A 72,089-nucleotide genomic window follows, 5' to 3' on the forward strand; every position below is an offset into this window, starting at 1 on the left:
TACTGTACTTTGATTAAACATCTAGTGTAGCAAAAACTCTTCCTTGTGTCTGTGCAAAACTGAGGGCTCCATTTAACTTTCCTCTAGGAGTAGATTCCCTTCCTCCATGGTAACCTGTAACTAATTTAACTCCCTATTGTCCAGAGAAGGTTTGGAAAACATCTGAAGCTGTTTCTGTAGGGGCCAAGCTCCTGAAGAGTGATTAGTAACGTGTCTTCTCTGCAGTGTTCCTTAGCACATTTGGAATCAATTAAATATTCAAATATAGGTTGTCTTAGATCTCTGGCCAGGCGCGGCAGGTTTGTGAGAGAGGAAGCTGGAGGCAGATAACTGCTATTCCTCACACCAGAATCTATAGCTGGAGAGAGATTTGAAGAATACACTCTTTACACTTCCTGGGTCCGCAAGCAAATAGTCACAGGAGATTAGAAATGATTAGGAGAAACAATAGGAGACTTATTAATAGGAGTAACAGTGTACATGAGAACTGTGCCTTACAAGGTGTCTTAAAGACAAATGAGTGAGGACCTCCCTGGTGGTCCAGTGGTTAAGATTCTACCTTCCAATGCAGGGGGTGTGGGTTCGATCCCTGATTGGGGAACTAAGATCCCACATGCCTCATGACCAAAGAACCAAAACATAAAACAAGCAATATTATAGCAAATTCAATAAAGACTTTAAAAATGGTCCATATCAAAAGACAAATTAGTGAATACATTGGTGTGTTGCATAAGTAAATAGTATGGCCTTTGTGATCCAAGAATTTTTCATATTTTTAACAGATTGTTAAAAAAGAATATGTAACAGAAGAAGAATATGTGCATATGGCTTAATAACCTTAAGTATTTACAATGTAGCCTTTTTAAAAAAAGGTTGCCGACTCTTGGTTTAGAGGTTTTTCCCCCATTATGTGTACTCACCTAATTACTATTACTAATAATAGTATAATGATAAGGTACATAGGGAAGAGGAAATGAACATGTGGCAGGTATTTTGTTAAACTCCTTGTTGGCCTCTTCACTGAACAATCCATTAAAGTTAGCATTCATGTCTCAATGATAGAGCCAAGAAAACAGAAGCTCAGAGAGGTTAAGTAACTTGCCAAGGTCACAGAGAGAATTAAACAGTAGAGTTGTTCATCAAACCCAATGTGGTGGTATATTTAAGCAGTGAGATCACTTTCCCAATTAAATGCTACTTAGAACCCCACTATATAAAATAGCTACTCTGAGTGAAGTTGAGGCAGAGGACCCAGAAATCTCACTCATTTTCAGAAAAACCTGCTTGAAATAGAAGTCAGTATTTCCAAAGATTGTCAGTAACCAACATGAAAATAGGTTTCCAACTCAATTGTTCCATTATCTGGCACATTACATGCTTCTTTCTTAACAATATTTTGCTAAAGGCAAGAGTATCAAAGTAACAGAATTGCCTTTTTCTTATTTCCTTGCCCAGTGAAATAGAAGTCAGCAGAAAGGGGAAAGGAGAGAGAAGCAAAGGGTTTAAATAATCCTCAAAATCTAACTAGTTATACTACAGCGATTAGCCCTCGATTCCACCAAACACTGAGTGGGAAGGACATCTTCCAAATGGCAGCTCGTTTTACCTTAATAGGTAGTGTTTCCAGATGAGTTTCTAGTTCTCTAGTTTTCCATCATGATAAATTAATATATCCTATTTTATTATGGTGCCACAAACAAGAACTCTGAAAGGCTCAACTCTCACAAAAGGCCCAAATCCCCTGAAAAGCATCAGGTATCAAAATGCAGCCAGAAAAGATGGTATTAAATAAAAAAAAAAAAAAAAAAAAGGCTCCTTTTTAATGAAGTCGAGGTGTGGACAGATTTATTAGCTTCCATTTTTCCAGGTTGCATTCTGATGTATTTCCTGCCCATATTTCTAAATTCAGCAGGTCTCTTTGTAGGATTATTTTTTAAAAATAAGTTTCAAAGAATATGATGCAGCTATAATGACTACACCTGCAATGACACACCTGTGATGATACAAACACTAAGTGTTTCTCATATTCACAACCCAATGCTCTAATAGAAAACAGACCTTCTATACCATTTGCCAAGATCCTGCCATTCTTAGAAAGAACTGATACTGGTAACCAGATATTACAGTCTTAAAAATGATAACCAATCAAGGACTACTCCTGACCAAAATGGCCATTAAATTCTGTGTAGTTGTCTATCCTTTACAGTCATAATTCCTTTTGTCAATATTATGAGATGGTTAAAACAAATACTTAAAATTACTATTGATGCCTACAATATTCCTACTTACTCAATGATTTTTATGTATACCACCATTGACTTATTATTTACTCACACATTAGTATTTACTGTGTCAGGTACTGTATCTGACTCTTGAGGAAGGAAAACTAGTAAGAATATAATCTATCCTTGGATAATTCCTATTGCAATTGTCTAGCTAGAGCTGTGAACAAATAATTAGTGCACTAAATTCCTAGTAAATCTGCCAAGATCAATGAAAAATAAGTAGAGTGAGAATTGGATCCTCCTACAGATATTAAGGAAAGGAACACACTTGAAGGGAATGTTAAAGGCTAAGGAATATTCCCAGTAAAAAAGAGAAGGATATTCCAGATTGAAAGAACAATATAAGGAAAGGCCCAGAGGCAAGTGGGTGATTGGTCCATATTGAGGACTGGGTTATACAATGAAAGGAGTAGAGATATACTGTCTAAGACGTTAGTAACTAAGCCTATTTAAATTTAAATTGACCTTAATATTAGAAAATCAGTTCTCAGTCACATTTCAAGTACTCAATAAACACAGGTGTCTAGAGTCTACCATATTGGACAGTGCAGACAGAATTATTTCCATCATTGCAGAAAGTTCTACTGGACAGCACTGCGTGTAAGAGTACAAGGTAAGCATGTGGCCAGTTCATGGGGAGTCTCAAAAATATACTAAAATGTTTAAATAGAAATGGTTTATAAACTACTGAATTGCACAAAGTCCCTTCAGAAATAGCCTTGGAAGACTCCATCCTCACAGCATTGCTATGATCTATTATACCCTCCAGCTTCTACATTTGAATAAGACTTCTCTTGAAGAAAAACATTCTGCAGCTTAAAAAAGAAAGAAAAAAGGCTGGAAACCCAGTTATGGGCAACTGGAAACCACCACAAGTTTTTAAGCAGGGACATGACACTGTGACACAGATTTGGATTTTAGAAATACTACTTCTTAAAGCAGTGTGCAAGATATGTGGGAAGAAAAGGCACTGGGCATACCAAGATCAGTAGAGGCTAATGAGATGATAAAGGACTAACTTCAGAGAAACTTCTAAAGGAATACACAAATAAGAATTTGCATCAGTAAATTTATTCCAAGTAAGAATTGTGCATTCACACCATGCATATTATTTCCCCACAAAAGCCAGTATTATCATTAAAACACTTAACACTTTAAACATACCATAAAACTCAAAGATATTTGAAAAACTTCTCAACGTATCTATTTCAAGTCCCTGAATTCTTTAATATTTGTAATCCATGCTTGTTCAATTATAATTTTAAAATATATTATAACCATATCACTCATTATAATCATTGATATGCTTATTATATATATTTAAAACATCTTTTCTGAAATTTTATGTTCTCCAAAAAATAACTTTTTAGTAACTTCAAAATATCTCTATGTACCTCTTAGCAGTACTATGGTAAAACCAAAATTGCATCTTCAAGCAGCAAGTGCCCAAGCCACACCATTCCTGATCAAAGATAGAGCTGACATCCAGGGAATTCCATGGCGGTCCAGTGGTTAGGACTCCACGCTTCCACTGCTGGGAGCCCCGGTTAGATCCCTGGTTGGGGAATTAAGATCCCGCAAGCCACGTGGAGTAGTCAAAAAAAAAAAAAACCTAAAACGACAGAGCTGACATCCAGTCTTACAAACAGCTCTCTTCCACTCCTTGTTCCTATTTTAATATGCCAACCATTACTTCACTGACATCCCAGAGTTTTCCTGCAACAGATTCATCCATAGCTTTGGGCAATAGTTCTTCCTCTTTACAGTCCCCAAAGTACTTTCCTGACACACCTTCTACCTCAGGGGAAGAGGCTAAATAAATCGAAGTCTGGGCACCTTCTAGCGGAGTTTTGAAAAAAGCCCATGTCACCAAATTGAAAAGTGGTTTGACTAACAGTGGGATGTGTATGTGCCTTCCCAGGTTGGTCCGCACCATGCCAGGGTGTAACACATTGACAGTGACATTTGTGCCTTCTAAGCGGCGGGCTAGTTCTCTGGTAAAAAGGATGTTAGCCAGTTTGCTCCGACTATAACAGAAGCTTTTATTATAGTTTTGTTCACTGTTCAAGTCTTCAAAGTTGATGTCTCCGTATTTATAAAGTTTGGAGGTAACTACCACAATCCTGCTGGGAGCTGAACTTTTAAGGAGTCCAAGGAGAAGATTGGTGAGTAGAAAGTGCCCCAGATGGTTCACTCCAAACTGCATCTCAAACCCATCTTCAGTCTTCATATACGGGCACTGGAAGATGCCTGCATTGTTGATCAAAACATCCAGTCTAGGCTCTTCCTTCAAATGGCAAAAAGAGAATGGCAGAGTTATGAACACAGGCCTTAAATGTGCCTAAAATAAAATTTTAAACAATTCCTGCAAACTACTAAAATTCCAAAAAACGTCTCTATGAGTTTTCAACAATTGAGAGAAAAGAAGACGACGACAACAATGACTTGTGTGCCTGACCTGGTGCTTTTCATGTTATCTCATCTACTCTCAACAACTCTATAAGCAAACTGAAGCACCAGAGTTAGGTGATTTGTCCAGAATCACAGGGCTCCTAAGTGGCAAACAAAAACCTGAAGTTGAAATCTGACACCAATGGCCCTATTGTTAATTAGTAAGCTAGACTGCTTTTCTAATTGGGATTTTCAAACCATAGCTAGACATTCAATGTGAGCTAGAGAGTGGAACTACAGAAGACAGGTCAGCATTGTTTATTCCCAGAGCTACTAGTATCAACGCCAGGGGCAAGTTAGGATTGTTTTATTCTGTAATTTTCTAATAATAAATGTCACCATGGGAATGGAGCAACTCCAGGTTGTTTCCTTAAAAATGGGACAAGCAATAGAGAGGGTGAGGGATGCAAATTAAGACTGGAGAGAACATGAATAAATCAACGGAACATTAAGAAAAATATTAAACAGGTAGTATAAACATATCAGAAACAAAACCATGAATCATACATACTAAGTCTCACAATAACAGCAAAGGAGACTTCACAGAGGAGGTCTGCCCAACAAATACCTTTAACCTCTATTACGACTCTAGAATTCACAGTTCTTTTTTCCCCGATATGAAATCTACCTCTTTCAAGCTTCGAGGAGCCCCCAACTTAAGAGATCTATACAGTCAGAATTTTGCACTTTGACCATATCCTCCTGCATCTTCCCAGATTAAAGTCCTAAAATTTAGACTGTCCTCAAATGGAAGTCTTTTCATTCTTTACTTCATTTAGTTGGTTTTCCCTTGTCCCTTCCTGTCTCTTTTGATGGGCAGAGAAAAAGAAATGTACAACGTGTTCTAGGTGTAAAGACACAGTGATGACCCACAAATAAATCTGAGGTCAAATTTCAAATATCACTGGCCCTTTTGCCAAATTAAGTGAAAAGAAGAATGTGTTAAATTTCACAACTGTTATCAAAGCCTACCTGTCAGTGGATTAACTATTTCTCATTCTGTGTGTCTCAGCACCTTTTGCTTTTCCAATAGTCAACTTCAAAAAGAAGGCAAAAGTTCACCCGTGGGGGAAAGAAAGGAGTGTTCTTTTCAGTAATCCTTTGGAAGAGTTTCCTGTATTAATCATTTCTGAGCCATCATTCTTTGCTGGGCTTGTGTTATTTTAAGACTGTATCATTTACTGTTTTTTAAGTTCTAGAAGATAAATGCGTAAATACCAAGAATACCAACCTGTGGGAAATTTACACTTCCTTTTTTTTTTTTTTTAATTCTGGTTATAGTCACTGAACTACTGAACTTCAGAGCCAGGAAGGAACTTAATACATACTTAGAAGCAAGGACAACTTAGTTATCTCTTTATCTCCTTAACTTTTAATTGGTTCTGTCAAGTGGCCAAAGTAGTGAGAAACCATAGGTATCAAGGAATAAGTATACCCAGTCCCATCTACATTTTTACTGAATAGGAAGATGCACTTTGGATTCTCCCAACATCTCTTGTACACTATTACTTCTTATTTCTAAACCTGATAATGAAATACTGGTCATAACGGCAAAACAAACCAAAACTCTCTGGATCTGCAACAGCTCCCCAACTGTGTATCGAGTTGCCCTAGAGAGTCACAAGGAAACTCTCAGGGTGATTTGGAGTATTTTAAATTTTCGAGGGAAACAAAATGATACTCTGCTCAACATCTCAAAAACTACCAAGCTCCAAGTGGTTCACACCTTCAACATTTTATTGTGCTATATTCCTTTTCATGATGTCCTACCTTTGCAAAGCTGAGTGTTTAGTAGTTGCTGCAATGAAATGCAAGTACAATGTTAAAAGTCAACATAGAACAGAAATGAGGGTGGCAATGGTCAGTCTGATTCCAAAGTTTGACAAGCTGGTACAGGGAACAACAGATGCACATTTCCCATTAGTATACTTATGGTTATAATAATTATAGTTATTGAAAAATGAAATAAAAATCGTTTTTTCTTTCATTTATGCTATGTGTGTTTTTGTTTCAAACAGCTACTAAGTTGTTACATAAATACTTATTAGGTTGTTTGGATCTAACTGCTTAATGAATAAGCTGTTAGATATTTGTTTGGCCTAAGGGCATCATGAAAAAAATTAGAAAGTTTGGGAACTTCTGTTCTAGACTCAGGAGACTCCTTTTCCTATAGGCTCCTTTTCTATGCCAGCTAATTTTAAACATCACTCTTCTGAATGCCCTCTTGCAAGTCACCTCTGCAGGGAACCCTTCTACCTCAATTTCAGCAGAGGACATCCATTTCAGTGGATGAACTATCTAAACAAAGAAATCCTCTACCTCACTGGCAGGCAGCAGAAGTACTATATAGGGGTTAAAAGCAAGGGCTCTAGAGAAAGATCGTGGGCAAATTACTTAGCCTACCTAGGCCTTAGTGGCCTTACGTTGTAAAATGGGGCTAACAATGCCTACCTCACAGGGTTACTGTGAAGACTGGATGACAAGGGCAGTCAAAGTCACTTTAATTTCATTAAAAGTTAAGAAAAATATATCTGAAATACTTGGAACAGCTCCTGGCACACAGGAAACTTTCAATAAGTGCTAGGTATTATATTACTTTTATTTCTGTCCCCATTTAGAGCACATGACCACTGGCATTCCAAGCTCCAAGTCTATTTGGAAGTTAGGCCAGAGTATGGTTAAGAATACTGCTCATGAGTTCACTGGTGGCAGAAAGCTAAACTTCCTACCCTAGCAGGGGGGGGGAAATTGCTCCAAGGTCCTTGTCTAGCAGCGTCCCCTATGTGCTCTCAGGCTCTTTGAGAGATGGCTTGGTGCACATTCACTTTGGACACAGGAAAAACAATCCAGGGACCTGGCGGATCTCCTCCTGAGCTGTCCTCACATGGCAAGAGGAAATGTTCAGAAACTCGCTTATTTTTCTCTTGGGCCCATTTTCTTTCTCAACATTCTTGGAAGACAGAAGACTGTCCTACCAATTTTTCCAGCCTTCAATTCCCAAGCCGCCCGAATCATTCCCAAGCTCACACCCCCTCCCTCGACTATGGGCGGTCCCCTCCCCGGCTCAGCCCCCGGGGCCTCCAGGCCCCGCCTCGCCCGCCGAAGCCCCTAGCCAGTCCCCGATCTCCGGCAGGTTCCCAGAGCCCCACACCTGGAGCACCTCCTGACAGAAGGAGCGCACGGAGCGCAGCGAGGCGAGGTCCAACTCCTTGACGACGAGCTCGCCGGCCCCGCTGGAGTCAGGCCCCAATTCGGGGCCCCCAGCCTGGCAGATCTCGCGGCGGAGCTGAACCGCCGCCTCCTCGGCGCGTGTGCGGTCCCGGCAGCCCATGATCACTCGCGCCCCCAAGCGCAGCAGCTCGGCGGCTGTGGCGCGGCCCAGGCCGCTGTTCGCACCCGTGATCAGCACTGTTTTCCCGTGCATGACGCCGGAGTCCCCGCCTCGGTGCAGCCGCTTGACGCTGGGCCCCACGAACCTCCGGGCCGCCAGCCACAGGGCCCCACCCAGTGCGGCCAGTAACGCCGCCACCGTAGCCACTGCCATGGCCGCCCGGGCCCAGGGCCCACCTGCGCCTGCGCTGGACTTCCGGGGTCGCCGCGCGCCCGGGTCTGAGCTCGCCCCCTGTACGCAAAGAACGCTGGTGGCGCGGCCTGTCGTCCCCTGACGGCGGCGTGGGGCATGCTGGGATTTGTAGTCCCCCTTCTGAGGGCACCTGATTGGTTAGTAGAGGACAGCGCTCTGTGTGGCTCCTCGGTGGAGCCGGCTCCCAGCCTGAGAGAAGGGTGAGCACGGCCCCGGGTTTTCAGGGTCCTGAGGTCCCTACCCATAGAAATCCCAGAGTGGTGGTGGCCTTCCCCGTGGAAATGCCTAATGAGTTCTTTGAATTTACAAGTCTCTTTATAGGCTGCTTTACAAATCCCACACTTCGGGGCTGGCTTAGTGTGTTTTCCGTTAAGGGCGCCTGGGACTTGTTAACCCTCAGTTCAGTTTACCTTCATCCTCTGGAGAATGGTCCCTGCCAAACGAAAGTCTGAAGAGAGGCTCTTTTTTCCCACAGCTGACGCTAAGAACTTAGCGACATGAATCAGTTAGAAATAGGAATGGACCAGTGGTTCTCAGACTTTAGCGTTGCATTGGAATCAACTGCAGGACCTGTAAAAACAGAAATTTCAGGACCCAGTTTCAAATTCATTAGAGTCCAAAATGGAACCTGAGAATGTACATTTCTAACAAGTTCCCAGGTGATTCTGAGGCAGGTGATCTGGGGACCACGGTTTGAGAATGTTAGACCATTGTGGCCTTGATCCATATATAAAAAGGCATTCTCAAATGGTCTTATTTGACAGTGGTGGAGATACACTGGGAAAAGCGTGGACTTATTGTATACATAGACTTCTGAGCAGGCTCGTTCACAAGCGTCTTCCCCATTCCCTCCCGGAGAATATTAAATGTAACAAGGAAGGGAAGGTACTTTTTACACTGTAAAATGCTTCAGAAATATCGGGTTATTGCCACAGGGATCCATCTTCAAGCTGCAAACTTCAAACTTTAGACCAAGCTACTATTTTTTTTTTTTTTTTTTTTTTTTTTTGCGGTACGCGGGCCTCTCCCCGCTGTGGCCTCTCCCGTTGCGGAGCACAGGCTCCGGACGCGCAGGCTCAGCGGCCATGGCTCACGGGCCCAACCGCTCCGCGGCATGTGGGAGCTTCCCGGACCGGGGCACGAACCCGTGTCCCCTGCATCGGCAGGCGGACTCTCAACCACTGCGCCACCAGGGAAGCCCAGACCAAGCTACTCTTAAGTCGTCATACGTTCATCTACTCACCCATCCAATACATGCCAGGCCCTATGCCCTGCGAGAGTCACGAAGAAATAGGGCACCATTTCTGCCCTCAGGGTGCTTACTGTGTGGTCCAGAGACCCCTCCTGCCCCAGCCCCCATTCTAGAATCTTCAGGACAAAAGAAGAGACACACAACTTCTGTAGTTTGAAATAAACTCCCTAGATGATTTTGATAAACTCTCCTCCACTCCCTTGTATTTGGGAAGGATATAACATGCAACAAAAAGGCATAGTACAAACAGCCAAGAGGTCGAATGCCAGAAGAAGGATTCTTATGAGTGCTGAGAATGCAGCTCAGAGGTGGGAGGAGCACTCTCACTGAGGATTAGACAAGGCACCAGGAACAGAAATCATGGCAGGGGCCTTTATTCTATCCTATCTGTAACTTGAAGCTGCCTCTTACACTCACTGAGCCGGGAGCACGTTTCCTCTCTTCCTTTCTCTCCGTCCACACCTTTCCTGTCCTGCAAAGCCCACCTCCGTTCTCTACATTTCCTGACCACTTCCAGACCATAGAGATTTCTCCTTCAGCCTTGCGTGTGACCCTCTTTTGACACTGAGGACAACCAGCCCTCTCGTGTTGGCTATTTGAGCTTGCACATTTGACTTCTTCTAAGGGATTGTTAAAGGATGGGATTATGTCTGAGTCTCTCTTGTGGCCTTTATCTTGGGGAATGCGTAGAAAACAGTAGGTACTCAGTAAGTGTCATGACTGATATATTTGGGACTGCCTTACATCAAATTAGGAAGCAGATCAAAAGATGTGTGTCAGCAGTGGCATGCTTTAACTAGAACCGGGGTGGAATATTTATATGTGGGTGGGGTAGAGATGGAGATGGGACGAGAAGGACCAAGACAGGGTGTGAGGAAGGGAAGATAGACAGCATATAGCTTTTTCTTTTCTTTTTTTTTTTTCAGCATATAGCTTTTGAAGTGAGATATAAATTTGAATCTTAGTCCTACCATTTATTACCTGCACATCCTTGGACAAGCTACTTAATCTTTTTGAATTTTAGGTTCTTCATTGATTAAAAAAAAGGAAGGTAATAATATTGATATTATGTCACGAAAGTTTGGTTTGATGAGAAAATGAGGTAACATCTGAAAATAACCAGCTTGTTGTTCCTAATGTAGTAGATTATGGTTAATAACCAATCAATGTTTTTTTTTGAAAACAAAACAAAAATCACAACAGAATGACAACAATGAAGGCTAGGATACTACACTTACTTCATGTCACATTTTGAAGTGGTAGCCAAGACTTTTTTTCCCCATATAAACATTGGACTACCTGCTGGGCCCAAAGCCAGAGACTTCAAATATGAAGCCTTGTATCAGTCCAGAGGCAATGAACTCAGGAAATAAGCTTCAAAGAACCCTTCCAGGAGGTTCTGTCTGGAGCTCATCTTAGATGAAAGTAACCTGTATGAATAACTGATTTATTTCTGAATAAGCAATGTCAAAATTGGAATACTCACGCAGGTAGAGTGGTATTTTCATTTTTGCATTGATTAAAAGGCTGTTCACAGAGGCAACAGACTAAAAAGCTCCAGTTTTCAAGAGTGTACTTAACCCTTCTCTTTCCACTTGTGAAGACCCACTATTCTATAATGATGATGGGTAATGATTCATTCTAGCTACCAACATCCATAAATGAGCAATGCTTTGTAAAACTAAGTAGGCTTCTGACATAGTCCCTTAAGCATTCAAGGATTCACATTCTAAAATTATTCTAAAGAGTCATCATTATGACTTACACCCAGAGGTAGTTGCAATGTCATCAGCAGCATTGACAGCTCCAAGAGAAGTAGCTTGAAGGTAACTTGAGAGTTCAAAATGTTTTAAAAAACTCAAGAGAAAACCTTTCCAAATGAACAAAGTTCTGAGGTCTAATCTACTGAAATACCTAATTGCCCTAGAGATCCACAAGATGTGGCTTCCGTAATACCAGACTCACTGCTTTACTTCCCCTTCCCATCCCTAATTGTTCTCTTTTTGATTAATTCCATAAGGTACATGAGCTGTGATGGTGCCAAATTTCTGTGCCCCTTCAATGTGGAACATGTGGTCATCAAAGAAGATGTGGGGCCTTATCTTCACCGAGATGGGACCTTTGGGGGCTCCAGCAAGGAAAAGAGCTTCGTCTATCTCTAGACCCAGCGGCGAAGGGTTTTCAGCACGCGGGCGCCTGAACTGGCTGCACTCCTAGCTGTAACCAGGTAGGTCCTGATAGGGCAACATAACCGTTCGTCTTTGGCATAAAACTTCTTTTGCAGTCTGCCTAAATCTTCCAGAAAGCCTTTCAAGGGACCCTGTAAAAGGAACATATGTCACAGCTGTCATCCAGTGAGCCAAAGGAAGTGAACGCTAAAAAAGCAGATGTTTATAAGAACTTATAATACTGCATGAAACATGCAGTATAGACCAGTGATACAATGCTGAAACTCCTTGCATTTATGTGATTATATTTCCTTGTATGGAACCATCCTTGCATTCCTAGAGTAAAACATAGGATGGCCATATAATTTATCATCTAAACACAGATATTTTAAGAGTGAAAGAAGCTTCTATAAAAAGTTGAACCAGGGCAACAGACGTAAACTATCCATGGCAAAATGGGATACTCTGAAAGTTCAGTTAATCAGCAAAAGCACTACTCTTTTGATTTACTTTTTGTGAATTGCACATTTCAACGTTATAAAGTGTACTTTTTTATCTTGTTCAATTCCTTCTTGGCTTGAATCCAGTCTTCTCTATATTTACAGTTACTTTATATGTCATCACACTTCTATCTTCAACCTTTCTGAACACTTACTTTTAGCTGTACCTCTAGTACAGAACATAGAATTGGATTTTGCTAAGTGATACAATCTGAAAGTCTTAATTTTTAAAACAAAAGCTGAGTTTTAGGCCATTTCTATTTATCGATATCACAAATATATGTGATAATGGTTCTGTATTACAATTTGTATTTCATTTTTCACGTTTAAAGATTTCAAAAGATTGTTCACTATCTTTTTTATTTGAACTTGTGTGTATGTGTGTTTCTTCTAACATTTAGGAAGGTTTGTATTATTTCCTTCTATTGGTTACCTTTATAACTTTTTATAGTACCCTCAGACCTCTATTTTTTTAAATCCAGGATCTATTATTTTTTATAATGAAAAATAATGAAATTAGGGTACTTCTTCACCTTTCTCTTATCCTCTATTTTTCTTCAATCATTTGATTTTAACTGTTTCATCTTTCTCAGTGTTTGCATTTGAATTATTAAAGATTCTTATATTTCTGTCTCTCAGCTTTACATTTTATCCTTTGATCAGCTATTGTAACTGAAGATATCAGTACACCTACTCTTCCTTATAACTTTTTCCTCCATATTTTTCCAGTTTTTAATAGTTAAATAATTTCTACATTGTTAGGGCATATAATATGTGCTTTCTCTTCTGTCACTCTAATCCCTGCAGTTGTTTTAGTTTTAGATCTATGGTTAAATATATTCTATGCCCATTTGTGCCTTTGTGTGTTTGTAGTCACCTACATATTGGCCAAAATGTGTCCTCTTGTATTAGTTTTCTCAAGAATATCTTATGGAAATAATAATCCCTGAGAATATACTATGTTCTTAACTGTTGATCTGTTTCCTTTTTACTTGAATGAGCTTTTGACTGGATATAGAATCTGTGATTTATATTTCCTCTCCACATGATCTTATAAGTAGGGCTCCACTGTGTTTTGCTACTGAGTGCTGCTGTGGAGAAGACTCGGGACAGCTTGATTTTCTTTTCCCCACTTGTGTGCCCAAAGAATTATTTCTTTATTTTTGAAGTCAAATAATATTACTAGGGCATGTCTCAGTGATGATCATTCTCTTCTATTTCCCTATAGTATAATGTGGCCTTTAGTTTTTAACCTTTAATAGTTTAATGCATCCATTAAAATATTCTGATAATTCAGGATGTTTTCTTGACTTATATTTTGATATGTTTGCATCTTTATATTTACCACACACAACCCTATCCTCCTACCCCCATAACATAATTTCAGTGTTTTCTTCAGGTATTCTAATTTTGCATATGTTGGATTTTCTTTACCTAGGACCTATTTTTGTCTTTTTTCTCTCTAAAATATTATTTTTCTATTTGCTTATTTCCAGAGTTCTACCGTTTAACATTTTATTATCTCTTCCCTGATTTGGGGGATTTCCACTTTATGACTCAACTTTCTTTTAAGTAAATGTTTAGTCGCAGTTTTTACCTATACTTTGGCAACTGTTTCTAGTGAGAGTTCTTCATCTGTTATTAGATTTTGCTCTTCTGTGTCTGCCTTTTTCTCATAGTATCTTTGCATATGTTCTGTACTAGTTCTCTTTTTATTACTTATCTCTGAAGTAGATTAGTTTTCCTTGGAAAAATTAGAGGGATTCTGGGGAAAGGTCATGGATAGTATTTTTTTTTTTAACATCTTTATTGGGGTATAATTGCTTTACAATGGTGTGTTAGTTTCTGCTTTATAACAAAGTGAATCAGTCATACATAAACATATGTTCCCATATGTCTTCCCTGTTGCATCTCCCTCCCTCCCACCCTCCCTATCCCACCCCTCCAGGCTGTCACAAAGCACCGAGCCAATATCCCTGTGCCATGCGGCTGCTTCCCACTAGCTATCTACCTTACTACGTTTGTTAGTGTGTATATGCCCATGACTCTCTCTCGCCCTGTCACAGCTCACCCTTCCCCCTCCCCATAACCTCAAGTCCGTTCTCTAGGAGGTCTGCGTCTTTATTCCTGCTTTACCCCTAGGTTCTTCATGACATTTTTTTTCTTAAATTTCATATATATGTGTTAGCATACGGTATTTGTCTTTTTCTTTCTGACTTACTTCACTCTGTATGACAGACTCTAGGTCTATCCACCTCATTACAAATAGCTCAATTTCATTTCTTTTTATGGCTGAGTAATATTCCATTGTATATATGTGCCACATCTTCTTTATCCATTCATCCGATGACGGGCACTTAGGTTGTTTCCATCTCCGGGCTATTGTAAATAGAGCTGCAATGAACATTTTGGTACATGACTCTTTTTGAATTTTGGTTTTCTCAGGGTATATGCCCAGTAGTGGGATTGCTGGGTCATATGGTAGTTCTATTTGTAGTTTTTTAAGGAACCTCCATACTGTTCTCCATAGTGGCTGAACCAATTCACATTCCCACCAGCAGTGCAAGAGTGTTCCCTTTTCTCCACACCCTCTCCAGCATTTATTGTTTCTAGATTTTTTGATGATGGCCATTCTGGCTGGTGTGAGATGATATCTCATTGTAGTTTTGATTTGCATTTCTCTAATGATTAATGATGTTGAGCATTCTTTCATGTGTTTGTTGGCAGTCTGTATATCTTCTTTGGAGAAATGTCTATTTAGGTCTTCTGCCCATTTTTGGATTGGGTTGTTTGTTTTCTTGTTATTGAGCTGCATGAGCTGCTTGTAAATTTTGGAGATTAATCCTTTGTCGGTTGCTTCATTTGCAAATATTTTCTCCCATTCTGAGGGTTGTCTTTTGGTCCTGTTTATGGTTTCCTTTGCTGTGCAAAAGCTTTGAAGTTTCATTAGGTCCCATTTGTTTATTTTTGTTTTTATTTCCATTACTCTAGGAGGTGGGTCAGAAAGGATCTTGCTGTGATTTATGTCATAGAGTGTTCTGCCTATGTTTTCCTCTAAGAGTTTGATAGTTTCTGGCCTTACATTTAGGTCTTTAATCCATTTTGAGCTTATTTTTGTGTATGGTGTTAGGGAGTGATCTAATCTCATACTTTTACATGTAGCTGTCCAGTTTTCCCAGCACCACTTATTGAAGAGGCTGTCCTTTCTCCATTGTACATTACTGCCACCTTTATCAAAGATAAGGTGTCCATATGTGCATGGGTTTATCTCTGGGCTTTCTATCCTGGTTCCATTGATCTATCTTTCTGTTTTTGTGCCAGTACCATACCGTCTTGATAACTGTAGCTTTGTAGTATAGTCTGAAGTCAGGGAGCCTGGTTCCTCCAGTTCCTTCTTTCGTTCTCAAGATTGCTTTGGCTATTCGGGGTCTTTTGTGTTTCCATACAAATTGCGAAATTTTTTGTTCTAGTTCTGTGAAAAATGCCAGTGGTAGTTTGATAGGGATTGCATTGAATCTATAGATTGCTTTGGGTAGTAGAGTCATTTTCACAATGTTGATTCTTCCAATCCAAGAACATGGTATATCTCTCCATCTATTTGTATCATCTTTAATTTCTTTCATCAGTGTCTTATAATTTTCTGCATACAGGTCTTTTGTCTCCTTAGGTAGGTTTATTCCTAGATATTTTATTCTTTTTGTTGCAATGGTAAATGGGAGTGTTTTCTTGATTTCACTTTCAGATTTTTCATCATTAGTATATAGGAATGCCAGAGATTTCTGTGCATTAATTTTGTATCCTGCCACTTTACCAAATTCATTGATTAGCTCTAGTAGTTTTCTGGTAGCATCTTTAGGGTTCTCTATGTATAGGATCATGTCATCTGCAAACAGTGACAGCTTTACTTCTTCTTTTCCGATTTGGATTCCTTTTATTTCCTTTTCTTCTCTGATTGCTGTGGCTAAAACTTCCAAAACAATGTTGAATAATAGTGGTGAGAGTGGGCAACCTTGTCTTGTTCCTGATCTTAGTGGAAATGCTTTCAGTTTTTCACCATTGAGGATGATGTTTGCTGTGGGCTTGTCATATATGGCCTTTATTATGTTGAGGAAAGTTCCCTCTATGCCTACTTTCTGCAGGGTTTTTATCATAAATGGGTGTTGAATTTTGTCAAAAGCTTTCTCTGCATCTATTGAGATGATCATATGGTTTTTCTCCTTCAATTTGTTAATATGGTTTATCACATTGATAGATTTGCGTATATTGAAGAATCCTTGCATTCCTGGAATAAACCCCACTTGATCATGGTGTATGATCCTTTTAATGTGCTGTTGGATTCTGTTTGCTAGTATTTTGTTGAGGATTTTTGCATCTATGTTCATCGGTGATATTGGCCTGTAGTTTTCTTTCTTTGTGACATCCTTGTCTGGTTTTGGTATCAAGGTGATGGTGGCCTCGTAGAAGGAGTTTGGGAGTGGTCCTCCCTCTGCTATATTTTGGAAGAGTTTGAGAAGGATAGGTGTTAGCTCTTCTCTAAATGTTTGATAGAATTCGCCTGTGAAGCCATCTGGTCCTGGGCTTTTCTTTGTTGGAAGGTTTTTAATCACAGTTTCAATTTCAGTGCTTGTGATTGGTCTGTTCATATTTTCTATTTCTTCCTGATTCAGTCTTGGCAGGTTGTGCATTTCTAAGAATTTGTCCATTTCTTCCAGATTGTCCATTTTATTGGCATAGAGTTGCTTGTAGTAATCTCTCATGATCTCTTTTATTTCTGCAGTGTCAGTTGTTACCTCTCCTTTTTCATTTCTAATTCTATTGATTTGAGTCTTCTCCCTTTTTTTCTTGATGAGTCTGGCTAGTGGTTTATCTATTTTGTTTATCTTCTCAAAGAACCAGCTTTTAGTTTTATTGATCTTTGCTATTGTTTCCTTCATTTCTTTTTCATTTATTTCTGATCTGATTTTTATGATTTCTTTCTTTCTGCTAGCTTTGGGGTTTTTTTGTTCTTCTTTCTCTAATTGCTTGAGGTGCAAGGTTAGGTTGTTTATTCGAGATGTTTCCTGCTTCTTAAGGTGGGCTTGTATTGCTATAAACTTCCCCCTTAGAACTGCTTTTGCTGCATCCCACAGGTTTTGGGTCGTTGTGTCTCCATTGTCATTTGTTTCTAGGTATTTTTTGATTTCCTCTTTGATTTCTTCAGTGATATCTTCATTATTAAGTAGTGTATTGTTTAGCCTCCATGTGTTTGTATTTTTTACAGATCTTTTCCTGTAATTGATATCTAGTCTCATGGCGTTGTGGTCAGAAAAGATACTTGATACAATTTCAATTTTCTTAAATTTACCAAGGCTTGATTTGTGACCTAAGATATGATCTATTCTGGAGAATGTTCCATGAGCACTTGAGAAAAATGTGTATTCTGTTGTTTTTGGATGGAATGTCCTATAAATATCAATTAAGTCCATCTTGTTTAATGTATCATTTAAAGCTTGTGTTTCCTTATTTATTTTCATTTTGGATGATCTGTCCATGGGTGAAAGTGGGGTGTTTAAGTCCCCTACTATGAATGTGTTACTGTCGATTTCCCCTTTTATGGCTGTTAGTATTTGCCTTATGTATTGAGGTGCTCCTATGTTGGGTGCATAAATATTTACAATTGTTATATCTTCTTCTTGGATCGATTGCTTGATCATTATGTAGTGTCCTTCTTTGTCTCTTTTAATAGTCCTTATTTTAAAGTCTATTTTGTCTGATATGAGAATTGCTACTCCAGCTTTCTTTTGGCTTCCATTTGCATGGAATATCTTTTTCCATCCCCTTACTTTCAGTCTGTATGTGTCTCTAGGTCTGAAGTGGGTCTCTTGTAGACAGCATATATAAGGGTCTTGTTTTTGTATCCATTCAGCTAACCTGTGTCTTTTGGTGGGAGCATTTAGTCCATTTACATTTAAGGTAATTATCGATATGTATGTTCCTATTCCCATTTTCTAAATTGTTTTGGGTTCGTTATTATAGGTCTTTTCCTTCTCTTGTGTTTCTTGCCTAGAAAAGATCCTTTAGCATTTGTTGTAAAGCTGGTTTGGTGGTGCTGAACTCTCTCAGCTTTTGCTTGTCTGTAAAGGTTTTAATTTCTCCATCAAATCTGAATGAGATCCTTGCTGGGTAGAGTAGTCTTGGCTGCATGTTTTTCTCCTTCATCACTTTCAGTATGTCCTGCCACTCCCTTCTGGCTTGTAGGGTTTCTGCTGAGAGATCAGCTGTTAACCTTATGGGGATTCCCTTATGTGTTATTTGTTGTTTTTCCCTTGCTGCTTTTATTATGCTTTCTTTGTATTTAATTTTTGACAGTTTGATTAATATGTGTCTTGGCGTATTTCTCCTTGTATTTATCCTGTATGGGACTCTCTGTGCTTCCTGGACTTGATTAACTATTTCCTTTCCCATGTTAGGGAAGTTTTCAACTATAATCTCTTCAAATATTTTCTCAGTCCCTTTCTTTTTCTCTTCTTCTTCTGGAACCCCTATAATTCGAATGTTGGTGCGTTTAATGTTGTCCCAGAGGTCTCTGAGACTGTCCTCAGTTCTTTTCATTCTTTTTTCTTTATTCTGCTCTGCAGTAGTTATTTCCACTATTTTATCTTCCAGGTCACTTATCCGTTCTTCTGCCTCAGTTATTCTGCTATTGATCCCATCTAGAGTACTTTTAATTTCATTTATTGTGTTGTTCATTGTTGCTTGTTTCATCTTTAGTTCTTCTAGGTCCTTGTTAACTGATTCTTGCATTATGTCCAATCTATTGTCCATTCTATCTCCAAGATTTCGGATCAACCTTACTATCATTATTCTGAATTCTCTTTCAGGTAGACTGCCTATTTCCTCTTCATTTGTTAGGTCTGGTGCATTTTTATCTTGCTCCTTTATCTGCTGTGTGTTTTTCTGTCTTCTCATTTTGCTTATCTTACTGTGTTTGGGGTCTCCTTTTTGCAGGCTGCAGGTTCGTAGTTCCTCCTGTTTTTGATGTCTGTCTCCAGTGGCTAAGGTTGGTTCAGTGGGTTGTGTAGGCTTCCTGGTGGAGGGGACTAGTGCCTGTGTTGTGGTGGATGAGGCTGGATCTTGTCTCTCTAGTGGGCAGGTTCACGTCTGGTGGTGTGTTTGGGGGTGTCTGTGGCCTTATTATGATTTTAGGCAGCCTCTCTGCTAATGGGTGGGGTTGTGTTCCTGTTTTGCTAGTTGTTTGGCATAGGTTTTCCAGCACTGTGGCTTGCTGGTCGTTGAGTGAAGCTGGGTGCTGATGTTAAGATGGAGGTCTCTGGGAGATTTTCGCCATTTGATATTATGTGGAGCTGGGAGGTCTCTTGTTGATCAGTGTCCTGAAGTTGGCTCTCCTACCTCAGAGGCAGAGCCCTGCCTCCTGGCTGGAGCACCAAAAGCTTTTCATCCACACGGCTCAGGATAAAAGGGAGAAAAAGTAGAGGGAATTAGTAGAAGTATGAGGAAAGAAAGAAGGAAAGGAGGGTAGGAAGGAAGGAAGAAAGAAAGAAAGAAGCAAAGAAGGAAAGAAGGCAAGAAGGAAAGAAAGGAGGGAGGGAGGAAGAGAGGAAGGAAGGAAGGAGGGAAAGAAGGAAAAAAGACAGAAAGAAAGAAGATACAGTAAAAATAAAATAAAGTATAATAAAGTTATTGAATTAAAAAATTCTTATTTAGAAAAAAAGAAAAAGGGACGGAAAGAACCTTAGGACAAATGTTGGAAGCAAAGCTATACAGACAAAATCTTACACAGAAGCGTACACATACACCCTCACTAAAAGAGGTAAATGGGGAAAAATCCTAAATCTTGCTGTCAGAGACCACCTCCTCAATTTGGGATGATTCGTTGTCTAAAGGAGGGAAGGAAGGACGGAAAGAAAGAAAGAACGAAGGTAAAGTATAATATTGTTATTAAAATTAATTATTAAGAAAAAAAAATTAAAAAAAAACATGGACGGATAGAACCCTAGGACAAATGGTGGAAGCAAGACTATACAGACAAGATCTCACACAGAAGCATACACATACACATTCACAAAAAGAGGAAAGGGGAAAAAATCATAGATCTTGCTCCTAAAGTCCACTTCCTTAATTTGGGATGATTGGTTGTCTATTCAGGTATTCCATAGATGCAGGGTATATCAAGTTGATTGTGGAGCTTTAATCCGCTGCTTCTGAGGCTGCTGGGAGAGATTTCCCTTTCTCTTCTTTGTTCTCACAGCTCCCAGGGCTAAGCTTTGGATTTGGCCCTGCCACTGCGTGTAGATCGCTGGAGGGCGTCTGTTTTTTGCTCAGACAGGATGGGGTTAAAAGAGCCGCTGATTGGGGGCTCTGGCGCACTCAGGCTGGCGGGGACGGAGGGGCACAGAGTGCGGGGCGGGCCTGCGGTGGCAAAGGCCGGCGTGACTTTGCACCAGCCTGAGGCGCGCTGTGCGCTGTCCCGGGGAAGTTGTCCCTGGATCCCGGGAACCTGGCAGTGGCGGGCTGCACAGGCTCCGCGGAAGAGGGGTGTGGAGAGTGACCTGTGCTCGAACACAGGCCCCTCGGTGGCGGCAGCAGCAGCCTTAACGTCTCCCGTCCGCCTCTGGATTCCGCGCTTTCAGCCGCGGCTCGCGCCCGTCTCTGGGGTCCGCGCTTTTAGCCGCGGCTCGCGCCCGTCTCTGGATTCCGCGCTTTCAGCCGCGGCTCGCGCCCGCATGGATAGTATTTTAATATTGATTTGTTTTCACAATTCAGAAGCTCCCTTCTTCTCTGCTGTCATGGAAACCATTTTCCACAAACATGGCTTATCTATGTGATCATTTGTTTAATGTTGCTTTGTCTAAGGCTGCACATATTAGAAAAAAACAAATAAAAAGTCACATAGGTAAAAAAACTATAACATATTATTGTTATTACTTTTTTGGCCACAGAAACAAAGTGGGGGGCAGTGACTGTTGGCAGAAGCCGCCCTGCTCACAGTTTGATTTTGAAACACAGAGGAACACGGCTCTCCCTGATGCTTTTGAGTAATTTTCAAAGAGAATAAATAGGGCCTGGTCAGTTTATATCACCATGTTCAAACCAGGTACCCATATCATTCTTTCTTTCTTCTATTTTGGGGTATGTTTAACAGTTTATATATTTGTACAGTAGTGTAAGTATGTAATTTATCAAGAAAAAATATAGAAACATGAAGGAAAGTTACTTGAAAATACCTTTTTGAGGAGTTCTATGATTTAGAACATTTGGATTGCCTTGGATGTAGAAAGCTGGAAAGACTGTTACTCCTATCCTAACAACAAGAAAAAGCCAGATAATCTGAAACATCATAATTTTTCTTGAGCCCATGAAAGAGCTGAGGTAGCAGGGCAACCGACTAACATGAAACCTAAGGGAAAAAATTATGGAAAAATCTTCAAGGACAGATGGAATTCAATAACTGGCACATCTTTGGCAGAGCACTAAAGGAAGATATACCAGACGCCATAGAAGCAGGTATGAAAAATTCAGGTAATTTTTAAAAACAAATTGGAAAAGGACAAGTATGGGCTAATGAGAGAACATAGAAACCCTGGAAGCCACAGACACAAGAAATGCACACTGTTTTACAGGATTTTTTTTTTTCCTATGGATTTCACTAGTTTCTTATGAGAAGGACTGCAGACAGGGTGGAAAATGAAAGAATAGAGTCCTTGGTGATGCAGACGTGGAGGAGAGGAGCAGCTGCCACTGTGAGAAAAGACTAAAGATCTACCTTGTCCCATACTTCCTAGGGGACAAAAGTATTAAACTGTTGGAAGAACGGCTTCAAACACTGTTACCCCCAGGGAACAGGTAAAGATCTACTGCTATGGGGGAAGGGGAAGGAAAAATCCTCCACCCTTGGGAGAGGGGCAGGAGACCCAGACCATTAGATATCACCCCTATCACTGGGAGAAAGGTGAGATCAATGATATAACTTCATCCCTAAGACCTAGGGGGGTACACACTTAGATTTAGACTAACCTGGGACAACAGAGAATGTCCCTTCCTCTCACATCACCACCTGAGCTGGCAGAGTCAAACAATAACAGTTGGGAGAATGGTAACAATGTGGACGCCACCCATGAGGCATGGACACAAAGAGAAAGCCTACAGCTGAAAATGGAGAAGGAACGTTATGAAAAACCCTCCAGTAACCTACCAGAGGAATTTGAAGCCTGTGATGAAATGAAGGTAACAACAGCAGCAACAAAATGCTTACCTAGTCGAATGCCTGATTTGGTGATTCAGTCAATCACACTAATTGCTAGCAGAAGAGGAGCCATGCCTATTAGCAGGCAAAAATACTATTTACCAGAGCCTATACTGTCTACAAACTATGATTAGAAATTAATCAAAGATTTATGAGACTACAATAAAAATAAATTAAAAGAGCAACTAACTTTCAAGAGAAAGTAATTAACAGAAGACGCAGTGATGACCTAAATGTCATAAATGTAAGAGAGGAAATTGAAAATAACTCTGATTAATATCTTAACAACTGTATTAAAAGGTGGATGACATATATGAGTAGACTAGTAATTTCAACAAAGAGACGGAAGAGATAAGGGTTGAATGGAAATGTTAGAAATAAAAATTGTGGTACAGAAATGAAGAATGCTTCTAATGGGCTCATTAATAGAGCCAACATAGCTAAGAAAAGAATCAGTGAACTTGAAGATAGGTCAGTAGAAATTACTCAAGCTGAAAATAAAGGGAAAAAAATAGTGGGGAAAAAAAGAACAGGGCATTAAAATACTGTGGAATACATATACACACACCATATTCAAACTGCTGAAACACAAAGAAATATAGAAAATCTTGAAGGCAGCCGGAGAAAAGTAGACACATTACTTACAAAGGACCAAAGATAAGAATCTCAAACAATTTGTTTTCAGAATTTATGTAAGTCAGAAGACAATGAATGGGTATCTGTAGAGTGCTCAAATAAAAATAGGGTAAATGCAGAAAGCTATAGCCAGTCAAAATAAAATATTTTTCAAAAAAGAAGGAGAGTAAAGAGTTTTTCAGGAAAAAAAAAAAAAAACTAAGAGCCTTCGGTAACAGCACATCAGTTCTATATGAAATGTAAAAAGATGGTCTTCTGGCACAAGGAATAAGATACCAGGGAGAAACCTAGATCTACACAAAGAAATGAAGATTCTTGGAAATGGTTAAAATGAAGATGAATGCAAAAGACATATTTTTGTCTTTTCCTTATTCACTTTAAAGATAACTGACTACCCAAATAAACAATAGTAGCAAGGTATTATGAGTTTATAGTATAGGTGAAAGTAAAACGTGTGCCAATATCACAAAACATGGGAGGGAGGAATTGAGAGTATACTGTTGTAAGGTTCTTACACTGTACATGATGTGGCATAATACTGTTTGAAAGTAGACTGTGATTAATTGATGTTGTATATTGTAAATCCTATGGTAACCACTGTAAAATCTAAAATGAGTAATAAATCAATAGTGGTGATAAAATGGAATCCTAAAAGCATACACTCTACACAATAAATTCAAAAGCAAAAATAATAAAAGGAAACTAAAGTTAATTAAAGATGAAACAAATAGAAAAAGAAGATGGTAGATTTTGATCCAAACAAAGTAATAATCACATTAAATATAAATGATCTATACTATGTATAAAATAGACAACTGATGGGAACATACTGGATAGCACAGGGAACTCTACTTAATGCACTGTAGTGTCCTAAATGGAGGGGATATATGTATGTATGGCTGATCCATTTTGCTGTGCAGTAGAAGGTAACACAACATTGTAAAGCAACTATACTCCAATAAAAATTAATTAAAAGAGTAAACCAATTGTAAAGAAAGAATTTGATTGTAATAAAACTTAGTCAACTTGCAAATAAATAAATAGATAAGATCTAAAAACAGCAATTAAAACACAGGGATTGTCAGATTGTACAGAAAAACAACAGAAACTATGTAATATCTACAAGAAAACCAATTTAAATATGGAGATATTTTATATGTAAAAACATAAATAGTTAAAAGTAAAAACATAGAAAAGTTGTACCATACAAACATCAGTCCAAAAAAGAAAAAAAGCTAGAATGGCTGTATGAATATCAGAGAGAGGGGCATTGCATAATGAAAAGTGATTAATTTGCCAAGAAGATATAATAATCTTAAATATTTGGGTACCAAACAACAGAAATTAGAAATATATGAAGCAAAAATAATATAATTGAAAGGAGTAACAGATTAATCCTCAATTATACTTGAAGTCTTCAATGCTGCCTCCTCAATAGTGGATAGAAGAAATAGAAAGAAAATCACTGACAATATTAAACACCTGGGCAATATAACCTGAATAATACACTATTAACTTACCTAATCTAATTGATATTTATTGAATATTCAACCCCAAAACAGCAGGATAAACATTCTTTTCAAGTAGACAAGAAACATTTACCAAGAAAGACCATTTATTCTGGGTATAAAATAATCCTCAACAAATTTCAAGAGTTGAAATCGTAGAAAACATATTATCTGACTACAACAGAATTCTACTTGGAATTAATAACAGAAAGGTATCTGGAAAAATTCCAAATTTAATTTCACAAATAACCCATTTATAAATAACTCAAAGATAAAGTTACGGGGAATTAAAAAGTACTTTGAATTGAATAAAAATTACAAACCACCTATCTAAATTTGTAGGATGCAACTATAGTAGCATTTAGAGGAAATTTTACAGTATTAAATGTTTATTATAGAAAAGCAGCCTCAAATCACCTTTAAAAACTTAGGAAGAGCTGGTTATTAAAAAGATAAATAAAATTGTTAAAGCCTAGCATGATTGACCACAAGGGGGGAAGAAAAGAGAGAAGGCAAATATTACTAATATCAGGAATGAAAAGGGCTACATCACTAAAGTTCCTAAAAATAGTAAAATCATAATAGTAAAATATGAGAGAATATTTATGCTCGTTAATTCAGTGACTTAACTGAAATGGACAGATTCCTTGAAAGACACAAACTCATAAACTGCCAGAAGAGGAAAGAGAAGAAAGCGATAATCTGCACAGTAGTTCTGTATCTATCAAAAATAATTGAACTCTTGGTTAAAAGCATTCTAAATAGAAAAGTCCAAGCCCAGATGGCTTCTCTGGAGAATTCTACCATATATTTACAGAAGAAATAATACCAATACAAAGTCTTCCAGAAAATAGACAGGGAGAAAATACTACCCACCTCATTTTATAAGGTCAGCATTACTCTATAAGATATTACAAGAAAAGAACACTCAAGAACATAATGGCAAAAAAAATTTTTTAACTAAATTTTAACAGATTGGATCCAGCAATATATAAAAAGGATAATACAACATAACCAAGTTGAATTTATACCAGCAATGCAATTCATCAATATAATTTATATTTCAACAGACTAGAGAAGCCACATGTTTTTCTCAATAGATACAGGAAAGACATATGACAAAATTCAACATGGATTTATTATAAAACTCTAAAACAAAACAGGAATAGAAGGTAACTCCCTTAACCTGACAAAGGGCATCTTGCAAAAAACCTGTAGATAACTTGCAGAAAACCTGTAGATAATATATTTAAGAGTCAAAGACTGAATGATCTCCCTCTAAGATCAGGGAATAAGGCAAGGAAGTCCACTCTCATAATGCTTATTGAACATTGTACTGAATGTACTAGCAAGGGTAATAAAGCAAGAAAGATAAAGGACATACAGAATGGAAACAAGTTTTTTTTTTTTTTTTTTTTTTTTGTGGTACACGGGCCTCTCACTGTTGTGGCCTCTACCGTTGTGGAGCACAGGCTCCGGATGCGCAGGCTCAGCGGCCATGGCTCATGTGACCAGCCGCTCCGCGGCATGTGGGATCTTCCTGGACCGGGGCACGAACCCACGTCCCCTGCATCGGCAGTCGGACTCAACCACTGCGCCACCAGGGAAGCCCTGGAAACATGTTTTTATTCACAGTCCACACTGTCTATGTAGAAAATCTTAAATAATCTACACAAATTTTATTATGACTAACAAGTGATTTTAACAAAGTTGCAGGATACAAAGTCAAAATACAAAAATAAATTGTGGTTCTGTGTATTTGCAATAAACAAATTAGAAATTAAAAAATTTAAAGCATCATTTATAATAGCATCAAAAGTTATTAAATACTTAGGTATGAATCTAATAAACTTTGTATGATAGCTATATGCTGAAACCTACAAAACACTGATGAAAGAAATTAAATATGACCTAAATAAATGGAGAGATATATTATGTCCATAGGCTGAAAAACTTGATATTGTTAAAATATCTATTCTCCCAAGATTAAGCTATAAATTCAACATAATCACAATAAAAATTTCAGCAGGATTTTTTTCTAGAAATGGACAAGCTAATTTTTAAATTTATATGCAAATGCAAAGGAATCAGAATGTCAAAAGAATTTTGAAAAATAACAAATTTGGAGGACTCCTGCCACCAGATCTCAAGTCTGACTATAAAACTATGATAATCAAGACAGTGTGATATTGGCAAAAGGACAGATACCTATATTAAAGGAAAAGAAATCCAGTCTTTTCCACAAATAGTGCTGAAACAAGATATATCCATAAGTAGTAAAAATGAACCTTAATACTTTGCACAAATGCATCAACTCAAACAGGTAATAATTCTGAAAAAAAACCATAAAATTGTAAAAACTTCTGTTCAGAAACATAGGAGGAAATTTTTGCCTTGGGTTAGCAAAGATTTCTTAGATATGATATAACAAGCACAATTCATGAAAGAACAAATAGATAAATTGAATTTCATTAAAATTATAAGTTTCTGCTCATTGAAGGACACTGAAAAATATTAAAAGAGTGAAAAGACAAGGACAGACTGAGAGAAAATATTTGCAAAACAAATATATGATAAAGGACTTGTATCTAGAATTGTAATACAAAGAATTTTCAAATCTCAATAATGAAATAAAAAACAACCCAATTCACATGAGCAAGAGATCTGAACAGATATTTTTGCCAAAGAATAAATATGATGGCAAATAAGCACTTGATAAAATGTTCAATATCATGTATCATTAGGGTAATGCAAATTAAAGCCACAATGAGATACAACTATGTAACCACCAGAACAGCTTAAAACAAACAAATGAAAACCAACTGACATTACCAAATACTGGCAAGGATGCAGAGCAAAAAATCTTTCATTGAAAATGCAAAGTGGTGTGACCACTTTGGGAAATAGTTTGGCACTATCTATAAAGTTAAATGCATACTTATCCTGTGACCTAGCAATCCTACCCCGAGGTATTTACCCATGAGAAATGAGATTTTTGTATTTACACAGAACCCTGTATGCAAATGCTTAAAGTAGTTTTATTTATAAATGCCAAAAAACTGGAAATGACCTAAATATCTTCCAATAGGTAAATGTATGAAAAAATGTGGTACATCCATAGAACAGACTACTACTCAGCAGTAAAAAGGAACGCAGTACGGATACAGGGAATGACACAGGTGAATCACAAATGCATCATTCTAAGTAAAATAAGTCAGATTCAAAAGATTGCATCCTGTGGGGTTCCATTTATATGACACCTGGATAAGGCAAAACTATAGGGACAGAAATCAGATTAGTGTTTGACAGATCCTGAGGATAGGGGGCTAGGATGACTACAAAGAAGCACAAGGGAATTTTGTGAGTATTTTGAGTTTGATCGTGGTTTCATGACTGTACACATATGTTTGTCAAAACGCTCAGAACCGTGCACTAAAAATGATGAATTATACTACATATAAAGTATACCTCAACAATTTTGATTAAAACACACACACACACACACACACACACACACACACACACACACGGAGATCACTATCCCAGAATGGTGAAATGAGATAGAGATCAAATCAGGAGACATCCATTACTTGTCATGGTACCACACTGGAGGCTTTATAAGCTACAATGAGAGTGGCTAAATTAATCCTGTCCAGCTGTCCCATTTGCTGGTGACTCTCAGATCTCCTCCATTGGAGACAATTGGGATATTGTCATGACGAAACCATAAGCCCCATGACCAACATAGTTGAAAGCCTTGGTTCGGAATCATATCTCATAACTTCCTTCTCATCAGTGGAAACATCTGGCAAAGCCTGGTCTTTATAGGAAAGCTACCCTTTCTATGTGAAAAATAGCATATTTTTCCACTGTCAGAAGGACCACATTATGAAAACAAGTATGCTTAGTAAGAATTCATTGGGTATTCCTGCAATATCTAGTGTTGAACTTCACAATTTCAGTTGTTTAATGGGAAAAATGCTTTAAAATATGGAGAAAAGAACTGATAAGTACAGAATCTAAAAGAAATTTGGATTCTTTCCCTGAGATGAAAAAAATGGTATTTTAAGATTATCTTGAAATAATTCTTGTTCTGAAGTTTTTTTTTCTTTTTAAGTGCTCTGTTTTAGAGATCTTGAACATTTTAATAATGCTTAAAGGCTAATGTACAATGGGCTCTAACTTTCAGCAAAGCAGACTTATGCAAAATATAACAAAGGGTTTTCCTCTCAATAGTAAACTTTGTTAACACTGAACAACTTTTTGACATGAGCTCAAGACTTCTAAAGAAGCTATTTAGGAAGGGACTGTGAAGTTAAACATACACACACAAAAACACACAGAATTTAAGTATCACTTGCTGTAATGTGAGGTGAGTTAGTAAAACTTTCATCTTTCAATTAGTCTCTTCCTACTTTTATAAATGTAATAAAACTAACGATATTTAAGGTCTTAAGTTCAAGAAGAGCTGAGAAAAAAAAGGCCAATTTAAAAGAAAGGCCTAGGTAAGATTCATAGATTAAAACTGAATGATCCATCATTTCATATTCATTTTGGAGAATACTTTGATGTTCAAATCTCCTTTGGTTCAGAAATTGCAGGTTTTGTTCATTTTAGACCATGACTTTAACACTTTGGTTCATGGATTGATTCCAAAAAACCTAAAATTTTAATTGTTCATACTTTGTACTTGCTTGGAGCTCATTATTTGATTTAATTTAAACTCTCAGTTTTGCAGATTTTTCTCAATTAAGTGCTACCTTTATGGAGTTTAAGGGTATGGACAGAGAGGTTCAACAAATGTTTACTGACCTATTGGAAATAACCTTACTATTTTGAGAACTATTATGTAGAAATGGCTAACTGGTAAGCCGTATTACCTCTGTTACTCATAATTTGGAGGAGATGAACTCTTTCTCATGAGAAGATCATAGAAACATTCCAAAAGGATAGATAAAAGAACACTAAAATTAAAAATAGTTGGCAGCAGATGCTTTAAAATGAGGAATTCATGAAACAAGGGGAGAAAACTACAAAGGATAAGAAGTTAGGAGTGGCCTGCCTAAAAAATTTTAAAAGTCATCACAATGAAGAAATATATATATTGGTATATTGGAAAATCAGTAGATCAAAATTAATTAGAGCTCATTGAACCTACCTGAGCAAGAGGCTTATTCTCAAATAGTGCTTCATGTTGAAAGAATTTGTCCAGCCCGTGCTCCTTGGTAATATAGTCAGACTCATCAGAAAAGAGGATGGCATCCCCATCAAAGGCCACACGGAGCTGTGTGTCACAGTAAGCCATGTCTTTGGCTCCATCAAACATTGTTGCAGAGGCGATCCCTGGAAGACCGTTGGAATTAATTAATACTCTTCTTAGGACCATATGTTTTAGTGTCTATTTAAAAAGAAAAAAATTCTTCCCAGACCTCGAATTTCCTCTCTCGCTATTACCTGACAACACAACTCTTCTTCACAACCACACATCTCGAAACAGTCATCTTTGTACTGCCTCCGTTTCTATAAGGGATGGGAAAGTGTAAAATGGGTGTAGGATAATCACTGAAGATGTCCACCTCCATGAAGGTGAAAGCTCTAAAAGACAAACTTACGGGCTGCCACTTGTGGAAACACCTTAGCAGAAAACCCAAGGACGACGTAAACCACATAATCATACGTGAAGGCCAATGGAATGAAACACTAGTGCAGACCTCTTTATTAACTAGAGAGAGGAAACTAAGTAATACCTTCTTGTATTGCTTCTTGTACTTTTTCAGAATCCACAGAAAGATACAAGTTGGTAAGATATGCCTTCAAATAGCCCATGGGGCTTTTTCCACCAGTCAGACAGAACCGGTCAATTAGTAATCCTATTATCGGGCAAGAAAGACTTTGTTACGTCAGAGACTAAAGACAATATACTTACTGGAAATGCAAGTGAGAGTTACCTTAGGAATAAATGAGTGCCTACTGCAGTTTTAGAACTACCTTTGTAGTACCAATATTGAAAAATGTCTCAGCTATTTTATATAACGGTGCATGATGGTTTATGAAGTATATCCAGATAGGCCATGCTAGTTTACTCTCACACAGCTGTTATGGCAGGCATTATTATCCTCGTTACAGAAAAGGAAATGGAGACATAAAGACTGTCTAAGCCCAGTGCTTCACATTGACTCTTGTCTAGACTAGAACAGCGCACTTTTTCTTTAGCTACAGCATCCTCACTTTTTGAGAGGGCCAGTTAAGATGTGGCTCTGTTTTTAAGTACCATTTTAGTATTTCTTTAGTAACAATACAATAGTAATAGCAAGTAGTGATAGCATTTAAACTATTTCCCCAAAACAACAACAGAAGGTCTGAAATTGTCTCTCTTGACTTGAAATTTTAAATGCAATCATTAGCAGACTGACATTAATATACCATTAAATGCCTTTCAAATCAACAACAGTTAAAAAACCCCACTAGATGTTGGTGAGAGGTTTATAAAATAGGCACTTACATACACTATGGATGAAAGTGTAAATTGGTACAAGCTGTCTAGAAAGTAATTTGATATTTATTGATAAAAGTATTGATAGCTTTTAAGCAGCTTATACCTTTTGATGTAGGATTCCTTTTTTTTTTTTTTTTTGCAGTACGCAGGCCTCTCACTGTTGTGGCCTCTCCCGTTGCGGAGCACAGGCTCCGGACGCGCAGGCTCAGCGGCCATGGTTCACGGGCGCAGCCGCTCCGCGGCATGCGGGATCTTCCCGGACCGGGGCACGAACCTGTGTCCCCTGCATCGGCAGGCGGACTCTCAACCACTGCGCCACCAGGGAAGCCCTAGGATTCCTTTTTTAAAGAGTTTATCCTAAGGGAATAATCTGAAACTCTGATAAAGATTTATGTAGAAAGGTCTCAGCACAGGATTATTTATAAGAGCAAACCATGGTTCCAATGATGTGAGAATAACTAAGGTATAACATTAAGTATATAAGCGATGTACCCATTCAAAGTGTTTTTGGATATATGATAAAACTGGGCAGCTGCAGATGACATAAAGCAGAATTTTGAGCCAGTTGTTGCTGAGCCAGCTAGTCAGTTGTTTATCATCTGCATGGACCAAGAGAGTGGATAGGATCTATGCACAGCTGAAGTGGAAGTGTTTGCCGTGGTATGGACGAAATACTCTCACTTTTCCACTTAAACCAACATTGGGCATAAGTGGCATAAAAGTGTACTCTACAAATCCTTAAATAATACTAATTTAATGATCAGAAATTATTTGGTGGTACTGGGGACTTCAGAAATGGTGAAAACATCGTCCCTCTTCTCAAGGAGATCACAATTCACTAAGGAGCCAGGCATGTAGACAGATAATTATAATATAGAAAAGACCACAGCGAAGGGAGATACAAACTGCCTTCAGCCCCGAGAGAAGGTAACTGACTCTTCAGGTGAAAAGTTGTTATTCCATGAGCAAGGCTGCGCAAGACTGGGCTTTATCTGTTCATTAACAGAATTAGTATGTAAATAAGTAGAATTTCTCATGCTACTAAGCTCAATGGGCTTAGTGTGGTGAGGGATAGGTAGACTTACATCACCTACTAAATCAAATAAGGCTGTCTTGTAGAAATAATAGCTGTCCTTTATTGAGTGATTACACCACTCACCTCTGCCAACGCTTTTATATATATTCTCTCTTTTCATAGCATAATACTGTGAAGACTGCGTTTTTGAAAGGTAAACATATTTTCAACTGTGTATCAGTAAGACGTTGGCCTTATAATTAGGATAATATAATATAAAACTTATAACTTGTAATAGATAGTGATTATTTATAAATATGCCTAATTTGAGCCTAGAAGTTAAATATGCCAAATTTAAACCTTATTTTGACTTGACATACCCTTAAGACTGGATATGTCACTTAGAAAATGGGCTAAAGGTCCTCACATAAGAAGTCAGGTAAATTCATAAGAGGAAAAATGGGGACCTCCCCTTAAAGTCACCAACACACTAATGGAAATGCTACGAAGAGACTAGTGTCAAACCAATTTTCCCTGTAAAGGAATAAAGACAGTTTTGCTGGCATGAGTATGAATTTGATGTGTGGGGAGAGCAGCCGGGGCGAGTCAGATGTTAAGAGTGGAAAGGAAAGGTAAAAACCTTTAAACCTTTAACATGCGTCTGTGGTGAGCAGGAAGTCTGATCACACAGAGAAAGCCCTGGGTTGACGGCTCCTTGAAGTCAAGTTCAGAAGTGAAAAACATAAAACAGAGAAATATATTGCAGGACCTGGGATTAAGACTTTGAAATTCACACTTGACAAGTTAAGTCCAGAGCTTTGGGCCCAACTCTGTGCTGAAGTTAAAAATGAACATGGCCTCTCTTGTTCTGACATAGGCAAATAAACATTCCTCACGCAGAAGGGGGTGTCACTATCAGACACTGCATTAGTTAGGCCACAGTGAGCAAAATAACATGGCTTCTCTCTTCCAGAGCAGCGAGCTGTTCTTCCACACGGTATTTATTTTACTTACCATAGTGATTGACGCTGTTTATAAGCCGCACTCCCACTTGGGCATGGTTATTAGTCATCAGAACAATATCAAATAAGTCCTGTTCATCAGGATACAGCTCACGGAGTCTAGCATTGACGTGCTGCAGTGCCTGAAGGTTACAAACACAAATGTGTGTAAAGAGGGCCAGGCAAAGTGGGCATTGGGGGTCTGGATAGAAAGGATCCCATAGGTGTCCAATTCAAGCCCTGAAGACTCTTCACTGAGAGACTGTGGCTCCTTTAAGTCAGGGTTATGCCATTCAGTTCAGTATTTTCAGCCTCCCATACATAGGACCTCAGTTAATGTTTACTGAAAGATGGGTAATGTTTGTTGAAAACTGTTACAACATTTGGTTTACTAGAATTATTTCTGTGAGGTACATAGATAGGATCAGGCTAACCCTTTCATGGTTTGTCTATTTTTGTTTTTGATTCATAAAACCTGCCTTTCTTGATCTGATGATTATTTTTTATTGTGAAAAGTATAGGCTGCTTCAAGAATTTTCATGTTATCCTTGTGCAGAGGCCATGCTAATGGTCTCTGTGTTGTTCCAGTTTAGCACATGTGCTGCCAAAGTGAGCATTTTGTGTATTTTTTAAAACATGAGTCTTTAGAATAGGTTTGTGGTTTCCTCTCATGCTTCCACTATGCCTCATAACTACTTTCTACTTACAACACGTGGAGGTGTCATTTGTTTCTGCCTGGTTATGATGTCATTGTGTAATATTTGTATAAGTTATATAGGGGATCAGAGCTATAAGTGCTATACATTTCAGTGTAAGTTCCAAGAACCTTACTTTCTCTATTAAAGTCATGCCCCTAAGTGCCAAGAGCATCTTGAGTTTCTTAATATGCTGTGTTTGGGGCAAGAGCAGCGAAAGTGAATTTAATCTTATTTGAATGAGGTGTTTTATTTCTACTGCTTGGAATCATAAACTCATTATTGCTTCTGGTTACTGCTCCTTCTATGGAGAGGACAAAAGTTTCTGTTACAGGTCTCAGAATTTGGACTCCACTTAGGGAAAGCTCAGCATTCCAAATCTAGGGCTGCAGTCCCTCCCTCAACAGTGTGGAAGCTTCTGTGAAAATATAAACTGACCTGGGGTAGACTTAAAAAAGGCAAGAATGACAAGGGTGGATTAGGAATTATAAGGAAACCTGGATGAGATCCCAGGGATTAGCATGAGTCCTTCCCTGCCATCCAGAGTCCTGGAAGGCCGAAGACAGCTTTGCAGAATACCTTGACAAAGCGGAAGGCCGGCCCTGGGGCCAGCACGACATTCTCATTGAAAAGCTGATACTCCATGGACTTTTCCAGACCCTCTTCCTTGTAGATTTTCCTGCCGTCCACCACGTTGAAGAGCGCACGGGATGACACAGCGATGGTGATGGCATGCTTGGGTTTGGGCTGCAGAGAGGGGCACCGACAGGAGGACGAGTCACACAGACCTAAAGGGATCAGGAATGGGCCTCATCCAAGGGCAGGGTGGGAAGGAAACACTTGGGTCCCGGCTTGGAGGACTGGGATGCTGGAGACAGCCAAGGGCTGGGTCCTGGGGGCTACTGTGCCAAGGGGTAGGTTCAGGGAGGAGAAGCAGGGGGCTGGGTGAACTTCCCTATACCATGGACAGGAGGGAGGCTGAGAGAGGTCCGGATGCGGGGCTGCGTGGAGCGGCAACCCGGGTACCAGCGGAGGCGGGCCCTGCTCACCGGCCTGGGGCGCGAGCAGCTCGGTGACTTCTCGTACAGTGTTCTCACGGATGCCCAGTAGGCATCGTCCTCGTCCGCCTCTTCCTCTCGTTGCCTGACCAGGTCAGGAATACAGTCTTGATCCAGCTGTGACGGGTAGAGAGCCCTGCGCTGGGCACAGGATTTCCTTTCAGTGGGGGGCGTGCGCGGATATTCCCGCTGGTGCGTATCCCTGGAATCTCGCGAGTCCCGCAACTCTCGTGTGTACTGGCCCGCTTGGATTTCCCGCCCTGGGCCGGGAGACCAGGCGTTGGATTTCTCAGCCATCTTGGTGCTGCGCCGGGACCCGTCTGGAGCTGGACCTCAGGGGTCGTGGAAGAACGTGAGTCGAGCGGCATGGTTGGTGTGGGTGGCGAGCGCTGCGCTGACAGCGGCTTTGGTGACTCTTGATGGCTAGGGGAGGTGGATGAAGTCCGGGAGGTCTTGGAGCTACTGGGGGGCTGGAGCAAGAAAGTGGGCTTCTGAGTTAGATGCCCGCCTAGGGTCCCCGTCCTCACCTCTGCCCAGCCGGGGTCAAGGAGCTGTCCCCTTCTCTGTGTTCCATTCCCAGCTCTTAGGTGAATCCTGGTTCATCTCAGCTCCTTTAAGTAGGGCTTAAAGGGGCTCAGACATTTCAAGGCTCCATATATTAGACATTTCTGTTACATGGACCCAGAGACAGACAGCTTTCATTTCCCCCCAGTTGTTCCATCAGCACCTCACACTTTTTTTTTTCTTTTGGAGTAGATAGGGTAGAGGTCCTCTTCCTTGCCCCTAGGTAGCTGGCACATAGTTGGCAAAGTTCTGTCACTTTCTTCACATATACCTGCTCAGTCAGAGACCTTCAGGTAGGACAGAAGGCTTGAGGAAGGGACCTTGCTTGCCACTGCCTCCATCTGTGACCTCCAGTTAACCTGATGAGCAGCTAGACCAGAAGTTCCCACCAGAAGGCTCTGCAAAGCACCTCAGGGGCATCCGTCTCCACATTTGCTCTGTGATTAATGCAGTGAGTGCTGGGAAGGTCAGTAGGCTGGAGAATTAAGTGTCTCCCCATCACCTTCAGAACTTCTTGTGCCAGTGAAGCTCAGTTGGAGAGAATCATCTTCCTAAATAGGAACTGGTTCTAGTCATTCTAGAGAAAGGACTCCTTCACTAAGGTATGAGATAGATTATTAAGCATCCATATATTATTCCAGTTTTTGTGATTATTTCACACGTTTCAAAGGGCATGTTCTTGGTTAGATTATTGAGCCAGTCCTCACAGAGACAGATGGATTGGTTCTCCCAGTGTCTGGGCCTGTGTCACACTCTGCATCCAAAAACTAATTCTCACAACAAACTTTTTCTTCTTATGTGACTAGGCCTAGTTAAGGGCTCAAAGCGTCACACAACCTAATACTCTTCAACAGTTTATCTCCTTTGTTGACATTTTCACCCCCTCTTCTGAGTCTTGGGTACTCAATGAATAGTTTTTGAATGTGTGAAGGAAGGAAGGAGAAACCATGGAGTTTAATCATTCAATGTGCAGGTTATAGACCTAGAGATCCTAGGTTTTAATCTAGCTCTATGAGCCTTACTAGTGTGAAATCTTAGGGAAGTTACTCTGTGTTTCGGTTTTCTTACTCTGGGGATTGATGGGGGTGGGAGTCTGTGAGGGCTAAGTTAGCTAAAAGATATAAAGTACGCGGAACAGGGCCTGGTGCATGGAAAGCATCAATCTATGTTATTATTATTATTCTTATGGCGTGTACTCTTCCCTTTCATTCCCATCTCTTCCTTAAGACTTGTGTTCTTGCTTCTGGACTCACCTCCTGATGGAGCTCTGGTGGATGGGCTCCGTGAAGTTCGAGACCACTGATTTCTCACTAGGTACCCTCGAGAGTCTGTCTTCAGCAAGGTTAATTCTCGTGATCCCTTTCAAGGAGAGAAGAGACCCAGGAGTGTAATGCCCCACCACCGAGTCCTCCCACACATATGCTTACGAAACAGCCATGGCAAGCCAAATATAGCAGTGATCAGTGAGAAGGCCCCTGCCCTCTACGACGTGTAATTCAGTCCTGGCCCTTGTGTATTATTCTAGCTCTGGCCCAATCCTAACTTCTGTGAGGAGCAATAAAGTGGGAATCTACCTGGAAGAGCATCCAAAACCAAGAAACAAGTCTGATATCTCATAGGTTTTCACCTGTGACTCCTCTTATGCGGAACTTAGTAGAGTTGAGGCTTTTTCCTCCCTTTTCCCCACTTCCGCCCTTAAGGATAAGCTTGTTAGCAGATGCTGAAAAGACATACCCAACATTTTTGACCAGATTACAAAGATGAAGGCCACTGGTACCTCAACAAGGCTGTAGCGGGGCTCCCAGGCAGCTGCAGAAGAGGGAATAGCGCCCTCTAGCACTGCCTTTGGGAGGAACAGGATGGAGGAGACCATGGAGAGGCAAGTGGAAGTTTCCATCCCCGTATTCTTCCCCTCACCCGGATTGCCTGTAGCTCCCCTCCAAAGTCAGTAGTTTGGTCTCGGCTCACCCTGATCACGGTGATCTGCTAGCCCTGCTCCCACAACAGGCACATGTGAATATAAATACGTATCGTGCAGCAGGGGCCAAGAAGCACTTTTCCCTCAGCTGCACAAAGGCAGCGTCTACACGACGAGTGACCCCGCATGGGGCAGCATCTCAGCGAGTGATGCGGTATGACTGCACGCCTCATCTGAAAGATGGTGCAGAAGATGGTCAATGCGATGGCCAGACTCGCCTTCCCTCCCTGATTTGAACAAAGGCCAGTCTCCTCCCACAGGCTGAGCAGAGGTTTCTACGTCATTTATTCTGCATGAACATTGGGATGTGTGCTGGATGGGTAGGCAGGGGCCAGCTTCTTCTAGTATTTTCTTAACCTTGCCACGAGGACATTAGGTATCCCTTAATACAAATCTTGATAGCTCAGTCTTTTCTCCCCAAGCTCCCCTGCCCGCTAATATTTTTTTATTATGCTGTCTGCTCTTTAATTCTCTCACCAACTCTGAAGAGGTCAGCTCACCTGAGTGCTCAGATGAACTCCTGATTTCTCAGAATCCATTCTAGATTTGTCTACTTCTAGGCTGTCTTTTGAGTACCTCGGTCCAGTCTCATTCTTAATATGGAAAGAAAGAATGTTTATTAATTTTTCATCTCGGGGCATTAGAAACCTTGGGTTTGGGGAATCAAAGGTTAAATGAAAGTTAGAATTTGTCTCTTTGCCACTATCAAAAATATAAATATAGATATTATTTTTCCTCTGTTCTAACAAGCATCAGTAAAAAGAACATATATCAGACAACTATACAAACAGATTTTTAATATAGAAATTTGTTGGTTTATAGATTTGAGACATGAAGCATTTATCATTTACAAAATGGTAACATGGGAAATGCTGTGGGAGAATTTCCCAGGGGTCAGTAGGACTTGGAGTTAAATGTGAAGCTGCTCACACAGAACAACTTCTTTTCTCTGTTACTCTGAAGATTGCTACTTATGGAACTTTTTCATTTGCCATGTAGAACTGAAACTTCTCTTGTTTGTTTTATTCATAAACCAATTTTCTGTCGATCTGAGCCTCATCAATAATAGATTTTTTAAATCAAGCACTTTAATCCTGTACAGATCAGTCAACAGGCATGTCTTCTGTTCATGTTCTCTAACTATTCATAGCATCAAGAGTGAAAAGAGGTCTCTTATTAACGAACTAATAGGGAAGACCATGTAGGGGAGCAGAAGAAAATGGCTTATTTCATGGACATCTATTCAAATATTTGTTTTCATTTTCAACTGCAGGAAATACTGTTGTATTAGAGCAGTGTTTCCATTGTTTCCTGCCAATTCAGTAGCTGTAATGCAATCAAGATTAGTGTTATTTATCTGTTTAAGGAGCTCAACTTCTAGCATAGAACAAAGTGCTCAGGGGCAGTCTGTTAATCTCTTTATGCTCTGTGCCTTGAACCTAGGAAAAATCTAGTTGATGTTAGTTGAGTGACTGAGTCTATGTCTGAAGAGAATGGCATAGCTGTATAATCCTAGAACTAGTCCTAAAATCTTTCCATCAACCCCCTCAACACTATCACCATGAAGTCCTGTTGCTTACTCCAAAAGATATTTTAAATCTAGTCCCTCTTCTCCGTTCCTGTTCCAGGCCTCAGATCGTTATGGGTCTGCATTTTAAATCTAGTCCCTCTTCTCCGTTTCTGTTCCAGGCCTCAGATTGTTATGGGTCTGCATTTTAAATCTAGTCCCTCTTCTCTGTTCCTGTTCCAGGCCTCAGATCGTTATGGGTCTGTGTTTTAAATCTAGTCCCTCTTCTCCATTCCTGTTCCAGACCTCAGATCGTTATGGGTCTGCATTCTTAGAATGTGGCTTTTGACCAGATTTCATGGCCTTAAATCCTCTCAACTTCTAGTTCCATCTACCCCATTTATTTAGGGTGATATTTATAAAATGTAAATCTGCTTATGCTTCATTTCTGGATACACTCTTCATTCGCTTGGTTAGAGAGACCCAGGAGTCTCATGATGTATCCTGTCTACCTCCAACTTGTGTGCCCTCCACTCTACACTCTATGTTCTGTTTTTGCCAAATGACTTGTATTTGTCTATATAACACCCTTATATCTTATAACCTCCTTTTCCCTTCAGTGTTCTTCAGAACCAAGCTCAGCACGACCTGGGAGAAGTTCCCAGTATTAAACATCCCTCTGTGTCTTTTGTACATACTTTTACTGAGTACTGAATTGTACTTTATGTATTCTCTTTCCTACTAGGTTGTGCATTCTTCAAAGATAGCAACTGTGCTTTTGCCTCTTACCACTAACATATGAGCATTTGCTCAGTAAGTGCTGACTTATTGGATGGACTTATACCACATGATTTAATCTCCTTTTTCTCCGCTCTTCATGTTCTTTACTCTCCTTTTGCCTCTGTGTGTGATCATCATCTGAAATTTGATGGCTGCAGAGCATTTCCAGAGGCAAATGAGGGACTGATATCTACATTTCCTCAGTTCTTTGGCAAGATTCTAGGACATTCAATTCACTGACCTTCTTTTTCTGTTTCAGAGATGTTTGACTCATTTCTTTAACTATTGAAATTCTTTTGTTGTTATGCAGGTTTTCCTCTCCCCAGCTCCATTTCCTGTTGTTTCTGTTGCTCAGTCTAGGTCTGCGTTTAGAATGTCAAATTTATGACATCACATGTGATTCCATAGTAACTAACTGACTCTCTGAATATGTGACTTAAAAAATAAAAAGAGATAGTATTATTTGTGTGCATCCACTCATAACCATTGTCTGGGTTTTTAGGAATCAATGTCTAAACAATGTTCAAATGTTTAATATGTAGCAATATCAGTATTACTGCTTCCTTCTTTTTAAATCTCTTTAACGTTAGTAAGTTACTTATTGTATCAATTCCATTTGTGGCTGTACACTTTCTGGTACTGCCAAAATGAATGGCAAACTCATTTGTGGACCCGAGCATTTATTATTGTTTATCCTGACAGATTTTGGAGAACTTTCTGAAAATCTGGAGACTTTTTAACAGCTGAGATCTTGTTCTAGACACAGAGTTTAGACTTGAGTTTAGCTTTAGTGTTTGGTGTTTCTTTCACAATAGGAAGGCCATTTCCATTTATTAAGTCAAAGCACTTAATGTGGCTAAACATAGTGTGGCAGAATGATACTTGCACTGTTTTTCCTGGTGCTGCCCCATCTTTAAACGTTCTTAAACACAATCTGTCCCTCTTGTATACACACAGAGAAGAATATGTAAAATCCAGTCCCTGACTCTGGTTTATAGCGTCCAATAATGTTCTTCACTTATGGTTCTGATTTTAGGTAAGAGACATGTGTCATGCCAGCCTGATTTTGTCAAACCATCATGGACTGAGACAGATTTCTGGCCTCTCTTCATGGGAGTTGACGACTTAGTTTGAATATCAGAAGTTTTTGACAGCTTTAATCAAAGTTCTCCAAAGGATCTACTAGATAGTTAAATACATATGCTCCAGGTTAGACTGCTTGGGTTTGAATCCTTCACCCACCCCCCATGTCTCACTGTGATCCCAGACAAGTTGTTTAATTGTCCTAAATCTCAATTTCCTCATTTAGAAAATGGAAATAACGATGGTATCAACATCAGATGGTAGTTGTGATGGTTGAAATAAAAGTATTTAAGACAGTGATTGGCATTCATAAGTGATTAACAAATATTAGTTATTACTTTTACTGATAATTTTGCTACAGCTATACTACAAAGTTAAAATTGAAAAAAAATCTTTAACTGATTTAATCTACACTGCAATCTAGTTGTAGGAACAGAAGTTTAGAAATATTTCTTATTCATGTCCATGTATAACCAATCAAATGTCAGTGTGGTGATTCTTCCCATTTCCTAAACTCTGTAGTCTTAGTGGCACAGACAGAACAGGGAGGGCAGGCTGAGAAGGGGCAGGCATTAGAATAGCAGTTAGGAACAAAAGCTGTGAGTCTCAGCTTGTGTTCTGCAAAACACAGGAGGAGGATTTCGCAGAGAGGAGGGACTGGAAAAGTCTCTGGTTTTTGACCAGTCCTCTAGCCTATACCTAAGGTCTGCTTTTGCTTCTGCTCCTTTCCATGTCTCTTCTATGTAACTCTGCATCCATATATTCAATAAGTTCCTTGATTATTGTTCTTTTCCCATAGCATACCATCCAGAATAGAATATGAGCATAATGAGTGTTTCAAATTATTTTATGTATCAATATGTAAATATATTGTTTTGTTCTGAGCGCTAAGGGTGATAAAAAAATTATTTGTTTTTCTTTCAGATTTTCTAATTTGTTTTCCTTTATTATATTCTGATTCTTAGCTCTGTTACTGAGCATGGAAAACTACACATATATGTAGGCAGCTGTATTAGTCAGCATGCTCCAGAGAAATAGAACCAATAGGATATATATAGAGATATATACGAGGAGATTTATTATGGGAACTGGCTTATGTGATCGTGGAGGCTGAGAAGTCCCACAGTATACTGTCTGCAAGCTGGAGAACCAGGAAAGCCAATGGTGTAATTTACTCTGAGTCTGAAGGCCTGAAAACTAGGGGAGCTGGTGGTGTAACTCCCAGTCCACTTGGTTTGAGTAATCATAAATTTAATGACTCCAAAATGTTCTAGAGTGTGTACGCTACAATTTATGTATTTCCCTACTATTGAATGCTTGGGGGATCTCCAAGTTTTTGCTATTGTAAATAATATTTTCTCGAGTATCTCCTTTCGTTAGCTAAAGTACAAGTTCCTTAGTACAAAATTTTTCTGTCCATAATGATTAGTACATTAAAAAAGATAGTTGGGTGATCAGTAGCATCTCCAAATTGGCATATCCAAATCAGAACTCTTGATTTCAATCCTAAAACCTGCTTTCTGCTCAGTGTTTGTCACCTCAATAAATGATACCTCATTCACTCAAATTCTACCTCTGCTAATCAATGTATCTGGACCACTTACTGCATTCAAATTTCAGTTTTGTTGCCCTCAAAATCGGAATAGTAACATCTACCTGTCAGGAAGGATGTAAGGATTATAGGTAATATAGTAACGTGCATAGCAATAATAGATATGTTCATTATCATTTTGTCTTAGTGAATTATGAACAAAGAATTTTGCAGAAAGCATTGCTTTGATGTTACCATCGATGCCTTACCAAGTAGACATGCTATTATGGCATAACTAGACTGTCAGATTGAAAATGAGAATATGTGGTCTAATGATATTTCCAATCAAGACTATTTTGGAAAATTTAATACAGTTAACAATGGACACCGTCCATGTCGTAGAATGGATAGTTTGGGGCATGTTGGGCCTAATATTAGTCAACACAGCTTCACCTTTCCTGAGACAACAGAATGGGTTGTGGAAAAGAAGAAAGAGTCGGGATTTCCTTTTGTCCCCATCTGTCGCTTGAATTGGCTTGCTGTGTTCGTTTTCTACCTCTTTGTAACAGGTCACCATTCATTTAGCAGTTTAAAACAAGTGTATTTATTGTACCATAGTTCCTCAGGCTAGAAGTCTAGGTGGGCTTAACTCAGTTCTCTGCTCAGGATCTCCTAAGGCTGAAACCAAGGTGTAAATCAGGATGGGCTCTTACTTGGAAGCTCTGGGGAGGAATCTGCTTCCAAGTCCATTCGTGCTGTTGGCACAATACGGTTTCTTGTGACTCTAGGACTGAGGTCCAACTTCCTGGATGTTGGCCAAGGTTTACTCTCAGCTCCTAGAGGCCATTCTCAGATTCTTGCCCCAGGACCTCCCTCTCATTAATGGAGAACCTCCCTTGTGTTGAATTCCTCTCCTGCTTTGAATCTCTGCCTTTCTCTTTTGTTAACAGACAGAGGCAATGCTTTGTTCTGGAAGAAATCACATGATTAGGTTATGTCCACTTGGAAAAATCTCCTTTTAAATTAACCTGGAGTCAGCTGATGAGTAAGCTAAATTGTAGCTACAGAATCCCTTTTGCCATGTACAAAACCTACTCATGGGGGTGATGTCCCACAATATTCACAAGGTAGGGAATCATTTAAGGGTAAGAGTCTTTTGTGGGGACATGATCTTAGAATTTTGCCTACCACACTCATTTAACTGACTTTACCTTAGTGAGCTTTCAAAACACAGAGCTAAGTGAGTAAAACCCAGGCTTGGAAATGATTGACCACCACCATCTACCTCAAGGAATACAGGCTAACTGGGGTTTCTTTGGGCACTTGATTTAAATACATTTCCTATTTTTTGAGAGTATCGGCTGTGAAAGTTAGTAGATGGAGAGGTGTCTGAGCTTATTCTTAAGTCTGTTAGATTCATGTGTTTGGATATTTTTGGAGGAGTGGTGGACATATGCCTATAGCCCTCTGAGAGTCTGTGACTGTTGAGGCAAGTGTGGAACAGACCTGGGAGCACCTTGACCCCTGCAAAGAGTGTTTATGTACTCACAGTGTTTCTTTTGGAATAGTACTGAAAATAAATGTGGGGATAAAGTGATTTATCCTTCTTAGCTCCTTTCTGTAGAAATGGCATCTCTCATGATTGGCCTTCAAAATATATCAGGTATCAGTGTTGGCTTTTGAGTCAAATAAGCCTGCATTTAAAAGCCAGCCCTGCTACTAACACGTAGTTAATCTCAGTAAGTCCCTTAACATCTCTGCACCTTGTTTTTCATCTCTATAAGGTGGGTGTTATGATACCTAGTTTGACTCTTTTAGGGAGGAATATATATGTAATGCTTGTAATGTGCTTGGCCCAGAGTTCCTGGTTCTGTGGCTGACGGGGTCATACACAGTATTTTGCAGCCACTCTCATCAGGAAGTAGAAATTTCCCACCCCTTGAATCCAGGCCTGCCTGTGACTTGCTTTATTTAATGTGGTGCTGGGAAGTAACATTGTGTGAGTTCTAGAGCCTAGGCCCTCAAAGGCTTGCAGTGACTGCTTTTTCCCTTTTGAAATGCATAGGGATGGTTTGAAATCTTTATGAATGAAAAAGTATGGGCCATGAGAGCTCATGCTTTTAATCATAGGACACTTTGCATATTTCTGACTATTTACTGCTTTTTAACTACCAAACTGAGTGAGGCAACTTGTCCAAAGTCACAAAATTGGCAGTTGGTAGAATCAAGTTTCTAACTCAGTCCTACCTGCCTCTAAAGCTTACAACGATTGTTTGTTTGTTTAATCACACTTCCTCTTCAGGGAGCTTCTCCAGTGGCCCATTCTTCTATCCCCAGCTTAACAGTATGTCAGTCTGAAACCCTATGCAGTTAATTGAATAGTCTAAGTAATTAGATCAGACAAGTCTTCATAGTTTCTAAATATGAGCCCTATCCAACGAGACTGTGTCTCTATAAGTCTCAGAGCCCGATTAAGGAGTAGCTTCTCATATCAATCCTGTTTATGGTGTGTATGCACAGTTCTCTTGCCAAAAGCTGGTAAGTGGAAATTCCTTGTCCAAAATATTGACTGGAGGCCAATGTGCATATACCAGGCCCTGCCCAGATGGCAGTTATGTCAGCGTTCTGCTTACATAGGTCGAGGCTGCAAAGTACCAGTTCTGGGAAGGTTTTCCAGAGAGGAGAGTATGCCATTCGGAATTCACCAATGAAGAATAAGTTGTTTTTGAAGTTCACGTTTCTTGAGTCTGTGCATCTTGATTATCCACATGACTCAGGAGACACCAGGGATTTAGGGAGCCAGAGAACTCTGTCTGTGGCACAATGTGATGGGATGTGATTGATGGATTGGGAAAGAGTAAAAAAATGTAAAACACTTGTACTTTAGAAAATATTTTTAAAAAGTTATCCTGAGGGGGGTCGTAAAGTTAAAGATGCTCTTTAAACTATAAGTCCTTCAAAAATAAAAGTGTTACTTAATTGCTGTGTAGGTTAGCGTTCTAAGCTTCGATCTTCTCATCTGTAAAATAGGAATTAAATGTTTATATACGTCTCACAATTTTGTTGTAAAACTTGAATGAAATCATGCAAGTAAAAGCACGTAGCACAGTTCACAGTAAGTTCTTAATAACACATACCTCCAAGACAACTTCCGTTTAAAAAAAAGTCTGCATGTTTGAACAGGGAGAAAAGGTCAATTGGAAGATCGCCAAAGGGCTTAAAAATCAGGCAGGCCAAGTAGAAATTGGTGACCACTTTCTCATAAAGGCAAGGGAACCTGGTGCCAGTGTGAAATCGGAATCTTGATCTTTTTAAGAAAATCATGAGTTTTTTCCACTTCTCATTTGGCTTAGCCAAAATGGTCCATGTTCACCTTTTTTCCTCCATCCTGCCTTCAACACTTACTTTCGTAAGTAAAGTTAACAAATGATCCCGTTTCTCCCATTAGTAACAGCCATTAGCAGGAATGTTCGACACTCACCAGCATTCACCAAACCCTAATTAGCCAAACACGGCCTGCCACCCCTTACAATGCACACCTTTCTTTCCCCACGCCTGCTATGGCTCACCTAAAAGAAACATTTGTAGAACTCCCCTCCTTAGCCCACTCTCCCTCACATCATTAATCAGCTTGCTATGCCTCATCCAGAGAAAAAGAAATTATTCAGTTTCCTGTTGCAGGCCGGCCAGATGAACAAGTGCTAAGTAGGACTTCAGTATGTACCCTCCTGTTCATGGCATATAAGTGGCTGCACCTGGAGTTACGGTGTGTTAAGGAGGACATGTCCTGGACGTCACAGAGGCTGCCTTTAAGCTGTCTAGTTCTGTATGATGCTGTGATGCTTCCGCTTTCCAGAGCCAAGCCTGAATAGAACAAAGCAGGGAAATACCTCCTAGCCTGGGACCTGGTGGCAGTTATCAGCTTGCTCGGAGGACCCAGGATCTGAGAGGGGCTGTGAGGGCTTGGGGGCTTTCTCTACTAGGTTGTTTTTAAAAAAAAACAAAAAAAACCAAAATACAAAAAAGAAAGAGAGGGTTGAGGCATCTACCTATATTCGTGCTCATTATGCTGCCCCTGCATTGTCACTAAGTTATTTCTTGTGTGGAGGTGGCAGTGATAGGAGCTTCACTTCCATGCATCAGGAGCTCTCAGGCAGCTCTCTTTGGACAGACAGTATATTGTGGAGAAAAGCAACATGGTCTGCAGGCTTGGCTTTGAGCATCAGTGCTGCCACTTCCTATGGGTCTCTGCAAGTTGCTTAACCTCACAGCCTGTTTCCTCATTTGTAAGATAGGAATGATAATAATACTGACCTCATAGAGAGAAAGGAAACAAGAAATGTGAAGGATGAAGCACAATGCCTGGCACAGAGCAGGCACTCAGTAACCATCCTTATCCCAGGTCCCCTGCCTCCTGATTCACCTGCAAAAACAAATTTCAGGGACTCTGGGGAGGATTTTATCTGGACCCTGTGACCCCCTAAGGAGGGCCTTGCCCTGAACTTCGGTGCCCCATGAACAGGAGACCAGGAGTCTTTTCTCTTTGTTTTCCTTTGGCCTGTTTTTTATTTGGGGTCTGTGTGATTTCCTGGCAACAGCCCCGTTGGTGGTGAGAAAATATGTGTGTTTGCTATTTGAGGAACAAGCAGCTTGTTTCTAGAGGTTCCTCCCCCCACAATATTGTTGTAAAATGTAGTTCAGCAATGAATGTCCCTCAGTGCAGCACAGCTCAGACTCCAAGTCTAGTCCAGCTTGGATTCTGTATTTCTGGGGATGCATATGGGCCAAATTGGCTTTCATGACATTTTTCAGTCTTTTGAAGTTTGACTTCAAGATTGATAGCCTTTTCTGGTTAGACTCTCTGGCAGCCCACTTTCTCCTCCCCAGTAAAATAACAAAGCTTGCTTCCACTCCTATGTTCCCATTTCTGTGGATGGCACTACTATCCTCCCGGTAGCTCAGGTAAAATCCTGGATTTATCCTAGACCCTGCATCTTCCTCCTTGTCACATCCTGTTACTCATTAGCATCTTTTGGCTTGACCTCCTTAGTATCCTTCAAAACCGGCCATGTCCTCCTGTCACATGTCCATTGTTGTACGGCGGTCCCTTCCACAGCACCCTCTGCAGCCTCTATCCTAAGCACTAAGCACACTGATTTACACTTTCTTGTTCTCGTATTTTTCCTTTCCATTAGTCTGTGGAAACCTCGGGGGACAGGGCCTATGAACTAATCATCTCTGCATCTCCAGTGCCTCATACAGTAGTTGAAATAAATGTTTCCTGGATTAATTAAAAAAGAATATAACACATTGTGTCCCCAATTGGAAAGACTTTCTATATCAGAGGACAGACTAGGGTTTGAAGAGGTGATTTCTGTGACCTGAAAATGACTCCCAATCCTATCTCCATTAATCCTGGGCTTGAATGAGATTGTACCCATTTGTGTTTTTCCAACTTTCAGCCAAAATGTTCTCAGTAATTAATTAGTCTACTCAATAGCTCAACAGAGACTATTCTAAGAAAACATAGGTATCGGTGCTGCCTGATGACCCACAGACATCTAAAACTTGACATGTCCAAAATTGGACTTATCCACTCCTTCCAAAATGTTTTCCCTGTCCTATGTTTCTTACTCCTGTGAGCCTTGTTACCTAAGCAGGAACACGAGAGTTATGCAAAACCTCTCCTAGCTCTGCCATCCTGCCATTCATTTGGGCACTGAGTCCTTCAGCATCAACATCATAACATCTCTTGAATCTGTACCATCCTCACCATCATTGTCTAGTTCCCACCCTCATCACTTCTGATAGGAACCTTCTGAACTAGGGGTTAATGGAGTGGATGATATTTCAGATACCATCAAGAAAAATGGACTCATTTTACAGATGAGGAAACCAAGGTCTAGAAAGAAGAAAGGACTTAACCTAAGATCATAAAGCCAGTTGATGATGCAACCAAGAATAGAAACCAGGTCTTTGCAGGCTGTCTCTTCTTACCATATCTAGCAGCTTTATTTTATTTTATTTTCTCTTAGTCTATCTTTCTCATTTGCTTCAGTTAAACAACAAAACACTTATTGAGAATCAGCTTTGTAACAAGCATTATACCAGGCATTGGAGGTCCAAAGGCAGGAGAACAGAATCTGGGGTCAGTAAAACTCTTGTCTCTTTCTCTCTCTCTGTCTCTCTGTTTTTCTCAACAATGGATGGCCTTCTCCTTGAGTGCAGACAGAGGTCAAAATGTACATGAACATGGCCCTTCGGGTTTTCTTCTCTCTTTACTGTGCATATGTTCTGAGGCTCGGTGTCACATTATGCAGTGCCCACTGATAAATAGTAGGCAGAGAATGGACAAGAATGATTTTGAAGAGGGAGAAAATGTCCAGATGTTAGTAGCTCATAATGTTTTAATTTTCCCCAACGCCATCACCAAAGGTTTGTCTTTGGTTTATTTGTGTTATCACAACAGTGATGATGGAGTTAAATTCAGCCTTTGAAAAGAGGATTTTTGCTTGTTTCATTTATATTCTACTGTTCTTTCATTAAACATTTCTAAATATCCACGGGGCCCAATTCTTACAAAAATAAATCAGATAAACCTAGGGTTCTTGCCAAGTCAAATATCTACAGTTTCTGGCAATTATGTAATTTCCAATTCTGCTGCAGTAACTATTGCTGATAAGTCAATCGTCATAAAGAGAAATGTTCCAGACCAATCTTTATTAGTGTGTCCTTCACTGATATATGCAAAGTCTTATTTTAAAAGCAGAGTTCTAACTTTTTTTTCTGTCCCTAGTGAATAGCTTCTCATCATAACAATTTATATCTGGATAATGTCATTGTAAAATATAAAAATGGTAAATTAAAGCCCATGAAATTAGGTTCTGCTGTTATTAATAAAAACTGCTCTCGTTTTCACCATTTTGTTATGATGGCACTGTCTTATAATGCAACTTTGCAGTAATGTGTTTCTGGCGTTGCAAGATGATTTGGCCCAGACAAAAGCAATATTTAGAAAGTTACTCTGTGGGACTGCGCTGGGAAGAAAGAACTTGAGAATCATGTGCTAATTTAAATACCTCCTTAAAGTTGAGGTTAAACACATTATTGATTAAGAAAGCCTTTTAGAGAGAGAGAAAAACTGTGCTATTCTGTAAGTGGTCTAAAATAAACAAACTGAAAATACCAGCATGCTATTTTTTTTTCCAGGGTTACATATCTGTTTGGTGCAGATATACATTGTTTAAAACACATATATTGGGGCTTCCCTGGTGACCCAGTGGTTGAGAGTCCGCCTGCCGAGGCAGGGGACGCGGGTTCGTGCCCCGGTCCGGGAGGATCCTGCGTGCCGTGGAGCGGCCGGGCCCGTGAGCCATGGCCGCTGGGCCTGCGCGTCCAGAGGCTGTGCTCCGCGACAGGGTGGGGGCCGCAGCAGTGAGAGGCCCGTGTACCGCAAAAACAAGCAAACAAACAAAAACACACATATTTTAAAATAAAAGCATTATTTTCAAATCATGATTTCTGCCTGTGCTTTGAGAGGAATCCTCTAGAGACATTCTCCTCTGTAGCTACAACTCACATGCTATGAACTTACTTTTGTCAGGGTCATTACAATTTGTAGAATTTTTAAAAATTTTTATTGGAGTATACTTGATTTACCGTGTTGTGTTAGTTTCAGGTGTACAACAAAGTGAATCAATTATACATATACGTATATCCACTCTTTTTAAGATTCTTTTCCCGTATAGGCCATTACAGAGTATTGAATAGAGTTCCCTGTGCTATATGGTAGGTCCTTATTAGTTATCTATTTTATATATGGTAGTGTGTATATGTCAATCCCAATCTTCCAATTTATCCCTCCCCCACGCTTAACGCCGGTAACCAGAAGTTTATTTTCTACATCTGTACCTCTACTTCTGTTTTGTAGGTAAGTTCTTTTGTACCGTCTTTTATTTCTGTGAGGGGAAAGTAGCCTGACAGAGTCATCTTAGCTTAGATGCTGTCCTCTCATAAGACAGAGTGGCAGCCAAGAGGAATTAAAAATCCTTGCCCACTTCGCACTCCCATGGATTCAGCGAGGAAGGAGCACACTGTTGGATGCCCATGTCAATGGAGGGCCCAGACTTCTACGTTCTCTAACAGCAGACTTGCTTTGCAAACAGTTATCAGAAGTATTTTGTTGATGAAGACAGTGCATTTCAATTTTTGGAATATTTTCAGATGCCTTTCATTACCAGTATCAGTTTAAAAAAAGATTGGAAAAATGGGAATAGAACTTATTCCTAATGACTAGGAGTCATTTCTTTCAGGTCTCTGCTGCTTTGTGTACACTACAGGACTGGCTGAATGGAAACTGCCAGCCACAGGACATGTGGAGACAATCAGCCTAGATAGGTAAGAAAAATTCAATTGAGAAGCTAGACTGGATGAAGAGGACTAGAAGCAGGGTTCCACAGGCTCTTAAGGCAAGTGATATATAACTAAAGTATTTAGTGTTGCAAAGGGTGGGGCTAAAAGAAAATATGCTAACCGCACACCAGGAAAGCATTGGCTTTTCAGCAAAATGCAAACAAAAAATAAATACTGGAATAGTTTTGAAAGCAAATGATATTTAAGTTGCAAAAATTAGAATACAAAAGTCATCATTTCTGTTTCTCAGTTTGTATCCAGTCAGCGTTGAGCTAATGGTATAGATTTCAAACTGTTGGACAGTGGTGCTTATCCTCACTTTGTGTGTGTAGGACCATGGCAGGTGAATGGGACAGTTGCAGGGTGAGTAAATGTATGATTGCAGGGTGATAAATGTATAATTCATCAGCTTGAGTCTTAGGGCCATTTTTGTGATTGAACAACAGGCGTTAACCCTGATGCTATCTACTTTTCACTTTCTCTACTAGGTTATAAAACCTCTTTGCTGGGATGGGCGTGTCTTGATGAATTGCAGGGGGAGGGGAGGTTATTCAGGGAGGAACCTGGACCTGCCCTTGCGAGTCCCCTTTGGCATGGTGGGTCATCTGGTTAAAAGGTCAGACAGTGAACGTGTCCTCTTTTGAGGGCCTCTGCTGGATTCCTTCTTATTCCCACTGATCTGGTTTTCAGACTTCAGTATTGTTGCTGATCTTCCTTTTAAACAACTGCACCGAAGAGTGAGTAGGTATCTTTTGAGGCTTGAGCTCAGTACTAATGAAGGATCCGGAGAGCCATCTGGCTACCAGAATCTTCTGAAGGATGAGGTCTCACCTAAATGTGAGCCAGGGTTTTTTTTTTTTTTTTCCAAAAATTTTATTTATTTATTTATTTTTGGCTGCGTTGGGTCTTCGTTGCCATGCGCCGGCTTTCTCTAGTTGCGGCGAGCGGGGGCTACTCTTCGTTGCGATGCGCGGGCTTCTCATTGCGGTGGCTTCTCTTGTTGCAGAGCACGGGCTCTAGGCTCGCGGGCTTCAGTAGTTGTGGCCTGCAGGCTCAGTAGTTGTGGCTCGTGGGGTCTACAGTGCAGGCTCAGTAGTTGTGACGCACGGGCTTAGCTGCTCCGCGGCATGTGGGATCCTCCCGGACCAGGGCTCGAGCCCGAGTCCCCTGCATTGGCAGGCAGATTCTTAACCACTGTGCCACTAGGGAAACCCCGAACCAGCGAGTTTGAATCCTGCATCTTTTGGTCTATATCTTTATTGTTCATACAACAATGGAATAATAGCCATTGGTTAATAGCCGCAGGATAATAAGACACCAGTTGTCCAAGTGTCCTCCTTGTCCTTGCCCAACCTTCATCTTTCTGTGATCACAATGTGAGATAAGCATCTTTGGGATAAGAAGAAAGAAATCAGACAACTTCTTCCTCGTTTCTTCCCGTGGTAACAGGTATTCCAGTGGCGATCCCTGGCTTCCTGCTTTCGGGGCATCAGAGAGGACCCACCGCTGGTGCAGCCCCACCGTCCCTCCCGCAGCTGTCGTGCCCTTCAGCCATGTGGCTGGGTGGCTCTGAGAGTCAGGGAAGGATTGCTGGGCTCCCACATATTTCACTTAGAATTCGTTTGGAAACGAGGGCACTTGGATTCCCTGCTGCTCTTGTTTTTTCTGGGACGGTTCAACAGGGATGGGGAGAGAGAGAGGTGTGCAAAGGCAATTATCGAGTGGCATACACAGCAAGATTCACAAGCTTGGAATCTCTTCCAGTGTCCTCCTTGGGAGTGTTTCCCTCTGAATTAGAAAGCTCTAGTTTTAGCTTGATGAATTGTTTTCCAGTTAATTCAGTTGTTTAGCCCCTGCTGGAGCTAGAGTAATGAATATTCAGAGCAGAGAATGTGGCTTTCTGAAATGATATCATAAATAGGGTTGCCAGATTGAGCAAATAAAAATTCAGGGTGGCCAATTAAATTGGTATTTCAGATAAACAGTTAATGATTTCTTAGTATAAGTATGTTCCAAATATTGCATGGACCCTTTCAAATATTGCAAAGGACATACTTAGTATAAAAAAATTGTTTATCATAAATTCAAATTTGATTGAACATACGTTATTTTATCTGGCAGCCCTAGTCATGAATAATTAAAAGATGATATTGCTCTTATTCACAGAAGCTAATTTATTTGATCATGGATTAGTTTCACTAAAATCAATAGGTATATTAGATATTTGTCCCCATATTTTAGGTAAATTACAGCAATAGGATAAAATATGTATTTTCTATTTTATATTGTGGAAATAATGGGGATATCCGCACAGATAGGGATTTTCATCTGTCCCCTATATGGTAATGTGCTATGCAGGTTTAAGTTTGTTTAACTCATGAGAAGAGTGATACCTAAATATAAAATTCTTTTTTTATGAAATTAGTATACGTAGTAAATCTTGGATTGGATATGCTGGGAAGATTGAAACAAATAATCTTATCCTGATTTTATTAATAATATATGCTTCTTGTAGAACATTTAGAAAATACATAATAAGAAAAAAATATACCTGTAATGTTTCTTATCTATTTTAGATTTTTGTGGAAATACTTAGAAAAAACATTTTGGGCTTTTGTTGTAATAAAATTTTGCTGCCTTTTTAAAATTCCCAGTTATAACACGAATACCTTTTGATTTCATTAAAAACATTTAGAAAACATTTAGTAGAGACATACTATTCTTTTTCCTTATTGCCTTGGTTTCTTTTCCTGCTCTACTGTTAAAATGAGGATATTGATACATAACTACTTATTTGTATCACTGAGTATTTTCTTTGGACGTATTTCTGGAAATGCCTTTACTGTATCTTTAGATCAAAACATTTTAAAGACTTGAGCTATTTGTTGCCAGTGCTGTTAGATGGAAACCCACACTCCCTGAGCTTTATGTTTCAGTGTTCTGGCCAAAGGGACATCTCCTGGAGTTTTTTGCCCTCCTACCTCTACGTACTCCTTTCCACAGGATAGGTATGACTTATCTAATGGGTGAGTTTCAAAGTGAGCGGTTTGGTTCAGCGTCTCCTAGATTCACTTTCTTTCAGATGTGGCTGCTGCATAGAGGGTACCTCTGGGTCTTCTCTTCACCATGAGGTCAGATTACCAGGGAACTCTGGCCAGCCGGGCATGTCTCCAGTCGTCCACTCTGCTTTTGGGTAAACTGAAGTTTGGAGGAACTATTAGAAAGTTCCCTGTGAGTTTTCATTTAATTCATATCCTCTTATGTAGTTATTTTAAGTAATACATCTGATGTTTGGTCTCTCTGATAGCCATGTCTAATTCTCAACTAGTCCCAAACTCAAACTGGGGACAAAAGTATTACTATCACAAATTAAAACTCCAGATATAAGCTCATTGGCCAGAAACAATTGAGCCATAGTTAGAGGGACTGGAATTTAGAGCTGAAAATAACACGAGGAGAATGAGGTTTTGAGTTCCACTAGCACTGGCGTAAGGCGTTACACCTTTCTTTGCATAGGTCTTGCAGTTTTGGGCCTTTAAGCTTGGCAGCTGGCATGGGACATGTTGTAGCTGTGTGGCTGGGATTATTAGTTGGTATGGGACATACAGACTCTGGTAAACATGAATTGTGTGGTCCTCAGTGTGTCACCTTGATCTGATTACAGGGACATGGTTTTGGGTGAGATGGGAATTAGGTTGCTGGGAAAAGGAACCTCTTAGTTCTATTAAAGATGATCTTAGAATTAGTATACAGACTTTCTAACTATTTGCCAATGAAAGCCTTTTTCTCTCTCTCTACTGTGGAATTTTTTAGCATGGGTAGCAGTCCAGGACTGAATCCTTCAAAGATAGCTAAGTTTCATGAAGAGTAGACAGTAGCAGTGTGTGGGTTCTGTCAGCTCTGTCTCAATCTTGTGGAATTCCAGAGAAAATTTCAATGTCTGAGCTGTGTGAAAGAATTTCATGTTTCAAATCTTCCACGGGGCAGCTCTAGTTTTTGGGGGAGTCTGAAGCTTAAGAGAAAAAAACACAAAAATTTTAATATAAAATTAGGTGTGAAAGTAAACATTTATTAAGAACGTGAAACAAAATCACAACAAATTACTGGTGGCTTGGAGATCCAGATGTCTTTTTTTGAAATCTCTTTGCCTATCTGGAATGCTTATCTAGAAATCCTTCCTGGTTGTGGCCTTGCTTTTCCTTTCCTGCCAGAACACTGTGGCTCCCAGAACTTACAATAGCAGGCCCTGATGTGTGAGCCTTATTAAACTTCATCAGTCTGTCTCTGCCTTCTTCGGAGCTTGTCCTTCCAGGCCCCATTAGTAATCTGAGGGAACATTCACCTCTTACGAAGGGATGATTACATACTTCAGGGAGATGATTCTCCCCACTTAGAATTCTGAGATTCCTCATGAACAGAAAAATGTGGTCTAACAGGACAAAAGTGCTCATTTCACGGGGTGCTAGGCTGAATTGTGTCCTGTGCTCCATTCGTATGTTAAATTCCTAACCTCCAGTACCTCAGCATGTGAGATAGGGCCTTTAAAGAGGTAATTAATGTAAAATGAGGTCATATTGGTGGGCCCTAACTGAGTATGACTGGTGTCCTTATAAGAAGCAGAGATTGGAACATAGACGCAGAGGGAAGACAATGTGAAGACACAGGGAGAAGATGAACATCCAAAAGCCAAGGAGAGAGGCCTCAGAAGGAACCAACACTGCCAACACCTTGATCTTGGGCAATCAGCTTCCAGAACTGTGAGAAAATGAATTTCCAAAGAGGAAGTACCTAACCCATCCAGGTATCAGATGTGGGAAAGCAGTGGATTTTCAGGTATAGTAATCATAGATCTTGGGCCAGAAGCCGGGCCTCCCCACTCCCTTTTAGAGGTGACTGCTAACACACAGGCCTAAACTGTTGATCTTAGTTCTCCCAGCAATGTTTATTTGAACAATTCAACATTTCACTGAGTAGCAGGTGATTAAGCATGAATTTACAAAGAAGAGATCAGTAGGTGACATAGTTAGAAAACAGGCACCTCCTGTAGTCAGTGGTTACCCTTACTAGGAATGAGATCTGAAAAGGCAGCAGGAGGGATGGTTACAATGCATTTGCAACAGATTGGAATGCAAGTCAAAAAAGTGCAAGACAGAGGACAAAGAAGTGTCACTGGGAGCTGCTCACAGGGAACCGACCCATTTCTTCAGAGAGGACTCCTCAGGACACAGCATTCTGCAGGCTCCTGACACTCAGGATAACCCATTCTTCCCTTGTGCTTGTGGTCCTGAAAGCTGTCCGGTGTAGCATGCCATCCAGCTGGAAAACAGGGGCCCCTCCTTCTGCTTCTATCCCACTGTATTAGTTTGCTGGGGCTGCTGTGCTTTCTCATGTTTTTACGTAGTGCAGCTGAATATGTAAATACTAAGAAAATATTCACTGAATGCATTCAGGCATTTCTGAATGAAATGTGAGGTTTCTTAGACACCGGAAGGAAGCTTAGTCTAGGGGAAAGGGCACATTGGACATACTGTAGTTGGACAGTCCTGGATTATGCTCCACCATTTATACCAGTAACTGGGAAGGGCCACTTCTTTTAAACTTTAGTTTCCCCCTTTGTTGAATGAGGCTAGTAGCAGCCTCTGGTAGAAATTACTTAATCGATCCTGATGACAGAAGGATAAAGCACAAGGTTACCATGAAGTACGTTGCCAGGCTGTTCTAGACCAGTACAAAGCACAAGGTTACCATGAAGTACCTTGCCAGGCTGTTCTAGACCAGTACTCTGGTCATGCATCAGATTTGTCTGAGGATGATTTATATGTAGAAGGATCCAGGCCCAGCTCCAAGATCTAACTCAGTAAGCCTAGGGTGAGCCCTGATAACCTGCATTTTTATAAATACCCCTCGGTGATGCTACTGTGCAAACAAATTTGGGAGCCACTGCTCTAGACTATCCTTATTGATTTCAGAATCATTCATAAGTAGTGGGCATTACAGATCTCTGGTGGAGACTTCGAGTTTATACCCTTTTTGATTACCACAGAACTCTGTAATCACAGATTGCCTCATGAGGTTTATGTCTTATAAACATGCTTTAGAACTGCTATATGAAATACTTCAAGTCTCAGTAAAATTATAGTTGATCACTTTTCCACACTCAACTGTATCAAACAAAATAAAATGGATTGATTATTAGGAAACAAAAATATAGTTATATTTTAAAAAATCCGTAAGTTTTTCACTAACTTCAACCTCAGTTGTAACAATTCTATAACCATTTACATTTCAATAATTCTTTTTGCTAAAATGTGAACCTATTATTTACTTTTTTAGCCTGTATTTCTTGTTTTCTAGTAGATACAACTGTTTATATGACTTGGTGATTCCTTAATTTCAACAAAATTCCTTGCCTTATTTCCATCCCTCTTTTCCTGATACTTCCCTCCAAAACAAAAGGACAGTGGTCCTCTAAGGAATGACAATTTCTTTTTTGTGGTTGCATCCCTTTTGGTGGATCTCCCCAAAACTGAAAACTGTGCTTCAGTTTGTATTGCTCCGTCATCTTCAATATCCAAGTAAGCATCAGGCCCTTGCAATTATTCCTTCATAGATTTTCCAGCCTGCATCCTTTTTCCTCTTTTTCCACTGTCACCCATTTATGCCTCTGCCATCTGCTTTACCGATTTGTTATGGATTGAACTGTGTTCCCCCCAAATTCATCTGTTGAAACCCTAACTCCCTCCCCCATTACTGTATTTGGAGAAGGAGCCTTTAAAAGGGTAATTAAGATTAGACGAAGTCATAAAGATGGGACCCTAATCCGATAGGACTGGTTTCCTTCTAAGAAGAGGAAGAAACACCAGAGCACGTGGAATCTCTATTTCTCTGTCTCCTCTCATGTGTGTGGAGGAAAGACCATGTGAGGACATAAGAGAGTAGGTAACAATTTGCAAGCTGAGTGAGGCCTCACCAGAAACCAGCCCTGCTGGAACCTTGATCTTGGACTTCCAGCCTCCCGAAAAGTGAGAAAATATACTTCTATTGTTTAAGTCACCCAGCTTGTGGTATTTTGTTATGGCAGCCCAGGCTGACTGATACACTCGCTGTTTGTCACTTTGTGCTTGGAGGAACCAGCTTCCCTCTTTCCAGACCCTCTTGTACAAGTAGCACAATCAGCACAGATAATTACATTAGTTTTCTATTGCTGCATACCAAAGTACCACGAACTTAGTGGCTTAAAACAACACCCATTTATTATCTTGGTTTTTATGACTCAATAGTGTGGGCATAGTTTAGCTGGGTCCCCTGCTCAGCCTCACAAGCTGCAGTTACGGTGCTGGTTGAAACAGCAGTCTCATCTGAGGTTAAGAGTTCTCTTCCAAGCTCATGATTTTTGGCAGAATTCATTTCCTTGCAGGTGTAGAATTCATGGTGGCCCCTTCAAACTCAGCATGAGAATCTCTGAAATTTCTAGTCTTTGTTAAAGAGCTAATCTGATTAGGTCAGGGATATCCAGTACAATCTTCCTTTTGATTGATTCAAAGTCAACTGATTAAGGTTCTTAATTATCTGTAAAAATTCTCTTCTCCCATCACATGCAAAGGTTCTGTCCACCATGGTGTGTATACGAGAGGGTGAGAAGCTTAGAGGGCTATTTTAGATTTCTGCCTACCATACATATGATTCCTAGATTCCTGTTTAGTACTAAAGGTTATGCACAATGCTTTGATTTGTAGTTTCTGTTGTACTCAAGCTTGAAAGAATGTACAAATGAAAAGATGGAAATGCACATAATAAGCATGAGTGCAGTAGGAGTGGAGCAGATAGTCCAGTGTGCCAGGAGTTCCGAGGAGCTCCCTGTGGCCTGACAAAGGCTTCTTAGAGAACATAAAATATCAGTTGAGCCTTAAAGATGAGCTGAATTGAAATTGCCAGAAGGAATACTTGTGTTGTCAGTGTATAATAACATTGTTTTACCTCATACTGTCTGTTTTTACTTACAATATTTTCAATGAGTTGAATTAAACGTTGCTAAAGATTCGTTTACCGTAACAATTTTAATTGCTTACCTACTGGGCACCTGTCTGTATAATGCAGTCTTTTTAACCTGTTACTTGTTTTGGAAAGTTCCATTTGGAGAGTAGGTGGGAAGATAGAGAGATAAGTGTATATAGTTAGCCACTACCCTTTTAGTCTTTCATTCATGGGGCAAACAGGTCATTTCCTCTTTCCAGCTCAAAGTGCTTTTATTTGTAAGTTGAGGGTTTAGATGGAATAATTTATAAGGACGTTTTCCTGACTTCCTCCCAGATTTCTTTGACATCTCAGAATAAGCTAGGCCTCCTTATTTTTATACATTTAAAATGTATAAAAGGGCTTCCCTGGTGGCGCAGTGGTTGAGAGTCCGCCTGCCAATGCAGGGGACACGGGTTCGTGCCCCGGTCCGGGAAGATCCCACATGCTGCAGAGCGGCTGGGCCCGTGAGCCATGGCCACTGAGCCTGCGCGTCCGGAGCCTGTGCTCCACAATGGGAGAGGCCACAACAGTGAGAGGCCCACATACTGCCAAAAAAAAAAAAAAAAAAGTAAAATGTATAAAAATATATTTTATAAAATAAAATAAAGTAGCACCTCTACTTTATTACTTTCATCTCCCTTAAAATTATTTGTCACAAGTTTATCCCCACTAGATTTTAAAGTATCCATGGTCATGGAATATATCTCGTTTACCATTGGATTCCAATGCCTGGCACAGTGCTTGATATATAACAGGTGCTTAATAATTATTTATTGATCAAGAGAACAATCATTTCTGATTCTTCCAAATGAATAAGCTCTTATTTCTATATGCTCAGTCACCTATTAGAATATTATGGAAATGTTGGTCTTGTTCTCCTCTGATGGGCTGGGCAGAGCTAATGGTGGCCCTGTCTGTGGCATACACTGGAGCAGGAGGTCTTGGGGCCAAGTGGACTTCTTATGGATGCTTGTTCAAGGTGGCCAGAGGAATCATATAAAGAGAGCAGTGTTGTTGAAAGAAACCAAGGTTGAAGCTAGGAAAGTGGTGGTAAGTGACAGATTCAGCAGGTAAGGTAAGGATGGTGAAAATGGGCAGCAAGTTTAGTGGACAGATGTCGGAAGGCAGTATGAAATCAGCTGCAAGAAAAGGACTGAGAGAGTGATTTAGAACTAAAACAGTGAACAAAACCGAAGTGCAGGCTCTCCTGTTTTATGTTGTACCTGGTGTGCCGGTAGGTGAAGGGGTAAGTGTGAGACTGGTAATCTAAGGAATTACACAGGATAAGGGAGTTTTTTATGCCCTAGGTGAATCCTTTCTGTGGACTTATAGGACACCACTATTCTCTGGTATTTAGAGCATTCAACTTAAAAATGGGCCATAAGCAGATAATTTGCTTTAAGTTCTGTTTTATTTAGAAACTAAAATGTTTTCCCATGAATTCAGTGTTACATGAAGGTTGATTAGATTTTCAAGACAATCCAAGAACACTATTTAATGTGCATTTTACTAAGAACGTTATAGAAATGCTTAAATGGTTCGTTTTTTGGGAAATCAAACATATGTTATATTTTCAGATTGCTTTATAAGAAAATATAAAATTCTAATTCTAATATATGTAATATGAAATTCTAATATATGTATTATGCTTACCAGTTTCTTAGTCATAAATGACAAAAATACTTCTGTAATTTACTTACTACTGTTTTGCTTGAAATTATAATTTTTTAAATTTCTTCATCTTGTGGGAGTAAGTACATTAATTTCCATTTTAAGCCTCCATTTGATATTAAAATTAGAACAACTTGTTCAAATCCTGTAGTTTTTTCTTGAATAAATATTGCTAAATTTTCATTGAACAACTTGGCTTAGGTTTAGTTTTGGAAAGTCACCAAAATCTTTTCCTTCCTCATTTATTTCTTCAGCTCCAAATTCATTTTCATTTTCTTCCCTGGTAAAGTTACTTCATTAGGCATCTCTTTGCCTAGCTTATAAAAATTAAATCTTTTTTGTAGTGGTTCATTTTAAACAGCACACATTCTGTGCTTTTATATTCAGGAACATAGTATTTGTTCATTGTATAAATTTGGTCCCATATTAAATTGTTAACCAGACTTTTTTCACTGCTAGGGCTGTGAATAACTTTTTGAGGTTATCCTATACTAACCCTTTCAACCTACCAATGGGGAAAAAGAGGCCCAGAAAAGGTGAATAGTGTGTCCAACATCGCATGACAAGTTAAAGGTGAGACATAACCAGAACTCTGGTGTCTTAACTCCTTGTTTAGTGACCCTTTTGCAACATCTTGCCTGTAGTATTTGTTTTCATTTTAGACTCTGGGCTGGATTACTTTCTAAAAAAGTGTCTTAGGTATAGTTTTATGCAAACTTCACAGGTAAAAAATAGTCAACCAAATAATGCAAAGGGCTTAGCAGAATCTTTAGACTGAAAGGGGCATCAGATCATGTATTCCCTGTCAAACTTTAATCAGGTTGCTTTGTAGTGATGATAAGGATTAAATATCGAGCCCAAGGGCACTGAGACCATTAGCAGCACAGAACTGGGTTCTACAGCCTCCCACCCTGCACAAGTGGAAAAGATTCATGAGCACATTGTTTAGTTATTTACACTCCTAGGAAAAAAAAAAAAAACAATAAGGCTTAGCCATGTTAACTTGTAGAACATGATAATTACGAAGTTTAAGGAGGAAGAAAATATAGAGTTGTAGATATATAGGTACTTCTACACTTCAGAGATTACTGAGATTTCAATCATTCATGGAACAAGAGTTCACTAGTTTCTGTGGTTAGACAGGTGTTCCCCACCCTCCAGACACTTATAATTTGAGGTATAAAAGGAAAGGTGACAGGAAGAAGGTTGGAAGGGACAATGTGGAAATAACCAGGCCCTTTCTGGAATGAGAGGAAAAGTCAGTACCACTGGACTGAGTTCTCTTCCTTGTTCTGCCTCCACACCTCTGCGTTTGTTGCTCCTATGCAATTCTCCCTTTGCCGCACATTGTCCTTGTTGTTCTCTGATTGTTCCCCTTCTCGCCAAACTTGTGGGAGCATTACAAATATTTATTATAATTGTTCCTTGGAAGAACTTGAGGTACTGTGCTGAGAACCTTCCTGTTTTCCAAGGAAAGTACTGTAAAACTTGCACATAAACAAGAATTATTGTTTTAGACAAGCTCTTCCAAGACAAATCATCCATGCTACTAGTTTCTGGCACAACCCTATCGCTAACCATCCATCTTGATCATATTTGAGGCTGAAGCACTTTTCTTACCTCATGGTCTTCCTTCCCTCCTGATTTTCTGACATTTCCAGTTCTTGCCAAATATTTATTTTTGATTAGAGGTTGCATAGGTTACTGGCTGGTCTGTGATGATGTCGTTAGTCAGGCTGAGATTTATATTGAATACTGAAGCTCTGCAATAGGGGCTTGGTACTAGTATATTTGCTGGTCTTTTCTTAAAGATTTTGCTGTTAAGGCAAATGATACTCAGACCAAGAATGGCTGATTTTGAACCAGGCACACAATTTGTCTTTAGTGAAATGCAAGTTCTTTACAATGGCAGTGGGGGTGGGGAAGAAAGGCTGGGAGCTTTGAAGATCAGAGTTAAGTAATGGCTGTAGTTTTATGTTCTTCCCTATAGTTCATTGAGAAATAAGAATAATAGCCCACTTTAATATATGTGTCTGGTACTGTGCTAAGCAGTTTAACACGGATTATCCCATTTCATCTTTATAGTACCATGATGAAGTAGATACTGTATTCCTAATTCATGGATGTGGAGACTGAGGCTTATTGAGTTTCAAGTACCTTGCCTTGTCATATATCCATTAAGTGTCAGAGTCAGGATTGAACCCAGGCCAGTCAGTTTTCAAGGCTTCAGCTCCTAATCACTGTGTTAAACTGTTAAACTTGGGTTTTCCTTCATTGTGGTGGATCTTACCTGTTTTCTTTTCTTTTCTTTCTTTTTTTATCTTCTAGTGTGCTTTATGCCCTTCTCTCTTTTCATCCAAACCATGGGAGACTTAGTGTACCTTTCAAACCTATGTCGAGTAAAAAAGATTCTAAATTACTTCACAGGAATCAGGGGCCCAATGTTAACTTAATTTTAGACAGAACATTAGGCTGTGTGACCTTCAAAACCCCTTTAACTCCTGTCAGTCTGTGATTCCAGAGAGGGATCTGGGTCTGAGTCACTGTTGCTAACTACATAACCTGAGACAAGAAGCATTACCTCTCAGGGCCTCAGTTTTCTTTTTCTGTAGAACAAGAATAAAGTGACATATCTCAGAATTGATATGGCATTTGTGAAAGCATTGAGCCCAACGTCTAGAGTTTCACATCTTTATAGCTAGACTGTTCAGATGGTTAATTTTCTCAGCAGTAACAATTTTTTAGGATGAAGCTCACTTCTTAAGATCCCATTAATTAGAAAAAGCATGGTCATTGCAGTTGAGATAAAGTGCATCTTTTCACAAAGACAAGGCTTTAACAACCAATGGACAGCTATAGAAACTCAAAATAGTAAGTGACCCTAAAGATGATATAATCCAATTCCATTATTTTGTAGATCTCAACACTGAAACCCAGAGGTTAAATGGGTTTCCCCAAATCACACACTAAGTTGGTGGTAATTTCAAAGCCAGAACTTATTACATCTGATTCCAGGCGCAGTGTTTTTGCTGCAGAATTCTAATAAACTCAAGATGGAAGGATGGGGTTAGAGGGAAAACTATTTTAAATATATTATAAAATGAAACTGTTATATCCAATTTATTTCTATTTCTATGTTAATAATTGTTTATGTAGTAAATCTTATTTACAGTAAAGAACTAGGGAAAATTAGACTGTAGAATTCAATAGACGTGGATTTAAGATGCAGCTCTGTTACTTATTAGGTATTTGACCTTGAAGCTTAAAACTCTGTTTCCTTATCAGTAAAATGGGGATAATGACTATAATTTTCTAGTGGTTGGAAGGATTAAGTGAGATAGTATATGTGAGGTGCTTAGTGGAGTCATCATTTCATAAATGGTAGCACTTAATGATAACAATATGCCCACAGAGTCAGTGGGCACAACTTCAGTTACCACTACAACTACACCATCCACAGGTGAATTGCCAGTGGAACCAAATATGCCTGATTTCTAGTGAAAATCAATAAATGTCAGGACCAAATAGTTAGCCAAGATGTCCCTTGACTACAGGCTGCTCACACCACTGACTGATGTAGGGAATTCTCCTGAAGCACCGACATGGTGCTTAGTAGTGAACCAGTCCATAAAGTTCTAGTCCATGAGCTTTTACTGAGGAGAGCTGCTTACTGTCACGAAAAAGCCATTTATATTTCCCTTGCCTTTGGGTAAGTAAATATGAGTAAATACATTATACAGTTAGTTATGGACACTGGAGACTTCCAGGAAGAGATAGATGTCAGTAAGAGCAATACTCTAAATGTTTAAATAAACCTAAAACTAGATGCAATTCCTGTTTGTTAATTCTTCTATTTAAAGGGGTCTACTGTGAAACTCTGACTGATGGAGATAGGAGAATATATATGCAAGAGTGTCCATTGTTTTTAAGAAAGAGTATGTCTGAACGAGCTGGTTTTGTGGAATGATAAACACCATTAAGAGAAATGCTCTCTTATTTTTCTATCTTTTGCTTGAATAATAAAATGCAGTAGTACATTTTTTCTCTTATTAATAATTTCTTAAATCATAGAACTGTGGGAGAAATATTAAATAATCCATTTTTATTGAATTCAAGGCAGTTGATGCCTGGCATCCTAGAAATGTAGGCTATGCTATTTCAAATTGGAAGTGTTTTTAAAATAATAAATTCCACAGTTCATCTTACACCAAAGAAAATCCAGTATCTTCTGGGCTAGATTTTATACAAATAACAGTCTCCTGACATCTGTTTGCAAATGTTCTCTTTCTGTTTACTTATATTAACTGTGTTGGTCAGAAATTAGGATTATTATTACAAAATAGTAGTTAAGTCCAGTGATAATGGAATCTAGAAGGAAGAGGAAGTTGAGTCAGTGCAAATTTTGTAAATTAATTCGATGTGGAACCTTGGAACCAGTTCCTAGAGTCTAAATTGATTAGACACTGCAACAATGCATTGTTCAAATATAATAATGGTTATGTACACATTGGCATGGATTTGACTACTTATTACTGCTATGCTTGACAGTATTTTAAAGGAATCCCTGAATATATACTAATAATATAATGTTTCATCCTTGAATCATGAAAGCTACAAGTTCATGAAAAACCTAAAGAGGCAGACAGATGGACAGAAAGTAGAAGGAGATAGAGGTAGAGATAATGAAAGAGAGAGAGGAAGAAGAAGGTAGAGGAGAAGAGGAGGAGGGGGGAAGAGGAGGATGCAGGAAAGGAGGGAGGGGGAGGGAAAGAGAAATGCATTAAGTGAAACTTGGCCAATGTCCAGAGCAGCTATTTCTCACTTTAGCTTTTATCCTATAATCCAAAACTGAGAGGAAATATCATTTGACAGCTGCATCGCAGAAATAGGAAAGGGCTCTAAATCAGTCACTCCTGTAGAAGACTTGATGTCTTAGGCTCTTATGAAGGACCCATATATCTGTTCATCTTTGAGCACACATTTCTCATGTCTGTTTTTCTGTCCAGAGCAATGCTGTCCCTACTTGCCTGTTGTGTCTTAACTGTTTTCATTGCTGTGTAAATACTGCATGATTTGGAATATTGCCACTTGCAATCATGTCATCTTTAAGAAATGTGAACATGCTAAGAGTACACGTTATCTTCAGTTATGATGAGTTGATTCATTACTGGATACTAGTTAGCCAAAGATAGAAGTAATTTTTATGCTATTAATCATATGTTTCCTGCAGGCTCTATGGTAGGTGTCAAAAAAGGAAAATTGTACAAACATTTTATCCATTAATATCATCTTAATTTTTGAAGAATGTCTCATGATTCTTCAGGGAAGGTGTGGCATAATTTAAGAACAATGTAGATCTATTATTAGTGGGTAGTTTTTAGAAAGGAAGTAGAAGTTGCATGTGAAACTCAAAGGGAAATCATTTGACATTAGTAGGGAGATCTATATAAGGTTTGAGTATTTTGGGACCAGAAAATAATCTACTTAGATATGTGCCTTGTCTTACATAAATAATAAGCATGGAATTAAGGATAAGAGTCTGTGTAGGTTGGAATCTGAACTAGAATACAGCCAGGTTTTGAGCCTTATACTGATTGCCCTTACATCAGTCTTGCACAAGTTAATGTTGCGTGATTCAGATATCTTCTGTGAAGGAGGAAGATGAATTACATTCATTCACCAACTATTTATGGGATGTCTACCATGAGTCACAAACTATGTTAGGCATTGAGGATATAAATATAAATAAGATAAATTCACACCCTTCAGGATCACAGATGATAAATGAAGATAAACAGGGTTCTAAACATGGTAAAGGCAAAGGGCAGCTCTGGGGGGCCAGTCCAGACTACTTCTTCTCTGTCCAGACTCCAGCTGAGTGACTCTGGACAAAAAGTACTATGCCTTTCAGAGCCTTTTTTCCTCAGCTAAAAATTGGGGATGACAATGGCAAAACTTAAAAACTCCTCTCATCCAAAAATAAACAAACAAACAAACAAACAAACAAAACCTCTCAGAAAGTTGTCAGTAAGTCCAAGTAAGAATAGAATAACAACATCTTATAAATGGTAAAGTGTTAAACTTATGGGAGTTATTTTAGAAAGGAAATACGGTAGAGTGAATGGGCATGGATTTGGAGTTGTTAAACTCAGTTCAGATCTCAGCTCTACAACTTAAAAATTATATGGAATTGAGATGTCATGAAGATTAAATAAAGTCATTCATTCATTCATCCATCCAACAAAGTTCTTAAGCACCTATCTTTTGCTAGGCATAATACTGAAAAACTGTTCGCAAAGGGCCAGATAGTAAGTATTTTACTTACTATCTGTGGGCTATATGGTGTTCATTGCAACTACAAAACTCAGTTGTTGTAGAGTGAAAACAGCCAAAAAGAATTCATAAACAAATAGGTTTTCTTGTGTTATGATACAAATTTATTCCTTCATAACTTTATTACTCCTACTCCTGACTGTTATGGATTAAACATGGTCTTTGATCTTGTGGTGGTTTTATTCTAGTGGGCAATATAGGCAAATCAAAAGAAAACAAAAAAAGCAAGATAATGCAGATAACCTTTCTGTAATCACCTGTGGGAATGAGTGCTCTGTCTTTCAGTGCATGCTAATGAGTAGAAGCTTGATGACTGCTTGTTGAGTTACATATGCAGAAATATTTTCTACTTCTTCTCTGTTTTCTGTTACTATGTTTTCTTCAGTGTTGAAAACACGGTTGGTAATCAACAGAAGACACTGAGTGAATTTATAAATTCTCACTTATAAATTGTGTCTCAACAAGATTCTGAGGCCAAACATACTACTAAATGCTAATCTGTTGAGGGTCATTTATATTATTATTTTACAAAATTTCAAGTAGGCAGTGGTATTCATTAGCTTTAAGGTGAATTCTGACTCTGCCTCAGTTCTGGGACTCTGGGAACAGAGTAAGGTTGTCAGTGCTAGACTTTTGAGAGGTGCCCTCAATGTCTCCTGCACAGGTTCAAAAAGTCTTAGCAGAAAGGCACAAGGGATTGTCTGTGCCCTTGATCCAACATCTACTGGGGTCACTGTGTAAGGAAGAAATAGAAAATGGATTAAAATTAACTTTCAAACTGTATTTTTACAGCATAATCTGCTATTGAGCTTTCTATGAGTTTGAAAATCTGTAGGAACAAGGGTAACCATGGGATCTCAAATTTTGTAAACTGTCTCATTTTCAAACTGTGCTGGATCTTTTAAGACCACAAAACTCAGCCCTTCCCTTAATTCTCCTCCTCAAAGATACATGGGGCATGTGGACATATAGGAATAGCCTAAACTCTCCACAGACTCCCTCAGTCCCCCAAATCATATGAATAAAGGGGAGAGGGAGATCTTGATTGGTCACTGAAATTATAAAATTGTTGACTTAAGAGTACTTAGATTTTATTCATTCAAACTATTCATTTATGGGTAGAGAAACAGTCTCCTAGAGGAGATGATGATTGTATTTAGTTTTGGGGTTAGGAAATGTAGAAGTAGGTAGAATGGAATTAGTTTCAATTTGAAAATAAATGACTAGATTATTTTTAATTTTTATAAAGTACTACTTCTAGAATTCAATACACAATCATATATTATTATAAAAATTAATAATACCAGACATGTATGTAATGCCTACTATGATCCAGGCTTATTAAACCTCCCAAGTCACCCAGTGCTATTATTAGTATTCCCTTTCTACAGATGACACAACTAAAGAGGAAAGAATGTGAAGCTTACCTAAGAATATGAAGCAAGGAGGTCACAGAGGTGGGATTTGAATTCAGGTGTTCTGCTTACAGAGTGAGATTTCCTCTATGATGTACAAAATTATTATCTCTTTCAGTTCTTATGACTACACAATGAGACAGCGATCAGACCCTCAGCAGGATTAACATTTGAATGCAGAATTGCTTAAATATAAATAGACTATCAATATTAATGATAGTCTATTTTAGGCAATAACAATCAATGTATACTAGGATTTTTCTAGGAGATTTCCTTAATGCCAGTCACAGAATAGCTTCATTGATACCTGAATTATACTTCATGGAAATAAGTTTTTGTTTGTTTTTATTGAAATATAATTGACCCTCAACACTATGTTAGTTCCTGCTGCACAAAATACTGCTTGGATATTTCTGTACATTACACAGTGATTACCATGATAAGTCTAGTTACCATCTGTCACCGTGCAAAGTTATTACAGTATTATTGACTATATTCCCCGTGCTGTACATTTCATCCCTGTGACTCATTTATTTTGTAACTGGAGGTTTGTGCCTCTTCATTCCCCTCAACTATTTCACTCATCTCACCACACCTATCCCCTCTGGCGACCACCAGATTCTTTTCTGTATCAATGAGTCTGTTTCCGTTTTGTTACGTCTGTTCATTTGTTTCATTTTATAGATTTCACGTATAAGTAGAATCACACGTTTTTTGTCTTTCTCTGTCTGACTTACTTCATTTAGCGTAATACCACCTAGGTCTGATCTGCCTTGACTAGATTTTGACCTCTTTTCTATCACTCTCCCTAGTCTCCTTCTTCCCGCTCTCCAGCCACACTGATCACTAGTATCTTCCAGATACCCCGGGGCTCTGGTGTCTTTCCCTTTGCCCAGGGATAGTGCTGCTGACTCATTCTCACACTTCCTTCAGGTCTCTGCTCAGTTGTCACCAATCAGAGCAGCCTTCTCTGACCACCCACATTTGGACTGTCCCCACTCACCCTCACTGTGCTTTTTTGTGCTTCATAGTCCTTATTTTCATCTGACATATACTGTGTGCTTACTCGCTTATTGTCTGTTTCCACCACTAGAGAGTGGGCTTGATGAAAAAGGGGACATTTTTGACTCACTGACATATTCCCGTGCTAGAATAGTGCCTGGGATTTAATAAATATTTGTTGAATGAATGAATAAGTGATGAAAGGAGAGGAACACAAATGCAGAACATTTCCACTGTACTTGCTGAGGCTTTACTGAGAATGGTAACAATGACCACTGGGTGGCCACAGCTACCTTCACCATCCACATGGGCCGCACTCCTTGCTGAGCATACCATGCCAGAGAGCTTTGTATGCTGTCGTTCTTCTGAGGGGAGGGCTGCAGGCTGTTTGTCTTGGTTCTAATTGTCTAAGGGAAGTGAGCATTTAAAAGACCCCGTCAGAAAATTTTTACCAGGCTGCTTTGCAATCCGCACTCATTCACTTGTTGATTTATCCGCTGAGCACTTATTGTATGCCAAGTGCTTAAGCGATAGAGATGAATGTGCTAGGGTCCCTGCTCCCAAGGAGCTGACCCAGCGGTATTGGAGGAGGCAAGGGAAGAAAAGGTCACAGTCCTTCCTCATAAGAGATCTGTCACAGGGACAAGAGGTTGTGGAGATGCAGTAGGGGCGTCCAAAACATGGAGCATGTAGGGAGCAGTTTTAGAGAACAGGCTTCTCAGACAAGAAGGCAGATAAACAGAGCTTTGAAGAAAACTAAGGCTTTTCCAGGTGGAGATGGTGGAAGTCTTTCCAGGAAAAGGGAGACGGCATGCAAAAAGGTCAGGAGCTGAGAGGACTTGCACAGCTGAAACTTGAGCAGATTATTTTGCCTGGAGAGTGAGCTACCAGGTGGGAGAAGAAAGAGGTGAGGCTGGAGAAAGAGCGCTTAATGATGCATAAAAAAGTTAAGCTTGTTTTATTTTACTTAATTAATTTTTTTTTGTGGTACGTGGGTCTCTCACTGTTTTGGCCTCTCCCGTCGCGGAGCACAGGCTCCGGACGTGCAGGCTCAGCGGCCATGGCTCATGGGCCCAGCCACTCCGCGGCACATGGGATCCTCCCGGACCGGGGCATGAACCCGCGTCCCCTGCATCGGCAGGCGGACTCCCAACCACTGCACCACCAGGGAAGCGCTAAGCTTATTTTAAAAAGCAAATTCCAGAAATGCATATCTCTATACCTCTGGGTGGGTTTTCAAGGGAACTATAACTAGGTGACAGGAGCCTATCATTTTTTCTGTGTGATTCAGGAAACAAAATATACAAAACTTTCAAATGCAGTCATTTATTCATTTTATGTTCATCCTACTAATTTTGGTTTGAACACCTGCTAGGTGCCAGGTACTATGTTAGGTTCTAGTAGTGCAGAATTAAAATAAATCCTTGGTGTTAGAAGCAGATAATTAAATATTATCCACATCTGTCGATTTAGATCCAGGAACCTAGAAATGCAATTAAGATAGAAATACACAACTGGCTGGCTTCATGGTCATGTGAGCTGTGCAGTCCCACAGGATCTTGTGCCCAGGCGGGCCCTACACTTAGTTTGATGCTCAGCTGTAGCTGTCTTGAAATTCTTAATTTTTGAACATCCCACATTTTCGTTTTGCAATAGCTCTTGCAAATTATGTAACTTACCCTTATAGTGAGATGGAATTGTGAAGTTGATCTAGAGCAGGGATATGCAAACAACATCCCATGGACCCAATCCAGCTGACATTCTATTTTTTGTATGGTCTTTGAGCTATGAATATTTTTTACATTTTAAATGGTTGAAAAAAATCAAAAGAAGAGCAGTATTTCGTAATATGAAAATTACATGAAATACAAATTTCAGTATCTGTAAAAATATTTTATTTCCGTACAGCGGTGCTTTTTGTTTTTGTGTTGTCTGTGGCTGCTTTTGTGGTCCTATGCCATAATGGAGTAATTGCAGTAGAAATCTTATGGCCTGTAAAGCCTAAAATGTTTACTACCTGAACATTCCTAGAAAACGTGTGCTAACCTTGATCTAGAGGATATTCTCCTATTTTAATGATTAGACTCCTTATTTTCAGTCATTTTCTATTTGCTGTCAGAGTTGTAACTTTATTTTCAGTTGCTTTCTGGCTCTAAACAGAATAAGCTTTGAGCTCACTGTTGTATCCCCAGATCTAAGAGGGTACCTGATATACACTAGGCACTCCAAAATACTTAACAAGAGTCCAGTGTTGTAGGATTATTGTTAGGTGTATCTTCTCTATCCCATTATATGTCATGCCCTGAAGGCGGTGATAGTATGGGAGAGAGCTCCATTCCCAAAGACATCTTGTGGAGCACTTTTCACTTAGAATGTGCTCTTGCTCCGCAAGGGTTTACAGCAATCAATAGGGGCCCAGTAGTGTTAGTATAGTGCTGCTGCTGGCTGCTGAACTCCTTGAGAAGGAGAAAGATTATGAGCAGATGAGTTCTTAAACTATGTTTGGAAGCTTCAAGATCAAAGACTGAAGATAAAAAGCAATACTTAATCTTAAGGCTCAAGGCAAAAACAAAGATGCAAAGCACATGAAATGTCTTCTTGTGATGACTAGAAGAACCTGGTACATCAAGGATGCTGATGCATGGTAAGGAGCCGTGTCTTGTTTACACGCCTGTGACGTCCAAATCTATGTTTTTCAGTCCTGACTTCCAAACTTATCTCCACTTGGTGCTGACTAGACAATTCAAACTGAATAAACCCAAAACTGAAGCCTTTGATTTTGCCCTCCAAATATACTTCTCTCCCCCATATTTCCTGTGTCAATAATACTATCCCAACAGCTACTCAAGGTGAAAACCAGGAGTCCGTCTTGACTTTTATCTTTTTCTCACCATTCTCTTTCCCCA

The 72,089-nt window shown here is 39.5% G+C and overlaps 2 protein-coding genes across 3 annotated transcripts; both read right to left on the reverse strand.

Annotated features, from left to right (window-relative positions):
* Positions 1-3,340: 3,340 nt before the first annotated feature.
* LOC309969844 (retinol dehydrogenase 14) lies at positions 3,341-8,299 on the reverse strand. Of its 2 annotated transcripts, none has more exons than XM_082851839.1 (2): positions 7,897-8,299; positions 3,341-4,572 (listed from the first exon to the last, which is right to left on the reverse strand). In XM_082851839.1, exons 1-2 carry the CDS (start codon positions 8,278-8,280, stop codon positions 3,955-3,957), a joined length of 1,002 nt encoding a protein of 333 aa, XP_082707965.1. In that variant the 5' UTR covers positions 8,281-8,299; the 3' UTR covers positions 3,341-3,954. The 2 variants fall into 2 exon arrangements, with proteins under 2 accessions (XP_082707965.1, XP_082707964.1); XM_082851838.1 differs by having other exon boundaries at positions 7,888-8,299.
* Positions 8,300-11,559: 3,260 nt separating this feature from the next.
* Positions 11,560-39,994, reverse strand: LOC309969584 (cytosolic 5'-nucleotidase 1B-like; the record flags this gene model as incomplete). Its single annotated transcript, XM_082851426.1, is given in 13 exon segments — positions 11,560-11,735; positions 11,738-11,891; positions 29,785-29,969; positions 30,374-30,496; positions 33,152-33,281; positions 34,413-34,580; positions 34,883-35,217; positions 35,220-35,361; positions 36,677-36,814; positions 37,424-37,441; positions 37,445-37,606; positions 37,934-38,026; positions 39,962-39,994. Coding segments are annotated over 13 exon segments (1,857 nt in total).
* Positions 39,995-72,089: the final 32,095 nt, after the last annotated feature.

The sequence above is a fragment of the Leucopleurus acutus genome (assembly GCF_964270905.1).
Source record: "Leucopleurus acutus genome assembly, chromosome: 12".
Taxonomy (NCBI): Eukaryota; Metazoa; Chordata; class Mammalia; order Artiodactyla; family Delphinidae; genus Leucopleurus; species Leucopleurus acutus.

Bases quoted from the DNA above. Each gene is read 5' to 3' on its own strand.
- LOC309969844 (XM_082851838.1), bottom strand. From the start codon at position 8,280: ATGGCAGTGGCTACGGTGGCGGCGTTACTGGCCGCACTGGGTGGGGCC. The intron at 4,573-7,887 runs GTGTGGGGCTCT...TGCCATTTGAAG, and splicing joins TCTGTCAGGAGGTGCTCCAG to GAAGAGCCTAGACTGGATGT.